This window comes from Solea solea, chromosome 3, assembly GCF_958295425.1.
Source record: "Solea solea chromosome 3, fSolSol10.1, whole genome shotgun sequence".
NCBI classification, from domain to species: Eukaryota; Metazoa; Chordata; class Actinopteri; order Pleuronectiformes; family Soleidae; genus Solea; species Solea solea.
Genome location: NC_081136.1, coordinates 24908476 through 24980564, shown reverse-complemented (window position 1 = coordinate 24980564; position 72089 = coordinate 24908476). Strand labels below are relative to the sequence as shown.

At 40.4% G+C, this 72089-nt stretch overlaps 1 protein-coding gene across 1 annotated transcript; it reads right to left on the bottom strand.

Moving 5' to 3' along the window:
- Nucleotides 1-50916: 50916 nt before the first annotated feature.
- On the bottom strand, nt 50917-71707 carry LOC131456910 (monocarboxylate transporter 2-like). The gene is made up of 5 exons (XM_058625595.1): nt 71566-71707; nt 61498-61740; nt 57317-57460; nt 55704-56507; nt 50917-55189 (listed from the first exon to the last, which is right to left on the bottom strand). Exons 2-5 carry the CDS (start codon nt 61709-61711, stop codon nt 54909-54911), a joined length of 1443 nt encoding a protein of 480 aa, XP_058481578.1. The 5' UTR covers nt 61712-61740; nt 71566-71707; the 3' UTR covers nt 50917-54908.
- Nucleotides 71708-72089: the final 382 nt, after the last annotated feature.

The window sequence follows — 72089 nt, the reverse complement described above, 5'->3', positions numbered from 1 at the left end:
GACTGTCATATCACCAGATGTGAGCGAGATTGTGTTCAAAAAAAGAAGAAGTTTATATTCCATTTCTCAATTTTGTCAGTGCAGAGCAGACAGTGGGTTGAAAAACATTTCCTTTTCATGCTATTATTTGCACCAGTTCTCTTCCACACCGTCATATGTATTTATATCGACCTTTATTCAGGATTAAATTCAATTACAGTGCGACATTGTGCAACTTGTAAAGTTTTGACAATTATGAAAAGTGTTGAACAATGAAGTATAAATCCGGCTGAAGACCTTCAGGTGATGGAAGTAAAAGAGGTGGAGTGACAAAGTCAACGCAGGAAGAAAATCAGATAGAGATCGATCAGATTCCACCAACATACAACATTAAGAACGCATGACTGCTTTTATTGTAACCATAACAATGCAGCTCCTCTAAATTAAACACCACATATTTTTCTTTCATCTACGCAACGTGTGGACCCAAATCTTTAGATTTTTAGTCAGTGTTTAAAGTCAGTGTTTAACCTTCTGAGCAGCAGCCATTTCTGACAGGTCACAGTAGGGAGAGCAAAAATGTAAATCATCACACTAATTATGGCTGAGATTATTTGCCTCGGTGTCATGATGCATGCTGGTTCACCGTCACATTGTCCTGACTTACACCATCCTCATTGTGGTCATTAGCACCTGTGCTTTTCCTGCTAAAACATGTCAAAAAATAAAAAAAAATCCACTTTCTTCTTAAGTGACATGTAGATTTAGTCAGTGCTGTTTTTAGAGCGTATGAACCATTTCTAACAGCTTAGCAGTGTTCTGTTGTTTCGCCGCCTTGTCTTTTCTGGGAGCTGCTTGAAAACACGACTATAGTGATGACACAATTTACAAGCCTGCTACAGAAAGTGACAACTACCATCTGTGTGGATTCTAAAAATATGTCTCACCGAGGCCAAAAGTTAAGATCGTATTTAAAGTTCTTTCATGTTATTTATTTACTTTTTTCTGATGTTTGTTTCTGTTTGCAATCTTTTTTTTTTATGTCACTGCAAGTCTAATTCTCTCTTTTGGGCAGAAAAAAGGTTTAACTCATTCATAAAAACTACAACCTTTTGTATTCTTTTAGGTGCAAGTGCAATTATGTGTTTTTTGTCTGAATGAAAATGGTGCTTCTTATTTAGAGACATGCATATCAATGTGCTTTGTAGCACTTTTGGGCTAAAATATGGCAAAGAATACTGTATTTACACTGTAAATATTAAGCTCATACTGTATATAGATATATTCTGGTCACTTAATGTATACATGCTGTACTCTAATACTATTTTCTGAATCCTAATAGTCTATATCCATGGTTCTCAAACTGTGGTACATGTGCCACCAGTGGTACGTACGCAAGCTTCCTCTGGTGGTACTTGGAGGAAAATCTGAAAAATACTGTTCTACTGTATTCATGTGATCGGAGTGGAGCTGAGGAATTTTGACCGGCGTGCGTAGAAAATGAAGTCAATGACAAAAATAAATATCAAATAAATAAAAATAATTAGAGTGACCTTATCTTTCATTCCATCTGTGTTCTCAGGTGGTACAAACGTTTGAGAACCACTTCTATATTCTACATTCAACGATGTGGGAAAGCAGGTTTATTATGTATCACCTTTATCGTCTTTGCTGCTGTGACACTATAAATTCCCAAGTTGTGGGACTAATCAAACTGCTGATGTCTCATAATGACCAATTTTGTTATACACTACCACCATCCCCTCCATCTCCAAGTGACAATTTTGCCTCAAATACCTGAAGAAATGAATCATAATCTAGGAGAAAACATGTTCCTTAAAGCTGTAGTGTAACTTTTAGTTAAATGAATGTCCATTCGCACTTAAACCATAGTTAAACACTATATAGAATTCACACAACTCCCACTATGCTGTGTTTCTCAGCATAGTGGCGTCTCAGTGACTTTACTATGATGCAAACAAGGGGTGTTTTTTTTATGTCAAGACTTTATGTCGAGACTTGCGCTAGTAAAGCAAGGCGACTGCAGACAGGATGGAGTGTGACTGAAAACAGGAAATTCAGAATTCCACTGCTGCTGCATACACACAAGCACTCAAGGTCTGATTATATTGCTGGTTTTCAAATGAAGGACGCACCATGCAAATAATATGAGATGGCCTCCGTTCAGACAAAAGTGGAAAAAAAAGTCAGGAGAGAACAACAACAACGATCACCAAAAGTTAAAGCTAAAACTGATTTAGCATTGAGTAGAGTCAAACTGACAGTGCCATATGTGTGAATGACCCTTAAAACAACACAGCTCTGCATGGGTGGATTAAAAATTCAGCGCAGGGATAAAAGTTTCTCACTTACATCCTTGGCCCCAAAAGCACCAGTTTCTGCACAAATGTATTTTTTTTTTTTTTTCTTTCTAAAATTAATTCAGAGCCACATATTTGGCTGCATAAAATATTAAGAGTATTTTAATATTTTAGTGCAAATAATGAGGGCTCTTGACCTCTGTATTTAAATTTAATCATTACATGCAGAATTTATTAGCCGCATTTCTCCCTCGTCTGTCGAGGAAATCTTTCCCAACTGCAAGTGCGGTGCGACAAAGAGTCTCGCTCTCCATGAAACACGATTAAGAGATGATCATCGCGGAGTAGCCCCTCTTATCAACAACCAGAGACGTCACGAGAAACAAATTCATTTCATATCACGCAGACCCGTGATATTGTGGGTATCACGGTTTTCTGCGTGAGGAAAAATGCATGTATGTTCCTGCACGTGAATAAATGCAAAACAACAGGAGCGGAAATTGATGTGATATTTCCCAGGTTAGACATAACACGTCTCGTATGGCACTCAGCAGATCTCACCCTGTGACTCTCCATGACACAGTGTTAAGGAAAGTGTAAAAAACTATTCCTGTATCAGCGCCGCTGTTTGGACAACCCAGCTCATGTTTCTGAAGCAAAATTGTGTTCTTTATAAAGAGTCTATGTGTTTATGATATTATTTAGTGTGTACAGCTTGATTCCTGGTTATGAATGTAATAAAAATGTTGGCACTTATTGTATTTATATAGCGCTTTCCTAGTGTCAATTGTAGACTAGCAGAGCCAGGAGTCCAACCCGCAACCTTTAGGTTGAAAGACAACTCGCTCTACCACTGATACTGATACTGAATGCTTTTGAATGTAGAATAAAGTTAAGTATAGTGTTTTAATGAACTTGTGTGTACAGCAGCAGCACTGGGGTGGGTTTGTCTCTGCGATGGTCCGGTGACCTGTCCAGGACTTGACCCCACCTTTCGCCCTATGTCAGCTGGGATTGGCGTAGAGAGTAGAGGATAAAGCAGTAGATAATGAAAGAGTGATGAGGGAAGTAGTTAATGCAGCTGCTTTAACCCTCTTATGACCGTCAAGATAATGAAGCTGCCTAGATTTATATTGATTTTATGGCTGTAGAGTTGTCAACAAATGTTGAGTGAGTGCTTCCGCTCCTTTTCCCAAGAAAACTGTCACTTTCGATATGTGGCATATCTAGGAATACGTAATTAATTAATAATTCCTATTTAGGAATACGGTACTGAGAAGCTGACGTCACAAATTGTGTGACGCACCGGTGAATCTAGTCCGTGATTGGACGGTCGTCCCGAGGGCTACCGTAATGACAAGTATACGTGCGCAGAGCTCCATTTCTCTGCTTTCCAGTATCCATCCATCCGTCTTCTACCACTTTATCCTCAGCGGGGTGCTGTGCCAATCTCAGCTGACATAGGGGCAGGTTGCCAATTTTCCAGATATCACAAACGGTCTAGGAATGACAGTAATGAGAAGTACGCGTGCCAGATCCTGTCGGTGACTGGTCTTCAACTATTATTCAAGAGTTCCTGCCTACCCCAGCTTTAAACTCGCTTTAGTGTGAGTACAAACAAGTGAAAAGATGAGGATCCAGTTAAAAATACTCAAGGTGCTTACACGCTTTTTTTGTGTTGAGGTCAGTATTCCTGCCATGACAGGCGGCAACACATCAGGGACCACAATCCCTGGATTAGGGGCTCAGAACAGATAAATAAAGGGAATGTAATCAGCAAGAGGAGACTCGAAGAGAGAATAGATGGTGCCAGTGTTCTCTGGCAACACTTCTGTGTGAGTGGCTGTTTTCCCCTCCTTTAAAAGAAGCCATTTACTTCTGTCCACGTCCTTGTTTGGCACACACACACACACACAAAACAAGCCCAGCTTCCACAGAGTGAGATAATCCATCACAGTAAACAACATTGTTTTATCCTTATTTCTCTGTGTTTTCATATCACGCTGCATAATGTTACTCTCTGCTGGGTATCAATCATTTGGCACCGACATAAAAGCACATGATTTCCAAGCAAGGTTTGAAATCTAACCGCATATAGTAGTGCAAACTGCTCGGGGCAATACAAACTATACCGTGTTAGACAGGGGAAGTTTATTTCTAAGAGTCGATTTATGTCCTCCTCCTCCTCTGAAGCGTCCTGCGACTTGTGTTGCGAAGGTGTATTTCCATTATTCTTGTTATTATGAATAAGATACAGCTTTAGACGCAGAGGAACGCTGCCTCTCCTTCTGCAAAGATTTGTCATGAGTCGTTGCCTTAAAATTCATTCAAACCGTTGTCAAGTGAATTCGCACGGCGCTGAGTCAGCCTATCAGCTGCAACCGACTCTGACTGCATTTCAGCTTCTGTTTGTTCACAAAGACCAAACAGAGACAGGATAATGCGAATAACAACAATAATCAGCAGCAGTTACGTACTGCAGCTTTAAAGATCTAATATCATTTGGCAAATTCTAAAAAAAAAAAAACACTATACAAACACACACAGTGACATCATGGTGACAAGGTCGCTGACCTCAGTTGCAGTATCGCTCTTTTTCTGCCCTGTAGAGGTGAGAACACATAGTGCAGGGTTACATCACACACACACACACACACACACACACACGTACAAATTACAGACACATGCATTTACAGTGGCGCCGTAGTTTACCCAGCTGTCTCCATGAACGCTGGGAACATTAGCAAAATGTGTGAACAATAGGTCTCATTTACAAGTCGCGCGTATACACAAAAGATGTGTGTTGAAGTCCTGCGGCAAAGGTTCGACAAATGAATTTGGGATTCATCGACATGAAACTAATCTACCTGCTAAATCCATTTGGCAAACACCTATCATATTTATCATATTTTTAGCACATTTTCTGGGCTCATTGTCTTCCAATGCTTTTGTGTAGCGTAATGTTACACTGCTCTTTGATTCTATTTTACTGCATGCATTGTTTTATTCAGTTCTGTTTAAAATTCGCATTACTATGTCTGCTTTTATCCGAAAGAGAACAATTTTTCCAAACCTCATCGTCATCATTAAGATATTTAACTGTGCCAGTTGAGTTTATTCAGTTTACAATGGAGTATATACGAATATAATATATATATATATATATATATATATATATATATATATATATATATATATATATATTATGCCATGCCAGTTCTTGGGGAGTGCAGTTATTGTCTCTCTTATTTCCTCTTACTGATGTTTGTCTAATAATATTTCCGTGATGAAAATAACCTGGTGTTTCTTGTCCTCTTCCTGTTTTTCTTATATTTTTTCTGGTCTCCAACTTATTTTATTTTTGGATTCAACAAAACATCTTTTCTTTTTAACCATCACCATGTTTTCGAGTTAACACCTCTGCCACATTTATTTCTTGCTTGTCAAGATTTTTCTTTTCCGGCCAAAAAATTGGAACAATTTACCAGAAATTGAACTTATTAAAAATCCGTGTTTTTTGCAATGTGAAGAAACAAATGTCTTCAATATTATAATATCGAAATAGAGGTGTGCAGCTGAAACTGTGAGGAGGTGGATCGGTGGGAGAGAGAGTCGCCTTTCAACCGCAGAGTTGTGGGTTCAGTTGCCACCACCGCTAGTCGACATGCCGACGAGAAAAGCGTTATAAATACAGACCATTAACCATTACTCTAATTCACAAACATATACAGGTATGCATTGGAACCCATGAGTCATGAATCTCAACATTTCTGCATGCATATTCTTGAATAAAGCACATTGAGATTGGCAAATGATCTGTTGTATTATTTCCCACACTGTGCATATGTACAATTTTTGCCTCGGAAGAAGAAGCAGAAGTCATGCTGGTGGCGTGATTAAAGGGAATAGAGGATTGAAATGGAGGCAGAGTTTGAGTACAATAAAGTGGAAACAGGACAAAGTATAAAGAAAAGTAAAATGTTGGGGTTTTATGGAGGTGGACGTGGCAATGTGCATAAAGACAGGAATGTCTGAGCTGGGACACAGAACAACCCAAAGACCTTAATTCCACAAGAAAAGATGGATAGCAGTTATTGATTCCCGGCATCTTTCACCTGCAATCAGATACTGTACAAATTGCCTTTTGTCGATTGGTAATTATATAGGTGAATGATTTCCTGGCAAAGCCCTGCTCCTAATAAAATGTGCTTTTTTGCTGATACTGGGGTTAGCCACGCGAGGTGGAGCGAAAGCACAAGGGAGGCTTAAATCTAAATAAGTGATGGAGGAGAAGGGGTGGAGGCTTAGAGGGTGTGGGGCTTTCTTTCCATTCCAGGAGTGTGACTGTTGTCTGAAGAAGAACATTTAAGAGGGACAGCGTTCCGCTTGTCGCCAACACATTTCTATCACAGTTAACATGACCTCAGGCCTCGGACTTCATTGGAAATGTAAAAATAGATTTGTGTTGTTACAGAAAGCGGCTCTGTACCACTGTCAGTGACAAGGGCACGGATTTGGATTTAATCCGTCTTCATTAAAGAGACGGACAGAGAGCGATGAAAACCTTCTTATCCTGACCCTCAAAATACTCTCTGAGTCGAGAGAAAATCTGGAAACAAACAGCAGGCAAAAGCAGATTTTCATGGAACAGCAGCTTGACACATTCTGGTGCTGACATGTGTCCAACTAGAGTGGGGCGAAATCTGAACACTGCCCCCTCTTTGGTGACATGGACTTCAACACCTGAGTAACTAACTTCCACTATTTACTGCACAGCACTTGATTGAAACACACATACATGCACATTTCTTTACAGAATATTTGAAAATGTGGTAAAAAAAATAAAAAAATAAATATGCAATGTATTTTCCGTCAGACTGACCTGAACCCGACGCACTGACTTTGGGTTACCTTGGCTGTGGTTTGCAGCTGTTGCCATAGTTCCTGCTCAATTTCCCTGTTTACCGATATAAGATATAAAAAATAAGTATTTATGATGCTACACACATACTCAGACTGGTCCAGTCCTGTGACCCAACACTAACCCGAGTCCAATTCAATTTAAAAATATTTCCCCAAACACAACTGGACATGCTCTTGTCTATTATCCATGAGGTAATTCACGCTCATGGTTTATGGATATGGATATGAGTCACTGGTTAAAGTGACACATTTTTGTTTAAAAATGCATACATTCTGCCCTGGCTATGCTTGTTATCCACATAAGACATGTACAGTATGAACCCTGAAAAAGGCTGGTTCTGTTTCGTCACCCGTCCTGCTCGACTTATCTGCCCCATGTGACACGGTTACTCACCGTATCCTATTGTCCTAACATGGGCATCAAAGGAAAAGCACACTCCTGGTTTTTAATCCCACCTCACTGGGCGACCGTTTGTGTCCTGGATAGGTCACACATCTGCACCACACAGCCTTGCCACAGGGGTGCCCCAAAGCTCAGTGCTGGGGCCCTCTCCTCTTTGCCATGTAGAACCACCTATCCAGCTGTATCTGTCATTCCCACCTAATCAAAAAATCTCAGATTGTCTCTCGAACATATCTGCATGGATGAAAGCCCATCACCTCCAGCTAAACCTCTCCAAAACTGAACAGAACTTGAAATGGAAGCAACAGCTGATAGTGGTGGTCGCTGCTAGACATCGCCTCTCTGTTGCCATCACACTAAACGTCCTTGCCAGATGGATCTGCGGAGCGAAACCATATTACCATAACTGATATTTTGATATGTCATCCTTGAGTCCTCATTCATAATGTTTTCCTTCCAGAATAGATGTATGAATCTATTCATACAGCTTCTGTTTCTTTTTTCACTGTCCTGCTACAGAGCTTTAACAAAAAATGTGCAAATTTTAGGACTCAGTCTGGATTTCCAGTTGGGCAGCTTCCTTCATCTCTGTGTGAGAGGCAGAAAGAGATATCATCTACTTACCCTGCAGCCAAAATAAAAACCCAGTGGGGGAGTGGAAGTCAAGACACTTTACATGCAAATTGCTTCATATGTTCAGGAGCCTTTTTGTCGTAAAAATGAAAGAAATTGTGAAATATACTTTTTAGATGGACTGGTGGATCATTTTGTGCTCCATTAAATGTACATCTTCTTTGTGTTGCCTCTCTTGTTTGTGCTGCAGCTTCCTTTTCCAAGGGTGAAATGAGGCTGGTGATAAGGCTGCATGGTGGAATCGTGTGTCACACTTTTCTATTGCAGTGGGGCTGACCCTGAAGGTTCTCCACTGCAGATATGAGAAGATTATGCCGGTCAGAGGTTACAAAGACTGTGACAAGTAACTGAGACATGAACAACAATCTGAGCAGGGATATATCTCATATTTCCTGCCATGTCCCTTTATCTTGTTCCTGTGGGGGAACATATTTGTAAGCGTCAGTCAGGGTTCACCAAGTCTATTCTGGTCGTGTGTGTTTGGGTTTGGCAGCTCTTCCAGGCGGCATTCGTAGCCAGGATGATGTGTGAACTCCGCCGAAGAGACCTGCGAGGAAATGACAAAACAAAGACAGCCACAAAAGTTTCTCTAAAAGGAGAAGCAGGGTTTGGTTCATTAGGTGTGGGGATGCAAACACAATCAAGTGAAGAAATTACCCAAAATGCAGGTGGGAGGAAGAAAAATGACTACATTTATTTTCCACCTCATTGATGGTAATACAGATTTGTTTAATGTTAGATATAACAACGTATACGCCATATATGGGTAAACAAAAAGCAAAAAAAAAGCTTTATTTATTTCATGTTCTTTTACCAAAGTCACTCTGCAGACGAGTCAGTGATAATACTGTTTGTAATGCAAAAAAATAAATAGTTACTGGGTCCAAATTGAAAGGATGCCGAGTTAGATTAGATTAGATAGTTTTTGTCCACAAGGGAAATTCGTTTTGCACAGGTCAGTAACATGCAAAACAACAAACAATATAGTAAATAAATGAAATACAGTGACAGGCTGGGTGTTTAAGGAATGCCTGGTTCACTGATGATCATGAGTTTTGATTTAAAACCCATGATAAGTAGAATTCTTATAATGACACTGGATGAAACGAGTTTAATCAGCGAGAGATAACTTACTGCATTGCATTCTAAAGGAACTTTGCTCCAAAATGAGCTTTTTGGAGGATTGTCAAATGTGTTACACGCAGCACTGAAGAGGATCTAATGAGCCATGTGCTGCCACTTTTTCAGAAAGCCAATTTCAAACAAATATCATCTTACACGTTGTTCCTTCAAAGATATTCAAAATGTTGTTAAGCGGACGATTTAACTCGAGTCCTCCATTTTAACAGCAAATCAACAAAAAAATGACTTATTTTTATCTTATTTGTAATGTCTTATTTTTCTCATGGGCCAAGAGGGCATTCCAAATGGGTCATGTGGTTACTTGACATGTTCTGACGCACTTCTAGACTGTATATTTTGAACTTTAAACAGGTTTTGAAGGCATTGTGTAAATATCGTCATTCACCTTTGTCCGTGACACGGAAAAAGCGGAAAACGAAGGCTACAACAACCACTGTGTAACACATTGTTGAAGAGGCTACAAGGACGCACAAATGTGGTAATACATGGGTTTACAGACTGACGCAGATCCCTATTTTCATATGATTCGCACCTGCAGTCTTGTATGAGAAAGCAGAAATGCGTAGTAACAGTGGTTCTCAAACTTTTTACACCAAGTGGACAACATTCGAGCTCTCGCAGTAAAACACCATTATCGCCACCGTTAAAATAAACATAGACTGAGCAAAGTCAGCCACGGACATTTCACAGGAGGCAGCTTTATTCCCAATGAGATAATAGCGAAATTAGAGTAAGATGGAGCGAGAGATAATGTGACTGCAATTATTATAATTTCTTTGTCATTTGTTTCATTTTCTCCTCAGCTCCACTCCGATCACATACCCTGGTATATACAGTAGAACGGTATTTCCTCTAAGTACCACCAGGGGAAGCTCGCGTACCACTGGTGGTACATGTACCACAGTTTCAGAACCATGGAACTATTATGACTGCTATTGTTGCTTCATGTCTGGCAGGTTTTTGTCATGAAATTATACAATAAGCCAACCACTAATGTTGCAGTTAGAACTTCATTTAGTGACAGGCTCTCAGTCGCGCCCTTCACCACTCTCCCTAATATGCTTCCTTCTGGTTTCAACATGGAGCTGGCCAAAAATGAAGTCAACTTAGGAATGCAGATGGCAGTTTACAAACGTCATAGTGTGACGTCAAGCAACACAAACTTGACTTCTATTTCTGTAAAGTGTCAATGTCCAATTTAAATGAGGACAGACAGACTGGATTTTAGTGCATTTGAGCTTCTTCTGATGGCTCAGTAGAGATGGATGCGGACAGAGAGGAACATTATAGTTCCAAGCTGGTGTTGAATCTGATTCAGATTTTGACAACTGCCAGGGAGACATTACCACCAAACAATGACACTGAACAGAACAACAAAACCTGTCAAAAATACTCACAAGAAAGGACGAAGTGTAATTAAACACGTGGAATCTTGCGGAGGCATGTATGGCTCTAATTACATACTGCCGCCGCTGCTTAAATGAGATTTTGGTGAGGGACACGACATTTGCATTTTTAATTTGCTACAGATTCATCAATCTGCAGGGCCCAGAGACACAGAGACACGCCGTGGTTAGGAATCTTCATGAGGAGGAAGACCTGTGCACAAAATGAGAGGTCTCAACAAGAAAAGTGATGATTTTTTTAAAACAAAGGACGAAGAACACCTAAAAAAAAGAAAATAGGGTAAACTGAAAGAAAAAAAAGAGACACATTTGTCCTTAAAAAATAACCCAAATGACACATTTACTTTCACGTCTGGAGTTAATGAGCTCCTCCACCACTGGGATTTGTATCTTGGCAGCTTGTTATCACTCTGCAGTAGCCAAAAGGAGTTTGATCGGAGTAAAATGTATTAAATTCTCTGTTTTTCTTCATCCTCACATTACATACTTGAATTTAATAAGATTTAAATAAAGCCCATCTGTGATTAAAACCGTCCAATTAATGAGTCACTTGTTTCCGGGGCCTGTCTTAGCTTCTAACTAGCAAATACAACATGAAACCAAAAGGTAAAATATATATATGTATATAACACCAGAGTAAACTTTCCTGCTCTGGTCTTCTTACTGAAGTAAATGAGCAGCAGGTGTGATCACACCCTTCATGCTCAGGTGGGAAGCAGCTCCTGGTGTGGTGCATGCTGCTCTGTGCAGTTCACATGGCAACCAGACCCTCCAACCTCGAGAGGTCTGCCACACGGGAATTCCGGGTAGCTGGCCTGTCAGATCTGCCAGCCACTCAAGTGGAGTATATGAAGTAGCAGGGGAAAAGAGCAACACACACACAGACACACGTTCACTCAAATTCCCAAAATCCATCAGCACTACTCCCAATCCTGCATTACTGTTACACCACTCTGTGCCTGACTCCCTCTCTCCTCCCTGGCAGTTGCGTCAGTGCGTTACCCGGGTTAAACTGATACCCTCAGGGGCAGGATGGGTGGCGAGGGCCCAAACCGGCAGGTGGGAGCCAAGATTTCAAGGGATGCAATTAATCTCGATCAACAGCCCCCCCCCGGCTTCCCCTTTTAGGTGTGATTAGAAACGAGCAGAGACGAGAAAAGAGCAGTGGAGAGACAGTCCAGAGGTGGGACGCGGTACAATGAGACGGGGATAATTTGCCTTGCTAACGAGGATGTAATATTGATCAGGATGCAGAATGAGATCATACAGCACCTTGGTAACATTCTCCCCTTTCCTATTGATTTCAAATATTCAGCCAGGTCACAGCTTCAAATAATATCTGATTTTGTTTAGTGGAGCCTTTTCGTTGAGCATATCAATACGAGCACAAATAGAGATACAGATACATCGAGATATGTATTTGTTTCATAAATAAGATGAGTGTTTATTGTTGTTGTTGTTAATTCTAAATCATTTTAATCTCACTTTTCAATGACACCTCACTCCCGCTGCTGCACAGGGAGGAAATCCTTTACCTAGACAATACAATAGTTTAATTGTGTATGTTAAGCATAAACCTAACCTTACCTTATTGTGTTTATGTATCTATTCTAAGGCTGCAACTAACAATGACTGTTATTCATTACTGTGCCGAGTTGTTTTCTTGATTAATACGTTGTTTGATCTGTAAAAACTCAGGAAATTGGTCCTAGATTTCAAACGGCGTTTCTAAATGATGGCGTCCTCAGGCGGCTTGTTTCAATATTTGCTTTTGGATTAGAGAAACCACAACATAGTCACTGAAAGAGGAGCTGACAACGGATGATCAAAATAGTCTGTGATTAATTAAATAAGAAAATAAACAGAGCAAGAGCAGTGCAATGAAACTGAATGTAGGAGATCATCAGATCTATGGTGTTAGTGCAGTGATCTCCATGATGTGGGCCGCAGCCCCCCTGGTGGGCTGTAAAGCTACTGCAGCAGGGCCTGGAGAGGTCATTAAAAATGAATATGTTTCCAGCTTTGTAATTAAGTTTACAATAACAGTAAATTATTCACAATCAATTTAAAGAGGTAATAAAACCCAGCCATGGGATTAAACTAAATTATTTTTTTTGTACAAGGTGTCACTGCATTTGTTGTCCCCTCACATGAACATTGGAACATATCTCTTGTAATTGGTAAAGGGTTCAAAGTTGATGGAGCGCTTTATTATGCGCTGGCTTTTAGGTGAAAGCACAAACTTTTTTTTTTTGTGAATTTAAAATGGACGATGTCTGGTGTAAGAAATGGCACAGTCATAAATTTAACAGCAAGATAGAAGTTTTTAGCGGCGAGACGAGATGCAAAAGCTTTTAATTGCTGGAAATATGGTTAATTTAACAACCACACAGCCGCATGTGCACCGCTTGTTTTTGGGCTGGTGTCCTTGTGTTACTTCACTTCATACCGAATCCCATCACCCTTGCCAGTGAAGCAGCCCAGTTTCCCCTACAGGGATCAATATTTTTTTCATAGGATCTTGTTTTTGTATTTGGATATTTGACTTAAAACCAAACCCCCGAGTGGAACCAGAGGCCTGAAGCCTGGGTTACAGCGTCTCCGCCGCTTTGAATTCCGCAGCTCTCCCTGTGATGATGAAGATGAACCCTCCGCGTCAACTCACACCGACGATGTGCCACCAGCGCTCGGCTTTGATCATCCTGTCAACAGATCTATCGCTTGCTTGCAAAAAAGGGGGTGGGGGAACGTGAGATCCAAAGATGACATTTTCTCCAATTAATAGGGCATGCTATATTATTAGTGTGGATAAGCTTTGATAAAGTGGAGAGTTTCGAGTGGGACACAAGAGGTGATTTAAATGCAAAAGGGCACAGGAGCCCTCAGCAGCTCAGCTTATAAACCGGACTATTGACGAAAGGTTTGATTCATAATCTCCTGGTAATGAGTGCACTGTCAGGATGGGTGTCAGCGTCAGATTTCCTCCTAACAATGTGGGACGTTAAAGGTGAAATGTGAAGATAGAAAACCAATAAAGAGCCATTATTATTATTATTATGTAATGACAGAATGCAATGTAGAAGCAACACTAATTAAATAGGTATCATTTTTGCATTAAAATATCTTAACAATGACAAGACAAATGTTACATATTTTTGGACTAGTGTACCAACATTAGCCAAACTGTTTCCAACACTCTTTAAATCCATATTAAAGGTAATGGACCCTTTCATTTATCACCTTTTATTGATGTTATGCGCTTTGTGGAAGTGGTCCTGCAAACATTTCACAATAAAAGCCTTGTTGAAAAAAAAAAGAAAGAAAGAATGGATGCAGGGAATAGAATCGGTTGACTGCTTTTTACTTTGATTCAGGCGCAGAACGCGCTGTTCGTGACGCCCGCGACAGATAGTGACACTGACATCAACCTGCTATGCAGTGGAGCTGAGCGCTGTTGCTGCAGCAGTGGCCACAGCTGAAATTCTGAGAGAGAGAGAGAGAGTGAATGAAATGAGAGTGAATGAAAGCACGACTCATGTTGCTGTGACATGAAATAATAGTTTAAGCCACATATATTGTGGCGGCTACTTACTGGCTTACTGGAGTTAGGGGTCACATGGTGGCGCAGCGGTGGCCATTGTCTCACAGCAAGAAGCTCACTGGTTCTAATTGTAGGGTTTACGTGCAAAAACATGCAGGGTATAGTCAGTCAGTCATCATCTACCGCTTTATCCTCTGCTAGAGGGTCGCGGGGGGTGCTGTGCCAATCTCAGCTACATCGGGCGATAGGCGGGGTACACCCTGGACAGTTCGCCAGTCCATCGCAGGGCCACACAGAGATAGAGACAAACAACCATTCACTCTCACACTCACTCCTATGGTCAATTTAGAGTGTTCAATTTACCTATCCCCACATTGCATGTTTTTGGACTGTGGGAGGAAGCCGGAGAACCCGGAGAGAACCCACGCACACACGGGGAGAACATGCAAACTCCATGCAGAAAGGCCCTTGTTCCAACCGGGGCTCGAACCCGGGTCTTCTCGCTGCAAGGCGAGAGTGCTAACCACTACACCACCGTGTGGCCCGCAGGGTATAGTAATTAGATTAATTGACACTCTAAATTGAGATGTGAATTGTTCTTTTTCTCTCTGCGTTGACCCCTGTGATGGACTGGCGACCTGTTCACTGTGAAACCACTGCTGTTTTCATGCATGGCAGACTGTTTTCATGCATCCTCAGGAGTGTGGACACACGTCCTCAATCCACCTCCATAGCTTTATGAGTGGACGGGGAGCATTAAAGCCTGTGCTGTAGAACGATTGGATCACTCAGGATGGATGTTAACATCAGGTTCGAACCGACTCCGACTGCAACTTCACTCTTAAAGACAGAAAACAGTTGCACTAACTGTGCGTTAAAGACAAGAGTGGCACCAAATGGATATGAGAACACAGAAGAAATGACTATCTTCTACACACTTTTAATGTCCTTTGCTCTATATTCATGACTGGCTTTTGTTTATGTTAACGCATATAGTGCGTAAGTGCAAACAAGTCCAATCTGGAGAGAATATGTTCAAAGTTAAAGATGCTATTAAAGAATAATATCGGAATTCAAATGCGCTCCCTCTGTCCACGTGCATTCTCAGATTTTACAGCTAAAGGTCCGTTATTACAAGCTTCGGTATCGAGTTAAAAAGATGCATTTAATCACAACAAATTCTAGCAAGACATGAGCGCGCACTTCCGCTTTTGTCGTCGTCAGACTACAGAATGGTGTGAGACGCTCGAGTCACCCAGCTGTGAGTGTCTGGTGACAGTAGGGAGTTCAAGAGGAGACTAATTAGGAGCGATGCTCTGCTCACACAGGCCTCTTAGCTCCTACCATGTATAATTTGTGGCATATATTCGCACAACATAACAGTGTTGCCATCTTGATCCACAAGACAGGACACTGTAAGAACAGTGTGGGGGGGGGGGGGTGGGGTTAAAGACATGCTGAGGTCTGGAGGTTTGAAGAGCTGGTACTGGGAGCTTTTGAATTATGAATCACTCTGTGTAGTTCCACCATCCTCATAATCCCCTATTTCTGGATGGGATTGCAGATGCATTCATTTGCAGTAAAAAAAAAATAAAATAAAAATAAAATAAGGATTGATAGTTACACTGCCACAAAGACGGTTCTTTCGTTTTACAAGGTTTTACAGGTGCTGTAAATAATGACACAGTTAGTGATACAGAGCAGGGAAATGTCCCACTACCGGCTGATTTAAATTGATGCAGAAAGCTAACGTGACATCTCACACAGTAGATGTTTTCGGGGCTTTAAAAAAAGCAGCAATCCATTTCCTGGAGGCATAAAGCTGCTGTCATTAGCTTCTTCAAGACACAGGGAATATATTCCAAAAAGGCCTCAAAGCTGATCAATTACTTATAAAAGCAACCTACAAGCTTTTCACATACAGGAGAGGAGAGCGATATGAGACACAAAGAAGCACACTGACACACTGTTAAATATGTCTCTGATGAAATATATATAGTTTCTGACTTTTTCAAGTTGAATGAATAAAAAAAAAAAAAAGTTGATAAATGTTTAAAAATGCAGGGTTTCATATCGTGTAAAATTCAGCAACTTTCTCTTGCTCGCAGATGCTGGGGGCGTGTCCACTGGAGGAGAGCCGCCACACACACACGTCTGGTACTTTTCCATTACACCGGTTTGTGCAACATACTCCGCTCTAGTCGACTCTATGGGCAGCCCATGGCCAAGAGGAAAGGAATTGGGCTTGTTGGTTCAATCCTAGGACAGGCCAAGAGCAGGCTTGCTGCCCACTGCTCCTGTGTCACTACTGGGGTGTAATAAGGATGGGTTAAATGCAGAGGTCAAATTCACTACCACTAAATTTGTGTGTGTGCAAAAACTACAAATTTAATTTGGTTTGCGTATGAAAAACAATCGGATTTTATGCAAATGCAAACTTGAATGTTTATTCTTATTCTGTTGAATCTTATCCAACAGAATAAATGTCGGGGGTTATTTCACACCAGCTAAATGTTGATGGAAAGTCTTTGTTCGTGTGCAAATATTGTGGAAAGACATACGGTACGTGAAGATATTGCAAAGTGCCAAAGATTTTCCCGGAGCTCAATACATGCAGAATTAAGCATTTAAAAAACTTCTACTCACAAATGAATCGGCGTCACATTTTTTTAGTTGTATCATTCTGCATTCATGTCTGCTTATGACAAAACACAATGCTTATATTTGTTTATGACACAGTTCATTTAAATTATCCAAATTTTCCATTTTCTCATTAATTCCAATAATTCCCATATTAAGTTTCTGGAAATTTACCAGGGATTTTCCGCCCCTTTGAAAACCTAAAAGGTAAGACTCATTAACGTAAAGGTCACAAAGTCACGGTTAAAATAAATTATTTCTGTTCTATTATGTTTTGTTAGTAAAAGACTGATGGATTAATTTTGCATCATAAAGACGTTTTTACACTTTTATTTTGAAATCCCGCAAAATGTCGTCACAAATATTGTTAAATGACTAAATGAATATTGTGATATAATCACTATGTGATATAATCACTATATTTTATACAGGACTAAAAATAAAGAAGACAAGAATCTGGACTTCAAAGTCAATCTACACTGAAATTCATGATAAAAATAGTTCATTTTATAACATAAAAGCCAACTTATTTGTTCTTTTTATATCAACAATATAAACAAGTCTTGATATTTGAAGCGCTGATGACGTGGGGGACATATACGTTTAATTCAACCTATTTCTTTTAGGACACTGCTCTCTTAATTGTGTTGTCTTCTCATCTGTTTTCAATTAACTTTTATATTAAGTTCATCATCAACCTCAGTCATTCATACTGCCAAGCTTGACAGGGAGCAAGATAGGAGAGACACAGAATGTGTGTTTGCCAAAAAGTGAGCTTTGTCCTCAGTTTTCTTGTAAGAAGATAAAAAAAAAAGAAAAAAGAAGAAGAAGCAGCATCCATCATATCTCTATCTCCTCAAACATGCGAGACTCTGTCTGGTTGCGGGACGATGCAGGGCAGGTGATACGGAGATCAAATGGCCGTGCAGCCAGCCACAGTGACCTGTGGCAGCCAGCGCCGACACCAGCCGCCTCTTGAAAGGAGACACAATCCCAATAAATGTATTCCTGTCAACATTGCTGCGATGCCTTTTTAATACAGCCCCCAGAGGATGCATGGCAAGAACAGCCCGAGTCAAACTCCATTTCTCTGGCCTGAAAGAGAGATGTGACAAGAGCCGCGTGCAGGTCAGGGACTGTCTGGCAGCAAGCGTAGAGACTCGACCCGGAGCTTTTTTTTGTATTCCTTTCTTTCTTTCTTTCTGTCTTTCTTTACATAGCTGAGTGGAAGCAAACCAGCCTGAAGAGCTCAGACTCCATCCGTTCTTAACGTTTGATTGTTGAGGAATAGAATAAAGTGGGAAGGTGGTTTTCAGGAGCATCAGACAATGCAGAAAAAAGCAATTCAAGAGGGCAGTCTCACCCCCAGCATAGTCAGGTCCTGTAGCTTCAGTCTCAACCAGAGTGGAACACCCTACTTTCTTGCATTTTGGTTTAGTGTGCAAATGTCACATCAGCTTGTGTCCAGTGTGGGGACTAGTCATTGGAAAATTGTACTGACTCGGTATGTGCAGACTCAGCTAGATGAGTGTGTGTGTGTGTGTGTGTGTGCAGCTCCCCTTGGACTCCCAATTGTAAACAGAACTAGACTGACATCTTTAAAGCTGCAGTAGGCACAATTGTTGGGCTCCTCTCATCAGATGAGCACAGACAGATGTACACATTTATACAGTATATTGCACATTGTATATTATAATATATGTAGAATGTATGTCATTTCTGTATTATTTTGTCTCAATTTCGCTGCTGCCGTTGTGCGTCAATTTGAATTTCCCCTATAGGTGATGAGTAGAAAAATAATCTTAGAAAAGTTTATTACAGTCGTTAATCTGATCCGTGATAATTTTGCTTCATTGCTCCACAATTTGACTTTTCCTTTTTTCCTTTTATGGCTTGATTTTTTTTTTGATTTTTTTTTATCAATCATATGTGGCTCTATTTTAGTTTATAGTCATGAAGATTTACTTACTCCTTCATCTACATCCTAAATCCATACAAATAGCGAGTAGCTAATTCCCGTGTACCTGGGCAAGACACTTGCTCCTGACAGCTGTGCCAGCAATTGTAGTATATAGCAGCTTTGAGTCATCAAGACTAGAAAAGCGCTATAGCATTCACCATAGATACATACTTTTAAAAATCATCCTTCATGAAAGCCTTCTGAAGGTCCTTCACATGCGGCCGATAATCGAAGGTTCTCGATGTCATGGTGCCCTCAAACATTACGGTAGCACAGCTTTTATGATGGGCCATCCATTGATTTTTATGTCTGCGAGAAGACCTGTGACCAATTGATTATAAAAAGCCCCTTCAACCTTTTTAGGTTCAGCTAATTGTATAGCATTGTTTACGGGGTAATGAGGTGAGTTGTAGTTATATAATGTATAGAATTGTAGTCGTAGTAGCTGACAGAACTTTGAAGTCTAGTGCAGGTCAACGCTTTTCTCTCCCTTTGCTGCTCTGTGTCCCGGTTATTGACATCTAAGAGGTTAAAGCTGAAAATCGAGTCTTGCAGAGGGTTAGGGTTAGGTTGATAGAACGAATAAGGGAAGCCTCTCGATAGGCGGTGCCTTCTTTTAGGTTCACTTGGCTGGGTGAGAATGTCACGTCTTTGTTTTTGCCCTTCTTTCCATAACGAAATCACACAAATCCCGCTGTGTGCACAAGGAAAAAGTTTCTATAACTTATCCACACAACTTTTACACTCATAGCTTTCCAGAGTTTGCTCTGTCTTATTGGTTTGCTGCCAACTGGTTCCTTGGGTCTACGGCTGAGAAGATGGAGGGGGGAAAAGTTGAGTGTAGCTCTTCAGTAACAAGCTGCTGTAGCAGTGAAGTCCACGGTCATTAAAAGGTATGGTGTGTAACATGGAGCAAGGTTCATGTTTCAGCAGAATATCCCTCACCTCACTCTTCCAAAGAACTTAGCTTTAAAACTCAAAAGATCAAAAGTAATAAAAACACAGTGGCACAAAATGGATAATGAAAAAAGGGTAATGAAAAACAACAACCCATAAAAAGTCAATTCATCACATTATTTCACACGGTGTAACAAAAGTGAATATTCTTCATTGCATAGGTTATTAATCAGAAACAGGTCAAGACAAGCAATAACTGCACGTTGTTATACGTTACTAACTAATGACAAGCAAAAGTAAACAGTTGGATCTTTTGTTTCAGTAACAGACTGTTGATAAAGACGGCTGAACAACCCTGGCGCCTAAAATGCTGAGTGGAACAGAGTGAGCGCGGAAGGATTTTGGCCAGAAATGGAGCAGCATGTTTTGAAAACAAAACTGGAGCTTCCCTTTATCTCTCGCTCCAATTTCCCTCCCACCACGTGTCTGACGTGGGAAGAGGAGGATGAGGGAGCACCTGCGCTCTCACAGGTCCTAGTTCAAGAGATGATGTCCAATGATGACCCAATATTTGCGTCAAAATTGAAAGCGGCAATGCTCCGTTCACACGCTACTGCTGGTGATCAAGGTCAGAATCAAAGAGCATTCATCAAATGTGACTGAAAAGGCTTGCACCTGGTGAAAGGTGTGCATTAAAACAAACAGCACGCCAAAGAGGGCACGTAGTTATCTTCTTATTTTGAGTGAGCAGTGAGCATGTTCTGGTTCTCACGCCTCGCTCAACTGAACTGCAATCCCAATTACATTTACGCTCATAATCACATTATTTAGACACGTATTTATAAGGTATTTCTTAATACATTAACAAGGGCATTTCGTGGTTATAAAAGTGGTTCGTTTTAAACCTCTTACGACCATCACGATTTAAAAAAAAATTTCATTGAGTGATTTTTTCCCGCCCCTTTTTCCAAGATAACTTTCACTTTCAATATCTGGCATTTATTCAGCCGGTTAGGAATTACGGTACTAAGCTTATACACTGTATGTAATTTAATGTAGAATGTAATACATACAATAATGCAATCATTTTAACCAATGCAAACAATTAGTACTTACATTACTTGCAAATATATTTTGTATTATAAAGTCAATATCCTATCACCTCGTTGGCAGCAGTGCCTGGGCAGGAAGTCCCGGGCCATGTTTTTTTTATGATGGCATGATATTAAATGGTGGACCATACAAACATACTTTTTGTTAAGTGTTAAATGTTAGCCTTCGACGTCTATAAAGGAAGGAAAATGTACTGATTCATGCTGTATATCTGGAGATGCAACAAAACAAAATGTAAATGTATATATATATATATATATATATATGTATATTTATATATATGTATATTTATATATGTATATATATATATATATATATATATGTGGTATATCTAACAGCTAAAATGTAATTTCAGAGAGAACATTATCTTCAGCACTGTGTATTTGTGCAGATCTATATTCAGAGAGGAAAAAAAAAAACCCTCTTTCAACTTTATTGTGCGGGTGTTTTTGAAACTAAATGAAACTTGGCTGAACGTGACCTTCAGTTGCTTTTTTAATCTTTTATTGAGCTGTGGCAGAATTTGCACCACTGGCTTCTTTGTGTTGAAGTCCCATTACACCCACTTCGGCGTGGAGTTCTGGAGACAATTGAAAATTTTTAATTGCTTACTGCAAATGGGAAGTCGCACGTTCGATTTCAGACGACTAATGATCCGCTCAGTAAATCACGGTCCTCTCGGGACACCGTTTTTGTTGCAAAGCGGGAGGAATGGACCGACTCTCTATTTTTCCACACCTTTCAAACTAAAATTTGTGGATAAACCTCAGAGTTTTGAACTTGAATGAGCCTAGTAAAAAAAAACACCAGTAGTTTAGTCACTATGGTGTGTTTTTTTCACCTTTGCTTCCAGTGCTGGCCCAAGCCTTTATGAGGCCCAAAGAAGAATTTGATTGGGGCCCCCTTCCCACCACCACCACCACCTCAGAATCACCTGTGCTTGACTATTATTGATATAAATGTAACACAATAAATTGTATTAAATGTTGATATTCACTACAAAACAAGTGTCACTGTTGTTTGTTTACTTTAAAGGGTAGTATAATCAAAAAAAACTTGCCTAGTTGTATATCTTGCAACAGTCATGCGCTAAATGTGCAAACTACCAAATAAACACCAAGAAAAACTTCAGGTAAATAATGTTTGGCTACGTAAATGTGTCTAAAGATATCTAGATTTCTGTGTGTTGTGAATGATTTTAGCTAAAAACACAGGTGGCCAAGGGCAAGGCTAACGGCCAAGAGATGAATGACCAGAAATTACGCTGGAATTTGCTTCGCAAGCAAAAACAAGCCTCTGTCGGCCTCTGTTGGTCATATTGGCAAGTGCAAGTGCGGAAACACAAACAGACAGACGGGGTGAACTAACTGGAACATGTGGTGTTTCCATGCAGTTGGGAATGCCGGTATTGTTCCTTGAAAGTCTGTACACATCTTGCCAGTGTCTCTATGTTGCCTGCCTTTAAAAAAAAATGCATTTGAATGATGGGGAAACGCAGGGGAAAACTGAGATTGGGGAGCACAATTTTTCAAAATGTTTTCAAAAATACTATGCTATTCTAGTAATACAAAGCTAAATGCAAATCGGTGAAGTATTCTTTTAATGGGCATTCACACCCTGTGTCAAATGAATCTGCATTGCAAGTTAAATGGAATAAAATCAAGTAAGATGGGTAATGAAAAATAACAAAAAGTATTGAAGTCTGTCTTGGCTGTTTTAAAACCATGGTTCTCAAACTGTGGTACTCCTCTGGTGGTACTTGGAGGACATTCAGAAATACTTTTCTTCTGTATATACCAGGGTCGGTAGAAAATGAAACAAATAATTTGAATCTAATTTCACTAGATCTGGAAAATCTGCCTCTGAAAAGTCTGTAGCTGACTTTGCTCGGCCTATTTACCCCACTGTATTTGAACGCCGCTGATGCAATTGACTACAAGGTGGTCGACTTTTCACCTCATGGTCACTTTGTGTAGGAAAAGCTTTACTGTTTTCTGTTCCCTTGCTTCCTGAGAAACAACAACAACAACACACTTCTCCTTCCTTTTTACACCAGACACCATGTTCCAACTTAGAGAAATTGGACTTCTTCTTTTCCTCAAGTATCTCACTTTCACACATCCCACATCTCATTTCAACAAATGATGTGCTGACAAATACTACACAGGGTACAAATGCATTTACATAGAAATTAAACTTCAGACGGAGCTATGGCAGGACACAAATGCTGCATTATGAGTCAATAATTTAGACTAATGACTGCAATAACAGCAGTGTTACAGTAGAATTATGTAAGAGGGGTGTCATTTATATTTGTACTGCCAGACACCAGCATCAGTCTCATGGTATTCGTTTTTCTTTTTCCTTTTTTTTTTAAACATCTTACAGAATAATGTGTGACAGACGAGATCAGAGCTGACTGCAGAGGGCTTGACTCATTTATAAGCATATTATCGATCTTGCTTTGGAGAGCTGCATGAAAATAACAGGCTCAGCGTTTCATCTTTATTTTTATCTCGGCGGTAAGAAAAAAAAATGTGCAGAAACGTGGCCTCGCTGACTCCTGTTCGCACAGCCGCGGCCTAATTAACGCGGAGTCGCTTTACAGGTGTTAATTGCAGATACCGTTACAGTAATTACAGCGCAGGTGTGTTTCTGTTTCGGATCTTTATCTGTTTTTAGTCGTCAAGTGGTAAAAAACCAGCAAATAAAACCACTTTTATAATAGGACACATAGATGATTTAGGATAAGTTGATCAATTTGGTTGTTAACACTTCACAAACAATTAATTAGCATTTATTTACACGTCTCAACGGTTTGCACTCCGTCTCGTGCTGAGTCTGTTACTGCATGTGACCCATTTATCTTACTAATGAGCCACTACTATTTATAAATGGAGCCTTATTGTAATGTGCAAACTAATTATTAATTCACGAGTTGCTACTTTTATCACTGGGAAAAGAAGATTTTTGGTGTGCACTGACAGGAACACTGGGCGGTGCATAAGCACATATATACATATATATATACATATACATATATACACACATATACATATATATCCCTATTTATTGTTTTTTTTATCATTCTTTTACACATTACCTGTTTTAAATGCTTACACTGTAAAGTGTCCTTGGCTGGCTTGAGAGGCTCTCTAAATAAAATGTAATACTATTATTATACTCTCCTGATAATAATGGGAATGGCAGCATATACTGAAAAAATGAAAAAAGTAAACAATACTGTAAGCCAAGAATTTTACAGAGCAATAAAGTGGCTTTCTTCTGTTTTGCCTCCAACAGACACACCGCTCTATAATCAGAATAATACCATCCATACCAGACTGAGCTCAGCTGAGAGGTTAGGGTGATTATTACCAAAGCTTCTCAGTGATTTTAGTCCCGTCCGAATGTTCCATGTCAGTAACCATTACCGGACGATGTCAGAAAAGATTACAGTGATATTTACCCTGGCTAAAAAGGTCTGGAAAAACGACCCCAGGTCATTTTAATCCAGTGCGAATAGACCAGCAGTAAATATCCGTGTAAACATTCTGTCCTATATATCCTGTTTTTCATCTTGATTTTCAAGCATGGAGGCGCTTCACTTTCACTTTCGTACTAGGCGGCCTTTGGGTGTTTTCTGCGTTGGACGAAACACCATTCCGAGTCAAAAGAAGGTCAAAAGCACTTGTCAGAAGCGCAGGACTTGGAATCGCTTTTGGGAAACAAATCTCTTCCTAAATGTCATGCACCATGACCTCAAACTGAAACTGATTATGAAACACAGCGTTTTTTTCCTCCCTGATCCAGATTTTCACTTTTATGTTGACGTGTGCATCTGCACTTCAGATATCAGGAAGCAGCGCAGTACGCACATGACGACAAGAGATCGATTTACCTCTCCCCCTTGTGGTAGTTTTACCGACTTTTTCTTATCCCGTGCGAATTGGTCATTAATATTACAAATGCCCTGTGGTAAAATGACATTACTCCACCTACCCATGAAAAACTAATCCCATCTGAATAGTGCTTTAGGTGAAGTTGGAATAGTATTTATGGATTTGACTTCCCGCAATCAATAATGAGTTAAAAGTAGTCAAAACACATACAACAAATTATTCAAAAAAAACAGTGAAGTAGAAAATGACCTAATTTTCTTAAAAAAAAAAAACGGCTTCCAGAGAGGGACCATGAACGTTCAACATAGGGAAACAAAAAGTATTCATCCATATACTCATCAATAGTGCTGATTAGTGTAAATAATACAGTAAAACTGCACTGATGTAAAGAGGACATCAGCAATTTTACGTGGTCCACCAAGTTATGAGTTATTTCTGTATTTTTTTTTATATAATATAGATATAGATTCCTTTTGCATCATGAATATGTTTTCATTGTGAGCTAAATACTGTCCCGTATCAACACAGACTCTTTTATTTTGAAATGATGTGAAATATCGTCACAAATGTTGTTATTGTGATATCATGATAGAATATTGTGATGTCATTTTCAACTCATATAGCCCTCCCCTTACTGAACAATTGCTTTTATCCAAAACAAAAAATTAGTTTTTGTTTCTTTTTCACTTCTTTTTCACGCCTCCTGACGTAGATACTCAGTGGCCCTCGGGTCATTTTAGTTTTTCGAGCCCTGCTCTAAGGCGTCATGACGAGAGATTGTGTTCATACAGGCACAGGAATGTGGTCACGTGTGTGTCCTCAAACCACCTCTGTGGTTGGATATGAAGACACATTCAGGATCTGTACATGATCGGACAGCTGACAACGGATGCTAATAGCAGGTCAGAACGAGGTCTAAACTTGAGTTCAATTAAGTTCACTGTAAAAAAAATACAGGCCTTTTGGAATCACATCAGTAGTGGACTGAGGTGCAACGCTGAAAATCTGAATTGCCCCCAGCTGCGCTTTGCCTCATTTTTTCCCCAAAAAGGTTAATGTGTTTTCCTAAAACCGGACCTGCACTGATGTATTTTTTTTTCCAAACTTTAACGCGGAGTGAAACCACAGATGAGATCTCCATCACCTCCCCATATGCTGCAACATATGTTTCGCGGACGTCTTGATAAAGCCAATACATCGAGTTTTAGATTGTTTGCCGACATCTGCTCCAATCATCTCTTCTCGGTTTTGTGACGGATTGTTCATGACAAGTTTGTAGATTAACTGGCCGCAAAAATTTGAGCCATTACTGGACCAATTACGTTAAAAAACATTTGATTTTTCCACCTGGAATCGACCACACATCCTTTTGCTTGCACATTTTAACTGCAATAAAATCCTGCAGCAGTGCCCTGACCTCAGCTCCATCCACGTTTCACCTTAGGGGGCGCTATAGAGCCCTGGTTGAGTGAAGTTTGTGTCCATAGACGTGTTCAGGCTCGATCTCTTGTGTCGTTTCAAGGTTATAGATCATCATATGGCGAGGTTATAGGGAACTTCCTGTTTCGTGACGAATGGTTGAAATTCTCCAAACCTCCAAATGGTTGCCGTGGCTGCGGCAACATTTTTCGATAACTTTTTTTGTCTTTGATGAGTCTAGTTCAAATTGTTATTTGTTTTGGTTTTTTTTATGTTGGTATGATAAACATGCTGAGACTAGTTTGTAGCGCGCAAATAGCCAAGATGGACACCAAATTCAAAATAGCTGACTTCCTGTTGAGTAGAGGCCGTGGTCCCAATTTACTTTTTTGTTCGTCTTGGGCTATAACAAGTTCCCACCAAGTTTTGTAAAATTTGGTGCAACTTAAGTGTTGCAACTTTTTTGCTCCATCCACGTTTCACCTTAGGGGGCGCTTTAGAGCCCTGGTGCAACACATGAGTCCGACCACTATGACCATATCGCATTTTCGCCAGACCTGACATTTTTATGCACGTTAACCCCCTCAAAAATGTAAACATGAAGGAAAATAATAGGTTCCTCGCACTAATTCATGCTATAGGAGCCGTTTCGGCCCCTAGCATTCGTGCTTGGGCCCTAATGATAATAGTATTATTATTATTATTATGATTGTTATTATTATTATTATTATTATTATAATAATAATAATTATTAATAATAATATTAATAATAATATAGAATATGGGTGCTAGAGGTACTGCCTCAGGTAATCTATCCTATATGAATCAAGTTTATGATGGACCAGTGATCCTGAAGCATTTGATTTTGCACCAAAGCAGCATAATACCCCAATTACGCAGTGTTTTAATTAGAAGCATGCACAAGTCTGTTGTTTTAAAAGCTCCAGTGTGGAGGGAGAGGTCCACCTTCTGCTGTGTTGCACATTAGATTTTTGTTTCTATGGTGCGTCCATAATTTATGCATAGTGCATCTGTCTTTTAATGTAGCATTGCTGGTCCAGACTGAATCCAGGAAGGGGTTGAAGCTGTGTGGTGAAAAGGAAGGGCAGCAGCTGTGACTGACACATGCAGGCAGTTGTTAAGGGAACACCTGATCAGTGGAGCCCGCCTTTCAAATACCAGACAATCACTTCTGAGAGAAGCCAAAATTAGCATTGTGATTCACTTTATTATTAATTTGTGCACTGGAGTAATTGTGTACTCACAAAACATGCAGGGCAGTGATAATAGTATATAAAAGAGGACAACATGAAACAAGCAACAAAAACAAGAAGGACAAAAAAAGATTAATTTTTTTGAGAAAAGGTAGCAGAACAAGTTTAATAAAGTGGGCTTAGTTTGGGATTTATTATTTCTTTCTTTTAATTAGTTATTCATTTCAGTGGTATGGGATGCAATATGGGGATTAGGTAAATTGGACACTCTAAATTGACTGTAGGTGTGAGAGTGATTTGACAATGGTTTGTATCCAACATTCATTTATTCATATTTAAAAGCTATTCACTGCAGCTTTAATGTACACTTTTCTGAGGGAAAAGCGTACATTAAGTTTGTTTTGTTTTTAAGTTTGCTTTTGAGCTACCGAACTATTTTGATCAGTATCATGATTATTTATTAGTAATAGAGATATACTAGTTTAATTTTAATACAAATTTGAACATGGGCCTTAGAAGGTTTGCAGAATTATAGGGGCCACAAAACTCAGATATTTGGGAAGCTCTAAGACATGTGATTAGGAAACTGACCATTTTGGGCGGTTACATTTTTGCTTGACAAGATAAAAAAAAGATTTAAAAATTGTTCGCTAAGAGATTCCCAGATAAATAAACCATTTGTCACTTCCTCAGGTGAAGAGATGCGGTTTAATCCAGAAAAGGCTCGCTCACTTTCCAAACACTCTTTTCTGCGTACCACAGCAGCATCTGTATCAGATGGATTTTCTTTTTTTTCTTTGAAGGAGGATACTACTTCAGGAAACCATTTGTTTCCTTTTTGCAATCCAGCCCTCTGTGGGACCTTCACATGCCCAGCAAAGGCAATCGTTAAGAGCCTCTTTTTTCTGCTGCCATTAAGGTCTAATATATCAGTTGTGCAGTCAATTGTACTTGACAGGCAGCTTCTTGAACTTGAACTGGGTCATCTGGTGACAGATAACATGGCCTGTTTGTTCAATTTCCTCCTCTGCAATGGAATCGCTCTGAATTGAGTTATTATAAATCACTGTGGATGCGTTCATCATGTATCTTGTCAGTGGTGGGGGTGAGTGGTGCAGTGCTAGTGTGTGTGTGTGTGTGTGTGTGTGTTTGTGTGTGAGAAGAGGGAGAGTTCACAATAGTACAGTATGTGAGAAGGAAAAAATAGGAGAGGACAAATAGGACAGGTAGGTAACAACTTGACGCTGTCTGCAATTTATGTTTGTATGTCACTTTGTGTTCGCGTGAGTTTGTCCATTTGTGTTACGCATGTTTATATCTGCACGGGTTTGAACTGATCAGCGTGTTATTGTTTGCGGCCACGTGTGCTTCTGTGCTACCGAGCCCGTGTGTCTTCACACATCTGTGGTCAGTTTAGGAGCTTTAATGTGACAGAGAGATAATAAAGATCTAACCCCCACCTGTGAAGATGCAGCATAATGTCACAAGAGCTATCACAGCGAGTATCTGTTTTATATAATGAATAATAAACATAAACCATGTAGAAAAAGTGGATATAATCTTCACTTTTGAAGGCAACCAGGAATTAAGAATGTATTGATTTGCCGCTAGGGGGCAACTCTGCTGAGTGTAAAAAGCTTGATTCTCACTTCATTTATAGCATCATTTGCCTATGGGGTTATAGGTGTCAATTAGTGTTGTAGTCAAGACCACCTAAACCGAGACCAAGTCGAGGCAAGTCGAGGCAAGTCCACAGCGTATCGAGACCAAGACAAGACCAAGACTGAGGCAGTAAAAGTTGGACGTAGTTCCAGCCGTCTCCGTTAGCGTCGCTTTGCAGAATGTACACGTTGCGCTGTGTTTTCTTTTGGAGGTATTTATACACAAAAAGTCTTTGTGGTTCAGGTAAGCAAATTTTATCTTAGATGAGTTGGCTGACATCTTCTCACGGCCTCTTCTCATGTCACTCACATGCACTTTTGCGGGGAGGCGTGTGAAAAGGGGCGGGAGGGGTGACAGCCGTTAACGGCGACAACAATTTCAAATGATAAATGAGTCAATTATTGGTTGTACCCGAAGCAATACGATTTACGCAAAATCACAGTAATGACATTAACAAGTTAGGTTAATTTATTGATAGCCCCACAGTTGTCTTGACCGGTCTTGAAATAAAATCCTGAGTCCGCTTTGTCCGAGAACGAGACAAGACCGAGTAAAAATGCAGTCGATTCCGAGACGAGACCGAGACCTTAAAAAAGTGCAGACTGGTCTCGAGATCAAGACCGATCTCGAGTACTACAACACTATGGTGCAGTCACATTTTGGCAGGCCCTGCTGAAAAGTGACTGCACCCTAAAACTCTGGATTGGTAGGGGTTACGATCTCTATCTTTTCAGCATGAGCAGAAGAGGAAACCAGGTGCATGTACAGTGAATTTGGTCAATATCGCTCCTTGCAATAAAGAGTTACAGGGTGCAGTCACTTTTCGGCAGGACCTGCCGAAAAGTGACTGCACCCTATAACTCTAGATTGGTAGGGGTTACGTATCTCTATCTTTTCAGCATGAGCAGAAGAGGAAACCAGGTGCATGTACAGTGAATTTGGTCAATATCACTCCTTGCAATAAAGAGTTACAGGGTGCAGTCACCTTTCGGCAGGGCCTAAACCTATATGTGCTTAGGTTTAGGCATAAAAAGCACAGTGCTAATGCTATGGGAAAAGATCATGTTTTTTCCTCATAGTATCATGGCACCCTTTCTATTAAAAACACAACGTAATGCACATCAGGATGTCCTCCTAAAACCCCATTATTAGACAACAAATCTTCCAATGTTTGGTCTCAAACTGGTCTCAGTTGTCTGAAAGATGTCTTACTTTGTCACCACATTCCCTTCCACCTCCATGCATTGTTGAGTTTAATACTTGTGTTCTACATCACTATTACTGATATGTCACAACCAAAATGTAATTTGGTAGAAAATGTCTTCCTCAAGAAACGCAGTTCAAGAGAGCAGTTTCGTTGTGTGGCAAGGAAATTTTTGAGAGACAGGGTTGTACAATACACGTGGTCTCATTTCTGTGAACCCTTTTTTTCCTTCCACTTGCACAAAGGACTTTTAGTTCAGTTTTTATATAGAGCGAGACAAGCTCGGGGATAAACACATTCAGTCTGCTCTCCACTATTCAAATCAAACGCTGGGTCATGGACAAATCACTTGGCACAGCCACTTAAAACGGCATTTTTAAATGAAAGTGTGTGAATGCAGCACATGCTTCCTGTGAGGGTGTTAAGCGGGTTTTAATGTCAAACAAGAAATTGTAGCAGCACTGTTCTAGTCCTGCACTGAATCACTCCTCATAAGCAACGTTGTGATACAACTTCGTGATACAAAGTTAATCAAGGACACCCCTCAAAACAAACTCACAAACCTCTCCAGTCGCACAATAACAAGAAAGGCAGTCTCAATCACCGAGGACTATTCACAGTCCCTTTAACCACTCCTATCAGCTCGCATCAGACAAATGCTTTAAAAGCACCTCTGGCCAAAAAGAGATCTAAAGAAAGAAAACACTCTCATTCCCACGGCAATATCCATCTTAAACAAGGTCAAATAGACTCTTGATGCTTTTAAATGCAGCTGTGCACACCTGCTGTCATTTAGTTATGGGCCTGTTGTGTTTTAATACCATGAGTATGATGTTTGTGATCCCCTCAAGAAAGACAATTTTCTAATATGGGGTGATAAACAATAAAGATTTTCTTGTTGGTGGTGTTTTTAAACCTTGAATCCAAAATACCACACAGAGACCGAAGGCAGCCACTAAACCAGACACAAGGGTGACCACACAGGGACGTACAATGGCCGCAAAGAGACACAAAATGGAACACAAAGCATCTACAAAGAGATGCAAAATGGAACACAAAAGGTCCAAAAACGACACATGCCATCTCTGTGTTGTTTGTGTTAATGCTGTGTGCTTTCCAGTCTGGGTGTCATTCCTTCTGCAGGAGTCCAACTCCCATAGGAGCCTTTTACATGACTGTGCCCAGGGACCCATAGTGTCCTCATCCATCTACGGGACAGTGTGGCTGAATGGTTTCTTTGACCACAAGGATTCCAGTGGGAAAACAACACATTACTTTCACATTCTCCCGCAACAACCCATCATCTCGGAAGTGGAACTCCTTGACAAGTGTGAACTTATAGGTTCTCTGGACTAGCAGTTTCCAAAATGGATGCCAATGCACCCCGGAGTACCTTAAAAAGTGCAGAGGGAGCCACAGTATTTACTACCATCTAGAACCAGACAATCTAAACTGAATTTTAACTGCAAATCTGCGTAGGAATTCTCTCTAATTCCTAAATAACTGAGGGTAGGCCGAACTGATTTCAATTTGCACTAAACACAAACATTAAAACCAATTTGACTTAAAAAAAAAAAAAATATATATATATATATATATATATATATACACAGTAAGAAGTCTTAGGCCACCATTAGAGTTATATATATGTATATATATATATATATATACATATATACATACATACATATATAGATATATATACATACATACATATATAGATATATATACATACATATATATGTATGTATGTATATGTACAGCCTAGAAGAGCCTCTGACCAGCTGAGAGTCCTCTGAGCACAGCGTGCAATACACAAAATATTCCTTCAAACTTCAGTCATATCACTGAGACATACTTCAACTGACACTGTACAGCCAGAGAATATCCAGGGTCTATGACAGGGGTCTCAAAGTGGCGGCCCGCGGGTCACATGTGGCCCTCCAATCGATTTCATGTGGCCCTCCAAACAATATCAAGTTGTAACGAGTCATTTCTATATGTTTTTATTTTTAAATGAATAGATTCCTTTTGAATAGATTAATTTTGCATCATAAATATGTTATAAAATCCAACTTTATTTGTAAAGCACTTTAAAACAAACACAGTGGACCAAAGAATACAGAATAATGGATAAAAGACAGAAGAAGTAAAAGACAGAAAAGCTCACACCAGGCAATAGAGTACATGATAACTAAAGATTTATTTCTGACTTTTATTAGCTTTCAGCTACATTCTTAGAAACAAAACTTCAAGGTCAGCCAAGGATAAAATAAGTGGCAGCGAAAGCTTTAAAAAAATAAAAATTCCCAAAAGTCATCATCAAAGTGTCACCTGGCTCGGTTCAAGGAAAACTGCAGCGCTTGATCAAGACACAGAACAACCCTTCAGTATTTTTTCAGCAGGTTGAAAAGACATGGCCCTCAAGTTATGACTCATTTTCACACTCTTCATTTCCTCATTATGTATTAATCATGTGAGGAATGAAGCGGGAACTTGACAGGAATTGACAAACTATAGCCTGCAACACCTGGCTCCAACCAAGTGAGCTGAATTAATCATCAGCATTCACGACAGTGTATAAGCCGTATTCTCTCCCACGCCAAAGTCCATGGAGAAAATTATAATTTTTAGGTTGCAGGTTGCTGTGATGTAAAATCACTGTTGTTCTCTATGGAATTTGGTTTAGAGAAAGAGCCGTTTACAAACTTCAGTTTCCAGGCAGAAAAAGCAGCAAACATATCAGACCTAAGGTGCATATTGTATTTTCTTAAGTGATTAAAGTCTGTTATCCCTTCTATTTGTGCTGGCGGTCAAGTTACCAGTGAGAGTGAGTGTCAAGGTCCCAGGCTTATTCAAGGAAACAGCAAGCAGTGCACTAGGCTGAGCGCTCGGCATAGTCGGTGCCTTTAAGTTAAGTTTGATTTTCAAAAAGAAAAAAAATATAGGAGGCTCTATCACAACCTATTCAGTGATGCGTTCAAAAAGCGTAACAGTATATTCTCAAAGAATTCTTGAAGCTCAAAGTGCCCTTTTATTCACCACTAGGAATCTGCTTCGTTGTTTTGAGCAAATGAACCATTCACTCCATCAAAGCAGGATTTTTCTTTCTTTTTTTTAGAACAACCAAAAGATAGTTTGAAACTGAAACATCTCCCTTCAAAAAGAGACTATGAATATCACAAAAAAAAAACACAAGATACCGAAAACCACAGTGAATTTGGAGGAGGGAAATAAACTGGTCTGCTCGGGAAATGGAATCAGGTCTTCGTTTCTTCTCGTCAGCTTCTCCGATTCCTGTGTAGGAGCGACCTGTACATCACACGGATCGCAGAGAATGAGTGAGACGCCAATTTGTCTTGACATGTTAAGTTGAGGCTCGATCACATTACGAAACGCAGCACCGTTAATGGACAAACTGACTTTCTGCACTGAGCGCCGAAGAAGATCTAGTTACCAGGAGAAGTCTGTGACCTTGCCGGTGTCCATCACCGTGCGGTGAGATGTTGACAGTCAAGAATATAGTCAAACACAAGTTGACAGTTTGCCGAGAAGTCCCATTAGCTATAAGCAGCTGTTTTTGCTGATGAGGCAAAACTAAAAGCAAAAATGTCCGGATGGTTTCGACATTGAATTGAATATTATTTTTCATTAACTGTTTTAAAATATCCACTCGAAATAAGATTGAAGAATCTTATTTCAAGACGTTTTTGCCTTTATGGACAAAAACGTCACATGCTAAAGCGTTCTCTTGAGTCACAAGAAGTGCGCTAAAGTACCAACAACGTGTGGAGGTCCATATGGAAGTCCACGCCCCAGGTCACACTTTGGACTAGCCTTATTATATATATATATATATATATATATATATAAATAATATATTATTAGCCTTACGTGTACTCGTGGCGCCTGCACTTGTGCACAGTAGGTGCCTTTTTCATTTTTCACAGTAGGTGCCCTTTTAACTTTTGCCCCTGCCCTTCCAAATGTCTGTGCACGCCATTGGTTCCACAACAATCACTGCATTTACATCTGATATTCTGTCTTAGTTTCGCTTTATCTGACACAAAATGTCACTTTGCAAGAAAGAGGCTACACTCGCGTGGCTAATTGGCGATACTGGAAAACCAAATGTTAGCCCTTGGAGCTTATCTTATTTGTCTCTATTGTCTTTTTGTCTGTTCAATTTGTGTCATGGTTGTTCACCATTGCACGGTTATCATCAATAATCATAATTAAATGTCAACGACGAAGAAAAATACGGCGGAAAACTCATTATAAAGCTCATTAAAAGAAGAGTTTACGCTCGTCTCATATGTCTGAAAGCCACTGTTCAGTATTTATTCTTAATTAGGGGTTAAAATAAAAGGTGAACAGTGCGACCGAGCAAATCAGCTGCAAACAGCTCCACTACTGGACTCTATTTTGAAAATATGTGCAGATCAATTATGTCCCCGAGAGCAGATTCTATTACCGTGCCAACTCCACTGGAATTATTTGATGTCGTTGTGACATTGCGCCATTTTAAATCCTGCCACGTTGAGGCATTTGTGTCAGGAAAAGCGCTCTCTCTCCGTACCAGCCTGGACCACCGTGACATGCAGGGTCAGGGTCATGTGACAGAGGGAGACAGATTAATGTCTCCATAGCTTTGCTAAGTAGGCTAATGTTATTCATACTGTAAGAGTACACCTGTGACAGATCCCTGCTTTAACAATCCACCGAGAGTTCTGGAAGTCATCGCTGCTGCCGCTGCTGCCGCTGCTGCTCAGCCCTGAACAGAGTTTTATATCTGGTCAGTATACATTATGATCTGGATTATTTACACCACGCATTATTACCATGTTACCAACAGAAACAGAAACAGATCAAATGATGAGATCAACCAAGAAAGGTTTAATGTGGGGAACCAGGTTTAAGGCCGCCACACTATAGATGTATTTCTTAAATTGGAGTTAATGGTCTCAATCGCTTGTTTCATGTCTTCTTCAATAGAGCACGATGTACTGTATACTTTGTAAATGATGTTCCAATTTAAGGTGAAACAGACGATAATTCATGGCACACTTGAGTGGACACCAGTGTGATTGACAGCTGGTGTCATACCTGATTGCAGGGTACAAAAAAGTGACTGCATTGGTCAAAGGCTTCAAATCAAGTGCGCGTTTTGACTCTGTCCATTTTTATATACATGGTAAGCCACTAATGCACATATTGTTGTTTGTGTTTTTTTCTTTGTTTTCTTTTAAACGAAAGAAAATACACATAAAACCGTGAAAAAGTCACTGTTTTACCAGCTGATTTGACAGAAGCTGTGGTGCATTAGGTACCACCAGCAAACCGAGCCAACAATGGTGACTCACGGCCAAGAAAAAGGGAACATCAAAAACAAACATCTGTTTACCGTGGGTGAATTCCAAATTCCAACGGTAGCGCACTGCCATCAATAAACAAACAGCCCGTGTTCTTTGTTGTTTCCTGCGGTAATGCAATATAGAGTTCGGTAGGCACGACAAGACGGTGGAAAGATGACATTAAACTCCCGACTCGGCTGTCAGTGTCTTGGGTGGAGATATCGACGGACAGCATCGCGTGTGAAATTCATTCATTCATTCGTCCAATACATTTCTGACACATGGCTGGGGTTGACTGTGCCAACATGGCTAATATATGTGCTTTATGTCTCGGTGCCAGCTGTCGCTCCCCCCCAGTGACACCACTGCTCCCCGCGCCCTGTTCCACTCAGGAGGAAATCTGTCACCTGAAGGGCATCGCGGCTGTCTGCCACACACACACACACACACACATCCATCCATTCATACTTTTACTTGTTTCACAAATGCCGGCAACATAAAATGTCACCGCTTTACACTCCTCCGCGTGACATGAAACATTCCGTCTCCGCAGCGTAATCGCTGGGATGAAATCATCATCCGGTACAAATGGTCACAACAAAAAGGAAATGAAATGATTACATGAAGTTGTCACCTTGTTTATCCGATTGTGCTGCGCAGGTCATTTTTGTAAAAATCAATTTGTATGGTTTAAATGGAATCCCTTAATTGGCGGCCTTTGTGTCTGTGCGCTCATTACGCTTCATCGACCGACGCCTGGTTTAGTGATGAGCACGGGGGAAAGTGCAGTAATGCCGCTGATACTGCATGAAAGATGAAGAGTGGAGGAGACATCTCACTGTGTGTGTGTGTGTGTGTGTGTGGGTGTGATTATATTTGCACATAACCTCGCTGTCTGACATTTTCACTTATAATGATCTCTCTGTTGCACCTGGTGCATCTATAGTGTTCAGTATCATTTCATAAAAAAAGAGAGAAATTGCTGCAACGGGTCAGACAGAAAGAGGTGGTGCCACATGTGTCCGTCCACGAGCTGAAGGCAGAAATCCGCAGAAATCCAATCGTCATTTGGGATTTTCAAATCCGATCTGTGTCACTTTAGTGACGTTACATCTCGTCTCTCTCGATCTCTTACTTCCCTGTCCATTGCCACGGTTTAGCGTTTTCCTTCCCTCCTCCTGACATCACCTCATGGACAGCAGAGAGGATCTCCTCTTTGTGGAGTTCTGGCTCCTGGATGGATAAAGTGCTTCGCTCGAGCAGGCAAGTGTCGCCAATCCACACTCGACAAGATGAAAGTGGTTTCAGAGCCAACATGAGTAAGTCCATGACTGACAAATTAACAAATGCGCTGGCAAAGTGGATTGCAGTGGACTGTCTGCCACTCTCGGTTGTTTTTCAAAACTGTTCATGGGAGAAAGGGCACTTTGTGTTTAACTGTTGGGACTGTTTATTTATTTATTTCATGCCAAGGATATTATTCCAACTAGTTTGCAATGTTAGGTTTCCACTTTTCTTGAATATACTGTACTAAGCGCTGTTTTGTTTTGTTTTGGGGTTTTTTAATGAACAAAAACAAATGTGTTTAAGACATGGAAAGTTTCCAAAAAGTCCTGAAAAAGCTTGAATACGGCGAACTTGAATTTAAGTTTGTGCATTGTGAACAATGCCGTTATTTTTTTGCACTTGAAAATAATGAAAATAAACACAGTGTTGTTGTTTAAGCTCATTTATGTGTCTATTCATTGATTTAGTCATAAAGCAAAATCCATTGGAATTGAAAAATGTCGCTTCTCGTGTCAAATATTGATCTGCGATTAATTGAGATGAATTAATTAGATACATTTTTTACTAATATATTATAGCTGTCAGGATATATAAAGCATTTTAACACATTTTTAACCAAATCATTTCATTGTCAGTCCGTATATCAGGAGGAAACTGGAGTATGACGACAAAACCCACACACACACACACGGGGGAGAACGTGCAGACTTCTCACAGTAAGGTCCTAAGTTTCAAACCAAGAACCTTCTTGTTGTGAGGCAACATTGACAACCACTGCGACACAGTACCGGTTGCATCGAGTATGGAAAGAAGGAGGACATTAAAACAGAGACTTTTGTACGTCACCTACTGCTTTAGACGATTCCATCCATCTAATCCATCTTCTACCACTTCATCATCCACACACACACACACAGTGCAGTACCACATTTGAACATCCATAAAAGGTTGTTTGATGTAAAAAAATAAAAATAAAAAAATACACAAACAAAAAGGCACATACTGCACTCGTGCACTCAATCTTATAAACAACTTGTAATGCACCCATCAGACCAGACTAACAAAGTTTGCCCAGGCACAATTTAGCCTGAACAACATCGGCATAACATTAGCATGAATCTGCTCTGAAAATGAGTTATTGCACAGATTTACAACAACAGTTGTGTGTTGGAAACCAAGCAGTTGCCCCTAAATTATTCATGAGATATAATAAGATGATAGTTGCAATACAGAGTGTTTGTCAGTGAGAGAGAGTCAAGAAGAAGGAACTCTATTGTACAAAGGGAATTCTTTTTTTTTTTTTTTTTAGTGAGATGGAAATTGGCATTTAAGGAGCAAAAGAAAAGTGCGACCGTGTTGTACACAGAGCTAAAGCCTTTCCCGAGCAGAGGAGGATTTTCTAAGGGAATAGCGAGACCTCGGCTTTGACTTGCTTCAGGGAATCTGTTTCTAGTGTAATGTTATTCTGGCCCATAGACATGTCGAGTTCTGCCACCACAAAAGAAGACCTATTGCAGAGGAGGAGAGAGGCAGCTTTCAAACAGCATATATTAAGTCACCTCCACTGTTGTCTGTCCTTTGAGTTTGTCTCACGTCCACAGGCTACGGCACCTACAAGTCCTCCCTGTGATGGTCTCTCTGGTCACACTGTATTTACGGCTCTGTCACTGCAGCTGCGGTGGAAATACGTCGCCAGGAATAGCAGCGACTCCTCGTCCTGAACTTTCTGTCGAGTCACGGTTTCGGGGAAATTTACAGCGGACGGTTTGGAAATACTCTGGGAACAGGTTCGGCCACAAACAAGGCTGTTTAGACAGTTTTGGACAGCCACTCACTGGAATAACATGTCAACAATTTAGTCTGAACTATGACTCAGGAGGTTAAGCCGCGTTCGGTTTGGTACGGTACGGTTGTGGGTGGAGCCATACTATTTTACTGTGATACCCCAAGGGAAGGGTGCCAATAATGGATATATGGCTGATATATGATGCTGATTTTATTCCGGTCGATATGTTTGGCCGGGTTTTCTTTTCTTCCATTATCTGATAGAACGTAACGGTCTAATAATAACGGATGATACAAAAAAACTAAACTTTATTGAACAACACGAACGGTTCGTCTCCTCATTCAGCATTTGTGCAGAGGTCGCGAACACACTTGAAGGAAAAGTTAGCGCGCTTAGCAGCATTTATTAAGTTTTATCAATAATGTGTAGATATCATTCAAATAATAAGTCAGGTTACCGGCATACATTCTTTTTTGTTAAATATTATGACATAACTAAAACATGAAAAGCTTTCAAAAAAACAACATTTGCTCCTAATTATGGCATTTACGAACACAATACTTTATAAATAGAGGTGGAAAACCTAACAATGAGCCAGTAGATGTGTTTTTTTGAGAGATGAAATGATTAATTAAATAATGATTGGTATTAAAATATGGCAAAACAAAAACTAAAAGTTTGTCTTCCTTAGGATTAGGTGCAAACAACACACGGTTAGAGCTAGGAAAAAGGAAAAGATGATGGTTTTTCTCTCTCGTGTAAACATACTCCCCATGAAAAATAACATGTTCTCTCAGATATTATGGTCACGTGACCTTTGGTATTGACCTGTTTTTGAACTGTGTGCCTCACATTCTTGAGAACTACATTATTTTGTTGCTTTGCTAGTTTTTCGTATTACTTTGAGAGGATATTCGGGGAAAGCAGCACGAGAGAAGAAAAAAGCACAGACACACAATAGGACACGAAGACGCACTGAAGATGTTTGAATAAGAACTCACCGGCTTACTGATGAGAGATGGGCGGACGCAGAGCAGGAAGCAAAACAAGGTAATCCAAAGTCAGACAAGTCAAGCAGACAAGGAACCTCTAAATCTGCCACTCTCTGGAAAGTTCGGGAGGGATTTAAACTTTACTTCATTAAATTCTTTTACCAAATCGTGCTTTTTTTTTCAAATCTAAAAATAGCCCCGTAGCCTACATAAATAAGGGAGCTGTGGTGGAGGCAGACTGAACGCACACGGGGCAGAGGTATAGTGAGACACAGGTGAAACACGTTGGGGGTGGAGCCAGCAATCATAGGGACAGGAAGTAAAGCAACTGAAGACATGTGAGGAAGAAGATTTTACAAAATAAGAGGATTAAATGGCAGAAATTAAATACATAAATACAGCATGTTTGCAAGTATATAATACATTTAAAATAAAAATCGTATGGTCACCTTGGAAAAAGCCTTTTATATGTACTTTAGGCAAGGGCCTTGCTTTATGGATGCAAGTAGCCTGAAATTCAAAACAGCAAGCTTAATATGCGCACATGGCTCCACCCATACAAATGAAGAAGATGGGGTGGAGTGGAAGAGTGGTTGCATCCTTTTTTGGCGACCATGCTGTTGTTCCCTTACATGCTTGGGAAAGGGAAGGATGCAATCTGCAGTCTCACCATTAGATGTCACTGATTCTTACACACTGGAACGTGCAGAGGGTTTTTTTTTTTTTTTCGTATCCTTTCACTTCATTTTGCTTTGGGGCGAAGCGGTGCAGCCGTGCAAGACGCTGCAGGTGAATATAAAGTTCCACACTTTCCCACCTTTTGCTAAACTCCACCACTGAGCCAAGCAGAGCCGTGGCAGGTCTGCAGGGAGGCCATGTTACCGTCGGGCAAGCTAATGGGTGAGGAAGAACCCGTCAGATCTATACAAGGCAAAACGGGTCACGGAAAGAGTTTGCCGTCTTCCCAGGGAACGAACTTGAGCAGGAGAGTCATCGATGCCGCCTGACCTCCCGAAGTAGCACATGCACTCTGCCATTCGGAGCCATGTTGCTACAGGAGCTGGAGGATCCAGTGCAGTGCTCTGTCTGTCTGTGAGGTAATCTGGGGAACACACTGAAAGTGATTCATTTGTATGCTCTATTGTTCTTCATATAATGAGCAGAGAGGTGTTCATTACAGTGAAATGGCTTCTACTGCTGCCAATTAGGGGAGGATGATTAGCGAGGAGATATGCTGAAATTGCAAATCCAATCCTCCGGAAGCATATTGATAGCTCGGTCCTCCTCACAGTTATCGTAATATTTGCGCGTGATGTCATTTCCCCCCCCCACAGGACAAACCTGAACTGGGTGGGATTGACTGGATTCCAGTGATCCCGCCTACTGCAGCTTTAAAGCGTACGACATTTAATTATAAAACACGTGAGAAACCTGCAGCTGTACAATAAAAAAATAAAATAAAAAGCAATATCGGGCATATAAATTCTAACCGTTTCAGAAGTGCCCTGTGAAGTTTCCTTTCACGGAGCAAGAGAAACCCCCGGTGTTTGTTTGTCCACCACCTGACTGGACGCTCAGACAGGTGACCTTTTTACCTGCACGTCATGGCACGGAAGATGCAACCTGCTGCTGCATGAATTCTGAGTAACCTTGCCCCGTAGACAGGGCATGACTAAGTATAGCCCGCCTGCAGTGTGATAGGTCAGGAGGCGGCCCACTGGTCAAGGGAAAAAAAGGAAGAAGAAGACAGCGAGACCAACGCATCCTATAGTGTCCTGCAGAAAGCCGTATTTGCATTTCAGAGCATATACGGTCAGGAATCACTATGTGATGATGTGAAGTGACGTTAAGTGAGGCCGGATTGTTTTTTTTTTATCAGGCTGAGAGATGGAAAGATAGGATATGGAGACGTGCTGGCACTTGAGCCCGAAGTGAACCCGCGTCCTGCGGGTTCCAACTTCCCGTAGCGACGCTCCTGCCGCGAGGGCGGCTATAATTACATGAGAGACGGATCAGAATTCCGCTAAGATGTGTGCTCGCCACGGACTCCAATATTGGCCCATGTGCTCCTGATTTAATGTGTTGAATAATTCCATTAATTCACCTGCCTTTGTGATTCGAGGTTTCCTAATGGACGTGGTGGTGGAGTGTGTTTCTGTGAAACAGGTGAGCAAATGACAGCAGATTCAACACCTGGCAGCTGGTGAGGTAATGATGAGGACAAGGAGCGTCAGAGAAACTGCCGTGACTTAGTTTGGACGTCAGCGGTTCAGCTGTAATTAAATACCAGAAAAAAAAAACACAACACAGTGGCCTACTTTTTGTTTTTTAGTCCTCTGCCAACTTTGGCAGTAAACTCTCTCTCGCTCTCTGTCCGTGCAGTCGGGTTGAAGGACATGATTAATGACATTAGCGCGTAAAGAGCAGACAGAGAGCTGTGCCGTCCATTATTTCTATTGTTTGTTTGTTTGTTTGATTGGTGGTGTCATTTCAGGAATGGGGTCTCTTTTTCTCGGGAAAAAGCAGCGCAGCATTGCCAGTCAACCTCTGTGGACTGTTGGACTCAAATGGTGAAATATTAGAATAATTCTAGCTAATTTAGTGACTTTCTTTTTACCCAAATTTTGCTCTCTGACATCTTGAATTGAGCCCGTTTCCATCCCTGTCATTGAGACTAAAGGTTAAATAAAGGTTCTGTTCTCTTCCCTGTTGTTTTGATGTCAGCAGATAGTGAGGCTGTTCTGCTTTAATGGAGTGTTCATGGTGTCTCTTATTTGTTATGCTGTTTGCTCTCCACACTTCCTGGTGTGCGTCCCACCAGCTACTGCTCGTCCTACTTTACTGTCTTGTTCAATATCATGATTGTTTTATTCTTTTGCCAGCACGTATCTCGTCTCCTTTCCCCTGTTTTCTCCGAGACTTTTTTTTTTGCTTGTTATAGGGCCATCACTGTGAATGTAACAGTTAATTAAAACACAGCTAAATGAGATAATCTGGAACAATCCCAGCAAATGAACTGGGCTGCTTGCTTTGTCTTGTTAGGATAAGGCTTCTTGCATCACTCTTTTATTAAGATATGTTAAGATAACAAGCTAAACAACGTGGGACGTATTCATTTTTTTCATTGTGTCACTGTTTTAGAGACTTTCGACTCATTGTTTTGGATTGCAGCTTTAATTTGTCTTTTTTTTTTTTACAATAACTGCTCTTATCAGCAAGAATTATATATATATATATATATATATATATATATATATATATATATATATATATATATATATATATATACATAAAGGCAGCTTTCTGTTTTCAGGTGGTGGTGATCCAAGCCTGAGCTAAAAGTGTCTTGAATATGGGGCCTGAATTAATGAGGTGAACAGAAACAGGGGCAAGTAGAGGCAGGGGCATCACAACAGAGAAGGCAAGGCGGGTAATTGCCTGGGGCACTGAGTTGAGATGGGAACTCCAAGAACCACTGATTATGTTCGGGCCAATTAATAGTTTTCATGTCCACACGTCATCGCGTTATTGTCGCAATTCCACCCGCTGAAGGTGTGCACCCTCTGCAGATGTCTGGAAACAATGTGGAGTAAAAAAGCGGTAGAAGGTGGACGGATGGAGGCTGGAATGGAATGCATAAGCAACTTTATGTAGACATGGAAAACGAAAGTATAGAGTGGATTTAAGTCCACAATAAACAGAGAGAATGAGCGAAACCTATAAAATTCAGAAGACCATGGTGAAAAATCCACTGTACAGCACTGTATTTATATATTTACATTCATACTGTAAATGTATGAATTAAGTTACTTAGGAAAGCAAAAGAAAGAAAGAAGGAAATAAAGACAAAAAAACTTTATCTACAGGATTCACGATTCACACATGGGGTGGCAAAAACTTGACCATGGTGTTAATTGGTATACCGACTTATTTAAATGTGAAGGAGGGTTGTTTTCAGCACTCCTGGTAAAACAGTGAAATGTTTGCCACACTGATGTAACATCTGTTTGTTGAGTTAATAGACTCTGTCATTTTCCCTCTGAAGCACAAACACAACACACACTCAGGACAAAAAAAAAAAAAAACAAGGACATTCTGTCAGGGCAAGATGTATTTCCTGCAAACCTATTTTGGAATTTCAGCGAGCTTGGAATCTGCCTGTCTTCGCTGCCATGGTCTCGCATGTTTGTTGTGGTGTCATATCTAAACTTGTATGTGGGAATTTCCTCAGGAACTTTTGACGACTGGTGCCTTCATTTATTTATTTATTTATTTAAAACAAAATCATCAATATCATCACCAATGATTGTAAGAGCTGCCGCAGAGAGTGACATGACGACAGATAATGAGGGTTGTTTTTATTTGCTTGTTTTTGAGCTGTGAGACATCCGGACTCATTTCACTGTCAGGCTGACGTCCCTGCAGAGGGAAACGTGCCCCAAACGAGGAGAATCACCCTCAGCTCTGACATGAGTTTGGCCTCCCACTCAGCGTCAGTGAAGCGGAACCAGAGAGAGTCTGTGTGTAATGACAGCACATTTTGGAGTCAAGAATGAGACGAGAATCTTCTCTGTTCGCGGATGTCAGCTCTGGAAATCCTCGCTTTGGCATGTTAAGGCCGTAAATTTGCATGCTATATTTCGCTTCCTAGATGATAACAATTAAGAGATGTCACAACAGTCTGTAGAGTTGGAGACACAGAAAGCACCAAGGTAATTTCTGTCTCACTCCAAAGCAAAAACCACCACAATAAAACTTGTTCTCTGCTCCTTTGAAAGCCTGGTCCCTATAAATAACTTCCCAGTGGCTTTACATGGAGGGACTGAGAAAACCATGCCAACAGTGCCCTCTATGTGCAGGCTGCAGCTTTGTGTGGGCAACTGCTGAATTCACTCATGTAAAACTGCTCAAGATGAATGTCCAAAAGCAGACATGTATCCCAGATACTGAAAATTATTATCCATCTTCATAGCGGCTCCTCTAGTTGAGACACTGCATTTTTTTTTTTGCCCCCCCCCCCTCACACAGGCTCCAATATTCAGAGCATCTCAGGTAAAAGTCAGAGGGAAAGCGTCACGTTCCCGCCGCCCCGTTCTAAGTGCAGTGTCATCAGAAGTTAAGTGGAAAGGCAGGCCAGATCAAAGCAGCGAAGCAAGATCTTCACTGTCTGACTTTATCTCCGCTAAAGCCGAGAAACCCTGTCACAACCTCAGATGCTCAAAAAAAAAAAACGATTTCCCTTCCGGACTCATTATTCCCTCCAGCACCGGATGATGCTACACACACACACACATCATGGTTGTGTAACCAAAAATCAAAGCTCCCTCTGAGGGCTTGTTTTAGCAAATAAATATAATACAAAGCAATAAAAACTGCAATTACCTGGGAAATCTAGAGTCAATGTCAAAAGCCCAGTGAATTTCCTGCAGTCAGTTCATGCAAAGACTGAGTTCATTACCTCTGGTGACAGCGCATATAATTATACAACAAAAAAAAAACAAATTTACTGTTACTTTTATTTACAATATTTGCTGTATTAGCATGGTAAAGAAATCAACGTTGCATGAAAACAGACACACAAAAGCGCAGTCACTACAGAGAGAAAAAAAAACATCCACATTTGTAAAAACACAGCGAAGGCCAAACATGGTCTATGCCCCAACAGGAATTTCTTGTATTTTCTTGTTAACATTTTTTGGAGAACCACTGTGGATAGAAACTGTGAGGTTCAATTCTAAAATTGCCAATTAAAAAGTAACACTGATTTTTTTTTTTTTTCATTTTTTGGGTAAAAACCCATATAATGCCTTTTCTATGGCCGTCTTGGAAAAACCTCAAAACCCACAGGGTTACCAAGTCTTTATTGAGTCATTATCCCAAAGTTTTACTTTCATCTTTCTCTTTGTTCGGTCCGTTATTTGTTTGGTTGTTTTCCTACTTTCCAATCACAGTTGACTGGAGAGTGTCAGGCATTAGCTGATGTGTAAGATGTCACAATCTTAGAGTGAAATGATGTTATTTAGCTTTTCGACCTTATGTAGAAAAAAAAACCCCGCAATTCTACCACAGGAACTAGTACCAGGAACATAGAGATTTTACGAGGAACTATAGTGGGTTTTCACCACAGGAACTCGTATCGGGAACAGGGCATTTCACCAATGAACACTGCAGGAAATAGTACCAGGAACTAGTGATTTAACCAATAAACTACAGACATTTCCATTGCAGGAACCAGGGACTAAATGTAATTGCCGGGTATATATATATATTTTTTTTTTGCTCGTAAAACCTCCTCACATTAAAAATGCAAGTCATCTCTTTACGGCGGCACAACTTACGGCTTCATTTGCACTCTTTTTGATACCAGACACCTTTACTTCCCAGTTACTGCGGACCATTGTTGTCTACTGTGCTGTGTTTGAGAAAGAGGCTAATGCAGAAGTGTCTAAAAACATCTGAATGGCCATCAGGGGGCAACTCTGTTAATTAGTCTGTAAATCTACGAGAAAATGAATCTATTTCTCACTTGATTTACGACATGACAGCTTGATTACGTGTAATGGACCCACCTCTTTCTCATTCCCTCGCTCCACTCTCTTGGTCTCTTCTGGTTTCAACCAAACAAGATGGCACTTCCGGGTCATACACAAAGAAGAACTATGGTGAGACATTGAGATAACAAGATACAGGTGAAACCTCTTAAGGCGGGGCTACCACAAAGGTGGGAAACCACATGGTAAAACAGGAAGTCAATGAGACAAAATAGGGAAGTTACACAATAAGAAAACCCAGGAAATCACAATCAAAATCATAAAACTCTAAATAGCAGGTTTTAAAGTTCAAAAGTATACCATAAAATGAATCTTGTGGTTTATTTGATAGGGACAAATACAGTTTACATAGTCAAACTGAAGCCAGCTGTCTGTTGAAAGTATCATAGTGTTTATAGCAGATGCTAATTTGCAACACCCAGCGGGATAAGAGATAATGAGATTTTAAAAAAAAAGAAAAAAGAAAGACGAATAAAAACTGGGGGAATATAACGCAGAATCCAAATGACAAAAAAAAAAAATCTAAGAGTTCCCTGGAGGCAGATCATGACAGGTTGCCACTCGGCTCCAAGTGTGAAAAAAGCTATTAGTGCATTGCTAAATTAATTTGTCTGAAAAAGTCTTTTTCATGCTATAATAGACAGAGAAAAGGAAATATCAGCTATAGATGATCTTTTTTCTTTTTTTTTACCTTTCGGGTAGACCAGTGGGTCCAGGCTATTGTTGAATAATAATAACGCTCATTTTCACTGTTAGATTCTTCCTGACACTGAGCTTCAGTGAGATCCATTCAGTAGTTGGGCAGAACACTCGCGCGAGAACGAACAGCCAGTTCTTCACTTCACAACCTGGCACTGGAGCAGACAGATGTGCTGATATGCCATCTATAGCCGCAGGCCTTCTCTGACTTCTAAAGGCTTCCACTGTCAAAATGGGGCACCGGGGAGCGCATGACACAAAAGTTAAATGAAGGTTAAATGGAAGCACTTCAAAGTGGGAGATCTCCACAGAAAAATAACGCGGGAAAGGTTAATGTGTGTCTTGTTGAGACACTGGAGCAGCTTGTAGCTTTTGGGCATGATGGTTTTGAGGTCCAGTTTGGGTCAGAATGCCCCCAGGCCACCGTTTATTGGTTTTGTGCGGACAAGTGCTGCGTGTTGTGCGATAAAAGGGTTTTCAAAAGACGCTTGGAGAGCGGCTTTCCTGTAGGTCCTATTTTCCTCTGTTAAAGCATCAGTGTATTCTGTAAAACTGCAGGGACACAGTGTTGGCTTTGGATATTCTGGATAAAGACGTCTACATATGAACTTTGGCAAGTGTTGAAAAGCGGAAAAAAAAATATTGTCCTCACTGAAAGTGTTGTGGACATCTTGTGCCTCCATAGCCCGAATGGACAAACCCACCAGAGCATGCATTTAGTGCTCAGCGTGTTTCAAGCTGCAGTCTCACCATTAAAAATCCCAAATTCTAGACCTTTAAAACTCCAATTTCCAAAAAGGGCATCATGTGATGCACACTCATTGCCTGTAGTGACTGTTTGTAAGGTGCATTTATGCATAAACATTCTAATCTTTCTGCATAAAACATAAAATTAACTGAAATAATAATAAAGAATAAAAAGCTGTATGTCATGCTCTTCTGAACATCGCTCAAAAGAAGCTTCGGATGCTTCCTGCACCCAATAGGTGGCGCTGTGGTGCTGTATGATTGATGTAGGAGTCTTCAGGCTGGGGCTCTGATTTTGTTTCCACTGTATCCCTAATTTTCCTCTTTTCTTGTTTTTTTTTTCCACAACTGTGTGTCAGACCTCACTGACATAAAACACATTCACACCTACGGTCCATGTTCAATCTCATTAATCGTCATATTGCATGTTTTTGGACTGTGGGAGGACGTGGAGAAAACCCACACACACCTGGGGACAACATGCAAACTCCATGCAGAAAGGCCCTTGTTCCAACCGGGGCTCAAACCCAGGTCTTCTTGCAAGGCAAGAGTGCTAACCACTACACTAACCGTGTGGCCTAGAGGGTAAACACGTTATGATAAAAAAGAAATTAAGGGCAATAAATATAAATGAGTTATTCAGCTTCCTGTCGATAGCAAAACATCCAAACTTGCCACGTTGCCACGGCAACACCGTTTGACAAACATACTTATTTACTTGCTACTCATTCACACTGACTTTTATGTGAAGGACAGGAAACAGGGACAAACGGTGAAAGAAAGTAGATTTAATGTAATTACCAGTTAAATGCAAGATCAGAAGCCTTTTTTCCATCGGCACTGAGCAGCCCGTGTCCCTTCAGTATTTAACCTATTATCACAACAGTCGTTGGCTTGTATGCCATTGCAGCAGATAAGTGTCAGCCGCCAGGACTCAAAGGCAACCGACCCGAAGCTCAGAGGCTTTACTGGGAATTGAGCTTGACACTGTTTTGAAGGTTAACTTATTTTGCATTCAAACCCCAACAGGTTCCCCTACAGGGTGCCAGGTCCTGCTGAAACGCCTATCACAGGAAGCTGGAGAGGCTTATTGTTCCTTTGTCTCCTGTTGACCCTAAAATCTAGCCTCCAACGCCGCCTGAGGGCCCAGCAGCCATCATTGGCACGCGCAGCCACGCTTAGGCGTCCGCATACCAATGAGACAGGCGGGTCGGAGGGGAGAGGGGCGGCGGGGTAACGACGGTCTGGTTTGCATCTTTGAAAATATGGCTTTGGACTGGCCACTTGGTTGGAATTAATGGCAGGCTTGAGCTTGATTATTAGTGGGTTTGATGCAGGAAGAGAGCAGGAGGAGTTGAGTGTAATGAGAGTCACTGGTGTCATGCAGGTGATGTCGTGTGCCGACTCTTAATAGGAAGTATTGTTATTCTTTGTGCGGACTTCCTAAAGGATTATTATCTACGTCCACTGCTCGGTGGTTTCTTTGTGTTTTTGTCAGTTGTTTGTGTCTTTTTTTCAGCTGCAGCTGAAAAGCCTATATATTATATATATTACCAGAGTTGGAGTTATAATTAGAATTTTGTGGGAGTCTCTGATAACTGACGTCAAGCTAAGGCTGAGATAAAAAAAATAAAAAAAAACCTACACCCACAACCCACTTGCAAAATTGTATCATGGAGACTCCAACGATCATTATTTAACTGAAATATGAAATGTATGACAACGCATAGCCACAGACCAGTTAGTTATGCATTCCAACACAAATAAAAAAAGAAAATATGAAAAGGTGTGAAGGCACACACCACAATACAATAGGCTAGTAAAAATGTCTTATCTTTACGCGGACCACAGTGCGTATTATTCTACAGCGCACCACAGTGGCTCAATGAAGAAGTGCAGTCACTGCGTGTTTTCTTGTAAAACGTGTTTATCTTATAATCTTTAAACAGAAAACTGCATTATTTGTGATGAAAATAATATCGTAATAATAATTAAAGTAATGGTTTGTGATTATGTTTTAGCGACCCCCACAGATGTACACGTTTACTACCTTCATGGGAGCGCCAACCCTCTTTATGGGAGCTCAGTTCCCATTGGCTCCCACGTAACTCCAACCCAGTATATTGTGTGGTCATTAAAATAGTCTCTTTTTTTTTTACCTGCTTCCATTGCTTACTTGAGTGGAGATGTACCGTATATGGCGTATTTGATTTGACTGTGTGTCATAAATGGTCTTCTATTTAAAAAAGTAAAAAGTAAAAACAACAAAAATAACAGAAAATAGTTCAGAAGAAATATGTGATTAACGAAACATAATTAACAACACGGTGAAGGCCAAACGTTTTCAGAGCGGAAACAAGAATGTTGTCAATAACGTTTGGAGAGCGGCTGTGAATAAAGATGGCACACATCGCTTGTTTGAACTGGTCACACTTTTCAGTCGCAAAGAAGTTGGGTTTTTTTCCGCCGTCGTTTTAGCACATTTCTCAGACCAGAATGAAAATCCTCTACAGTACCTGTTCACCCTTCACACCATGTTGATCAAACTGTTTGATGGTATAGTTAGAGTCCACTATATGCATTAAGTTCAGGGCGTAGATTTGAATTGTGGCTCGGTTAAGTTTAAGGTTAGGCATTAACTGGTTATGGTTAATTTGGATAGTTTTACGCGGACCCCCAGTCGATAACATGCGGCACCACCACTTAATATCATGTGTTTATACACAATTTAATACTAAATATTTTTTATAATGGTAATAATAAGACATTTGGTTGTCATTCTTAACATATATAAAAGCCTGATTACAGTTGTCCATGTTAATAATGACTTAATTTGAGATTTATTGTGTGTAATAGATATGTCATTATCCTGGAGTACGCGTCATTCCATATCAAAACAAGCACTTTTACATTGAAAATTCTGTGAAATATCATAATTGAATATCATGACTGAATTTGTGGAATAATTTTTTAGTTCATATTGCCCACCTGCTACTGTACAGAGGTGTTTTCCCACTTCTTTTCTCGGGACCGCCCCCTGGCCCTCAGGTGATTGGTGTTCGACACCCCTGGTTTAAGGCTGTCCAAATGAGCGGGAATGCTAGGCCAAAAAATAAATAATAAACAGAGTCAGAGAGGCATATGTGGACATACGCTATGTTTATTGTTGCTACTGTGATAGATGATATCTTTATATTTATGCTCCATTTTACAAAAACATTGATCACTTCTCTTAAACCCATGTGGCTCTGACATGATGGCAGCAGAGGTAGGGGAAAAATACTGACTGATATCTGAAATAATCCCTGATCCCTGATGAGAGAGCACACAGCAATATCTGCTACTGGACGGACATAAAAGACTGCCCTTACTGCTGAGACACACGACGGTACGGAGGTCCAAACATGTCAAAACAACTGTCCTCAAATTTAAAATTCGTAACCATGGCAATTTCATGTTAATATCATTTCCAGAATTCTAAATCTGATCAAGAGGTCACACGTACTTGTAGCTTATATGTTCACATATAAGCCAGTAGTCAATTATGAATTAGTAGCTACGTTAATTAATTATTTACATAAACGTATGGAATGCAATCGACTTGTAAACAGTCAGACAGTAGGAAAGAGGACCAAAAAAAAAACCTAAAAAAATACTCTAAGATCATATACTCGCAAAAATAAATGGTCCTTGTAGGACAATAAGGCACAGTTAGCTTAGCTTAGACAGTCCTTCAGCCTCCCAGTAGCAAATCTACAGTTTTCTCACCACATCAATGCGAGGAAATGGAAGATTTCATTCTGAAGAATAGACTTTTGTTCTACTAAAAATGTTTTAAATCCTACAATCGCTTCAAGGAGACAGCATGGATCAGTGGGAAGAGATTAGTATTAGCAAATTTAAAATGAAATGCTTTTCAGTGGGAGGTTTTTAAACGGGATATTCTCTAATTTCGGCATAAACATGGCAATTTCAAATGAAAACAATCACTTTCAGCCGTTCCTTTGAAGAATGTTATTCAATAATGACAGATATACAATTCAGAGACATTCTTACAGTAAAATCCAATCTGCCATCGTTCAAGTCATAAGTGCTTTTTCGGAAGACAAACAAGACATTTTCCGTTAACATCCTGAGTGACACCTCCCCCACTCTCTTTTATTATATTTTACAAGCTTAAAACCCTTTTACACTCTGTATATCAGTTCCACACATTATGGAAAACAAAACAAACAAACATACAAATCCAAGGAAACGGTGAACAACAGTTAACTTATTTAAAGAAATAATAATATATTATTAGAAATAATATATTACTGATGACAATAAATAAAATAATTTTAACTCAACCTCTTTGCTAAATAAGCAAATTTTGAAATTGTACCTCTGACTAAACACCAGTGTATGCATAAATATGCAAGAACGGAAACACAAAATACATGCTATGTCAAACAATACAACTGATAAGGCTAATGGTGCACGTCAAATATAGTATATATAACCTTTTGTCGTGGCATTCCTCTGCATATACATAAGGAACGACCTGCTCTATTTGTACACTTGATTGTGATTGTGATTGTTGGAGGAAGAAAGTGGCACACAATTCCTAAAATGGTAAAAATACATGCATGTAAAGATTCAGCATGTAGTAGTAGTAGTTTTTCATAATAGAATTGTATTTTCTATTACATTAGTATATAAGTAACAATAAAAAAGAATATTCCCATCACCAAAAAAAAGTATAAATACATTTGTATTGGCTCTGAAACTGAAACCTAAAATGTTTGACAAAAAAGAAATATATACCTTTTGGTCTAGGTAATTTGAAACCAGCAGGGGGCAGTGTTATTAGGTAGAAAGTGATTGTACAGCAGTCTGTTCTATTCATAAGCATGCACAGTGAGCACAGTGAATGAAAGCAGTCCCTCTCTCTACCAACTAGGTGCAAAGCAGGATAAGTGACATTCATAAGGTGTTAATTTTTATATTTATTTATTTATTTAGGACAACACCGATAATGTATGAAAATACTAATCTTTGCATGAGCTGCTGGTGAACAAAGTGCATTTTTGGTGACTGAATTAAAAAGCGAAAATAAACAGATTTACTAAGTGAGTGAATCAATAAATGTAACCTGTGTTGTTGAAGGTGCTGCTTCAAAAATAGACTGATTTCCATACGAAAATGGAAATGAAACCATGGTCAGGTCTGAAGTAGCCTCACGTTTTCTTTGAAAACCTACATTCGTTTTTATCAAAATGCGTTTTGGCTTCTGTTAGGACGTCGGAGACGCTGCACCACGTGGTCTGCATTCAGCCTCAGGGTTTGTGATCAACAGCACAGTGGGGAAAAAAAATGAAAAACGTGGAATGGATAGAATATGGAGCAACACTGACACTTACAGCGACAGACGACAGTTAAACCGTTCCACAATATGAAGATCCACTACGAATGGTAACACACAATAGGACTGTTAGTACAGGTACACTTGATTAGCATTAGTTCATTAGCAGTATACCTTTCAGGCGTCATCTCACTGCATTAAATTCACAATATAGACACAGGTTATATTGTTTTCTTGTGAGTGTAACAACAAAATGAGTGGTCACATTTAACACAAAGGTGGATCGGCTTCATATAATCCCATCAAGTATGCACTGTACAACTGAAAACACATCGCATCACATTTAAGGCAATGTACTCTAGAATGGACCAAAACTAAATACTGCACATCTCCCTGTACATCTGCATTTAAATATATGAGATTATATTGCTTAAAGGATAGATTATGTAGAAAACCCATTCATATGCAGACAGGTTTTGGTCAATAACACCTTAGTAAGGCCCATAGAGTAAATTACATTCAACCATAATTAAATTCATCGGATTGCAGCAGTTTTATAAAGATGTTTGGGGAGTAGTATGGCCATTTGTTTCTTAGTGCAGCATACTGTATATGAGTGCAACATGAAGCATCAGACGACTTACAGGGAGCATTTTATGACCGAGAGTATTAAAGTGAGATATTGGCACCACATTACAGTGCTCAGGTGGGCAGTATACTGTAGGTGCACACCAGCATCAGCAGCTGTGAACACATCTGTTCTTTATTAATGGGAGTGGACATTTTAGGATGCCCACTTGCCATATGAAACGAAGCCATTAGGACTTCTGCATGTGTCACAAAATGGATCGACCATTCCCAGAGTACGGCGAACTCAATATTCAAGCATTCACAACGGAAGTGACACCATGAGTTTTTTTTGTTTCCTACAGTAGCCAAGACAGTAGCCAAGACCAGGAAACTCAACAACTCCTCTTTTGTTCCTCAATGATAAATTATTATACAGTGATAGCTGACTATTGAAATCATCAACCATTGAAATCTTCAGTGTTGTGAAAACTATTGTCTTTGTGAAGGACTATGCAGCCGCCATTAAATGTTGTTGCTCAGCAAACTTCCTCATGGCCACTCACCGCTGTATCGTTTATTTCCTATGCTAACAAATCAGCACCTCTGTTCCTTTGAATTTGTGTTATTTTGATCTAAATTCAAACATGGGTTCACCAGGTTACTGGTGCTACATGCTGATGCTGCATTCACATCGGAAGACAAGGACGGAAAAAGGAATTGTTTCACCATCTTGGAATAGTTGTGGGGACAGACAGATCGCTAAAAAAGCAACATCTAACAAACTGCAGCAAAGTTAATAGACTGATTTTCTACAAAAAAATACTAAAAAATAAGCAGATTTGATTCACAGTTCCCAAAAGAAACAATTATCTCGTACCCTGTCTGTAACTAGTTGTATTCATTTATTTACAATAAATCTGATATGAGGTGATTGTGGCAAAAAAGAAAATATAGTTTTACACTGCTTTCCACAGTCCTTTTCTGACTCTTTATATGCGTATAATATCTTATATTTTTCTCTCATTCATAGCTGTTACTCTTTCACAATCAGATACACCTCATAGCTTTCTACAATACAATCGCTGCTTAGGAAGTTACTTGTAGAGAAATGCAGTGGACCCTAAATGGAGCCTGGTGGAACACCCACGGGCACCTCTAATCATGGACCTCAGTTTGATCATTGTTGACAGTGTTGCACTGAAGTTGAAGCATAAGGCTCTAGATGTTGGTTTCCTGCTGCATAGGATCTGCGTCTCTCTGACCTTTGTTGATCGTCTCCTCAGAGGCCTGGGCTTCCCCATCAGCCGCCGCCAGAGCCTTAACTTGGTCTGGGTCTTCTGTTTCAGTCCGTTTGTACTTTTCTTGTTGTTTGCGCTCACGATCCAAGAGTCTGTAGTTGATGAAGTTTCCAATGAAGAGCCAAATACTACCCAGAATCACGACGGCTCCACAGCAAAAATACATGTACTTGTAGTTCTTTGTGACATCTACCAGTTTCCCTGTAACACAGCACAACGTAATGTTATAATATCGGCACAATGTACCACAAAATAGAATTAATATTTGTTTTACAAAAGATCTGGCCATATATTATATATAATTCATATTTGAGTGAAGTCTTATGCACAGTTCATAAAAATTTTGAAAAGTGATATTATTTGCTGAAAGGCTAAATGTAATGGGCTATATTCAGGCTAACCTAGCAAGCAAGTTCTGTGCCTGATAGGTGCAAGCATGCTCTCAGTTGAGAGATGTTAGCTTAGCAGTTAGCCACTGTTAAGCTAGCTACTGCAAATACCAACTACAAGCAGTTCTCTTACAATTAAACTAAGCCAACATGCCAACATCATATATGTTACATAGTTATTTTAGAACAAACACAATTAATGTAGCTGTAGTATGTACTATAGAACATAACCTACATGAATCTCATAGCCAAGGACAATTGAAATATCTTTCAAATTGCATTTTTAAGTAAACAAATATATATTTACATAGAGATGGGGATCATACCTGCAAGTGGTGGACCAAGAAGGACTGGACAGCATTCCACAATGGTGGTTAGGCCCACAGCACTGGAGAACCTCTGAGGCCCAACCAGGTCCATGAGCGTTTCAAACAGCACTGAGCTGACCATGCCAAAGGCAAAGCCAAAGAAAATTGAATACACAACTAGACCAGTGTAGGATTCCACCAAAGGACAAAGGATGTGGCAGACACCATTGTACAGTACAGCAAAGCTGAAAAAGTATTGGATCTTTGGCCGAACCCAGCGCGAGTTGGCCAGTAGCCCCATGGATGGCCTGGCAAACATGTCAACGAAAGCCAGGATCGAGAGCAGGAAGGCAGCTGAGTACTCATCCACACCCATGTCCTTGGCATAGGCTGCAAGGAAAACAATAGGTGCAAAGAAGCCCAAGAACATGATGACGTTGCCGACAAGGTAAATAAGGAAGCCACGGTGTTTGAACAGAGTCAAGTCCAGGTAACTGTTGACTATTTTCCAGACAGAACGTTTCTGTTTCGTAGCGGTGGGGACGACAGCCAACTCTTCATCTTTCTTGGCCTTATTGGGTGGCGGCCCCAAAGGTCTCATGAGGGCACCAGCCACACAGCAGTTTAACAGCAAGCCACCCAGGATGAGGAAGCTGCCTCTCCAGCCAAAATTGTTGAAGAGGTACTGGTTAAGAGGGGCTAGGGTACTGAGGAACACCGGACTGCCTGCCATTGCCAGTCCATTAGCGATGGGGCGTTTCTTCTGGAAGTACCTGCCTATCATAGTCAGCGCTGGCTGCAGGTTGAAGGCAAGTCCAAGACCTATGAGAAAATATTGCAGAAATAAATGAGGATGCAAGACAACTGTTATTGCAACAACCTGTGCAAAAGGGTATAAGGAAAAGGATCGGACAGAAGTATTTACAGTACCTCTGATCTTTGTAGTTAACAAAATAAAGCAATACCTGTTTTTAGCCACAACTCATTGGCTCACAGTATTGTCTTTAGGGACTGGCAATATATCTGTCAAATAACTAATTGCTTCACACTCTTCTTGTTTCGGCTTCTCCCTTTAGGGGTCGCCACACTTCCATCTTGCGAAATAGTGAACATAGGTGTATTATATATTTTGAATTGCCGCTAGGTCTCTCTCAAACAAAAGCAGATCTAGTTGCTCAACATTGGGAAGCAGTGTGGGATCATGGGAATTTAGGTCTTGCTGTTGCGTTACAGGAAAATTAGCGGTGGAGGAGTTTTGTGCTCGCTGAGCACTTTCTCTAGTTAGTAGATGAAGAATTTATCAGGATTTAGAGAGGATATGCAATGATAGTGTACTATGTCTGCAGTAGACTGAAATATGAATAATCTGCTATAAGGACGCCTAATTAGAGAAAATGTCAGCATTTATCTGAGGGTAGAGTGTTGTCTGCCACACTTCCCACACTTTGAGTAAATTTGTTGGCATGTAAAAAAATAAATTATAATGAAATAAAGATGAAAATCAGAAGGGACTAAATCACCAAGAACAAACATACTCAGCTGCTATGAGGTTTATTTTTAATCTGCTGATTCAAAGTAAAGAACGATGAAATGAACTGACAATGGACTTAAGAGGATTTAGATGTACTTACCCCCGATAACGCCAATGCAGAGGTAAAGCTGCAACACATTAGAGCAGAAGGAAGCTAAGATCATACCAGTGGAACAGAGGCAGCCCCCCATCAAGACGATGGGCCTGCAGCCATACTTGTTGACAAGTATGCTGCTGATGGGACCTGGGACACACGGAAAACCGAAAATCAACACACACGTCAGAGATTGACAGTACAGGATCGGTTAAAGTGAGTGAATAATGATTGAGTCTAGTACGTGCTGCACACCAGCAGGGGCCTGGCTTCTATTTACAGCAGCAATCAAGCGGCATACATTTTTAACCACTGCACACTCAACGTTTTGTTTCAAATCAATAACAGAAGTGACAGAGTAATGAATGGGAAAAGGCAGGCACATAAGAATTTCATTTCATAGTACAACACAGTGTATATGTCATGTTATGTTCTGCAAAGCTGATTTTGGAAGGAAGGACGACGCTATATCACCAAATCACCATTTTTACCCACCCCTATTATAAATAATATATATATGTGTATATATATCTATATATATATCTATATGTATGTGTATATACATATATGTATATATATGCATATATACACAAGTATATATGTATATAAATATATATATACACATATACATATATGTATGTGTATATACATACATATATGCATATATACACATATATACAAACATACATAAATATACACATATATGTATATATACATACATACATATATACACGTATATATGTGTATATATACATACATACATACACACATATATGTATACATATACACACACATATATACATACATACAGTACATATATACCGTATATATACACATACACATATATGTTTGTGTACGGTATGTGTTGCTATTTCTCTTTATGTACAAAAGAGGAGACTTTTAAAGGTGCCTGCTTTGAAATAAGTGTCAGGATATACAAGATAATTAGCCAAAGGATAAATATGTTTTGGGTGTTTATCAGTTTTATAAATCTAAGTGCATAATTTCAAGACTGTGGCTCCCTTAAACTTTCGTGGCATCCTGTGATTAAATCCCTATGCTGAATGTTTAAGTACAGGAAATGTGCCAATAGGATGAGAGAGAAAAGTCATGAACATTTTTTCTCTTAAATAATACTCTCATCACAAGAAGATCTCCGTTCGGCCCAGGGCGATTTTTAAAAGCCACAACGAGCCAGGGAGTCATCTGACTTAATTTGCTCTTTAAAAAATGTTTTTGACCTTGAGGAAAAGTTCTCCTCATTTGCATCCACGCCAGTGATAAGTGTTCACAAGGGCTCGGCGAGATAAGGAACCCCCTGTGCCTGCACATTACCTCCATTAAAAAAAGGCTTCACATCTCCCAGGCAGACACAGCATGGACAAAAGACTAAATATCATATAGATAGATTCCAAAGGCAAATGACACATAAGACACATTTTTCCACAACTATGTAATGTGAGCTACAGCACAGAGAAAAGTTTGCACTGATTAGTCAACGTTGTCGACTAATAAAACAAAAATCAGTGACAAAATTAATCGCAGACACATTTATTTGCGGATAACCGCTTTGTTTGCTTTGTGAGCAAAGTGAGCATGAATGCAGGAAAAGCTGTGTTGTGTCCCTCTGCTGGACAACATGGTCATTATTTAAACAGTATGCTGTGCTTCTAGGCTGTATATTTTGAACTGTGACAGGATGTACAGGTTATCCCAGTAGTGGATTATTTGTTGTAACTAGTTGACTATCTTTCTGCATCTGACACTGAAAACAGAGTGGGGAAAAAAAGGATTCAACATGTTTAAATTTAGCTTTTCTGGTGTAAGAAGAGTCTGATGAGGTCTAGAGGAGTCATCTTTCACACAGATTGGAGAAATGGACAACCTTTTTCCAAGGAGATAACTACTTCACATGACAGATGGAACCGTGCCACACCTGGAATCCGTCTAGAGACATGTGCATAGATTCATCCACGAAGGGTCTGTTCGGACCAAAAATGAGGTCATGCACACCTCTGTGCACAAACAGACCTGGCTCTTTGGTGTTGAAAGTTAATATATCACAACTAGAAAATAAAAAGCACTCTGCCCATTACGCTTGAGACAAACGTGACAAATAATCAGTTCAGATGTGGCACAAAGTAAAAGGTCATTTGTGTGATATAAATCAATTGGACTGTTATTTTTCTGGATGTCTGAAGCTGTTCCTCATTATCAGGCAGCCTGCAGTAATGACACACACACACACACACGCACAGATGCAGCAGGGGGGAATTAGGATGATGTTAAACATTCAAACAGTGATCGCTTCATCAGCGTAAGAGACCGAACAAGAGAGCAGGTGTTTAATGAATAGCTGATGAGTGCAATCAATATGAACAAATGAGCAACGAGAGCTGTCCGCTTAGTAACCGCACATATTGACACCATCAGCACATGATAACGACACACAGTCACAGTGAGACGGAGGGCAGCAGATGGGGATCAATGGAGCCCCATGATGAGGGTGACACGTTTCCTTTTAAATGTTTCATCTCTCAAGCGAGGGCCGAGGTCAATCCGAAGCGCAGCGAACTTCGTCCGACGAAGACGCACAGACAGAACGCACTTCAGACTAAATGGTCAGAGCTTTCGCCGAGCTGACGACGAGTGAACAATTAAGGGAGGAAGGAACCTCTAAAGGATGATCGTGTGATAACACTGAAAACAGCTTTACTAAAACGTGCGCACATGGGATTGCTTAGCTTCATAAAGCGTGCCGTTGGTTTTCATGACATTCGTCTTTCTAAAGGAAAGTATAGGTCAATTAAAGCTGCAGTAGGTAAGATCACAAGAAAAGCCATCAAAGCTCGTTAAAATAAATAAATTATGTTTTCTCTTTTCTAAAATGTAATTAAATAAATGAATAAATCTAGACTCGATCAAAAGTGCTTTTAACAACTAAAATAAAATCTGCATCTAACATTGTACACATTTTATTTTCTTATTTAAATAATAAATACTGTTGATACAGGTCAATTCTGGATTTTGTCCATGGAGACTATACCCTCTTAAATCCAAATTATAAATAAATTCCCTCCACTTTCTGGCAAAATGACACCCTCTTTTTCCAAGAGTCATCACGTGATATCAAACAGACGGGGGGGATCGTCCACAACCCAATTCACCACAATGGTTGTCCTTGTTAACATCAGAAGAGACTGAATGACTTTGTGCTGTTTCAGAGAAGCACGGATGTTTCCAAGCAGACAGGAAAGAGGAGACACTGTCACCTGGTGACGTCGTGCTGCGCTAATGTTTGCGTACACTGCAATTCACTCACTTTATCGTCTAGGATGTGTGTCGCGGGGGGCTGGAGCCAATCCCAGCGGACATAGGGTGAAAGGGCGGAGTCCACCCAAGACAGGTCGCCAGTCCATCACAGGGCAAACGTACAGAAACACAAACATTCACTCTCACACCGACTGTCAATTTAGAATGTCCAAATAACGCCTGTATGTTTTTGGACGGTGGTGAGGAAAAACAGATTGTTATATGATATTCAGTGACTGGTTTCTGCTGGTGCACGGGGAGATGCAGCTGTACTAGTGGATCAAATAGCACCTGAAATAATAGTCTTGCTAGTTTTGTGTGTGGTTCTAAAAAAAAAAGTCACCTTTTATTTTTTATTTTAAATCCACATGTGTATTTACATCATGTCCACTTCACATGCCTGTAACCAGGGGGAAAGGGCAGTGACCATGTCACGGGGGGAAACCCAGTGCTGCTTATATTAAACTGCATTAGATTTCATTCATTCATTCACACCCTGGACAGGTCGCAAGTCCATCGCAGGGCAAACAAAGGGATGAACAATCATTCACTCATCACCGTGTGGCCCCTTTTTCTCCAGACCTGCCGCCTCTTGACCAGAATAGATGGTCATTGGCCCCCAGGTCATTTGAGGTTGTGCCTTGTTAGACACGTGTTGTTTTGTGCAAGCACTAACTCGTGACTCTGACCTTAAAATGCAGATTCCAATTCAATGTAAAACCAGTTTTCCAGTCTTAACTGCACTGTATTTTTATTCAGGACTTTCCTTTCTTCACAAAAATCGGGCGACCGCCAGAATTTGTCCCGCGACCCCGACTGGGGTCGCAACCCCAGGGTTGAGAACCCGCCGTGCTCGATACAGACCCGCGACTCACCTGCGGCATACATGACTGCGAGCATGATGGAGGAGATCCACGCGACCTGACTGTAGGAGGCATCGAAGATGATCTGGATGTCTTTGAAAAAGACAGTGATGGCCTTGGGAAAGGCGTACGAGAAGCCGATGGAGATGAAAGAGGCCAACACCACGGCCCAACCCCAACCGCCATCTGGTGGGGGCACTGCAGGTGGACATGCAGGGGGCGGCATCTCTGGCCCACCTCAACGCTGACTACTCACTGCAAAAGAGAGACAAAAAACAAAGACAGAGGGGATATTTAAACCTTTTCATTTCACCCTGTAATTATTATTATCAACTATTCCCATCATGGGCTCACACTCTTATCTGGATTTATCTGAAGTAAATCATATTACCAAGTTGCCGCTCGTGTTGACAGTATACAGAGAAGCCAAAGGAGGTCAAAAGCCTTGTCCTTGTGTTGTCATTTCCACGAGACAACTACCCGCTGCAATGTGACACAAGAGTGAAGAGGACATACCAGAGGTCCGTATCCTGGAGAAGGCGTGTCCAAACACACACATGCACACACAGAGAGTCATGTGTTTCAGAGGACACTCTCACTCTACCAGAGATACAAGACCAGACCAGCCCAGTATTCACCTTGAGCCCAGCCCCCCCCCCAGGCCTTACGGGGTGCTGCAAATGAGGCAGAGGCCGGTGTTTAATAATCAGGTGCCTCTGTGTACAAAGCAAACACACTCCAGTTACCCTACGGACACACGTCATTATTTTATTGTCAAACGTGACGTGGAGAGAACACGGGGCAGTCGCTCCAGCCGAGTGTCGCAGGGAAAAAAAATCATGACTGGATCACATGTCAGATGAAAAAAGAAAGTAAAATCAGATACTGTCCGTAAACTGAAACTATGACGTAAAAAAAAAGCTTCACGGAGAATGCCAGAATGTGAGTATTAGCTGTATAGGTTTAGTTTAAGATAAAAGATGCATTATGTTTATTTGAAATGGCTTGTTATGGCGTGGCAAAGGCTGCTGCTGCTGCTACTGCTGCAACGATTAAATCGATCAATCAACTTTAAATTGATCGTCAACTACTGAGATAGTTTTGTAGAGCTGAAACAATTCATCGATGAATTGATTATTATTCGAATACTAAATTAATCGACAACTTTTTCCAACTTTTTTTGGTTTGAAGCTTTTTTTCGTGATTAAAACAAGATTTCCGATTGTTTAAGCTTCTTAAATGTGAGTATTTCCTTCATTTATTTGCTCTGGATAACAAAGAAATCATTAAAAGTTCATCATTTTGGTTTGTGGACAAAACAAGACTTTTGAGAACATCATCATTTCCAGGTTTAACTAACACTGCTCAACATTTTTTTAACGTTTTCTGACATTTTATGAACCAAACGATTAATTGATTAATCGAGAAAATAATCGCTAGTTGCAGCTCTATACTTTTGTTTTATCATTATCAACAGGTTCTTCAACGTTTCAGCTTCTTACATTTGAATATTTTTCTTGTTTCTTTGCCACATAAAGCAAAGAAATGGTGAAAAAGTGAATATTTTGGTTTGAGAAGATTATTATTTTGAGGTTAAGGTAGACAGTGGTCGTCATTTTTCAGAAATGTCTGACACTTTACTGACCAAACAACTAATTGAGATGATATATCGATGATTAGGTATGAAAAACCACAACCTATTTGTGTCAGAATCTAAATCCATTACCAGGAAAAAGGGTCCTCAGCAAGCAAAGCGCATGGGATGCACGTGTCACGACATATACAGTATATAAATAAATGATGCTACGATGCTACGATGCTGCTTCGTTCACAGCGACAGCAAAGAGTGCAGAGTGTAGTGGCTCAGCTCTGTCTGACCTCATTAGCTTCACCTCTCTGCAGCAGCCAGGAACAATTTACAGCTGTATAATTAACTCGTGATGCAAACTGAGACGTTGAGAGCAGCCCGTGTGGTTTTTACATAAATGAACAGCCTGTAGAAGAACCAACAAGTCTCTCTCTGTTTACAGTGCGGCATCACAAGTGAGCAATTATGTCAGATTAACGGCGCTAGACATGGATCAGTGAGCTTGGCTGTGCGACACCGTAAATGGCACCAGTGATTTCAAGAGCTACGTAAAAGAGCAGGTACGAGTTGAAGGGGCCTTTCGCCAATTTCACACACCAAGGTCAGTCTAATGATTATACCACCTAGTGTGTACAGTTACATTTGACCCTTTTCTGGCATAAACACTGGCTTTGTCAGGAACGGTCGTCTTCACGGAGACCAAAGCCAGGCCCTAATAGGGCAAAAAGCTCATTTCTGAGGAGCTGTTTGGGTTAGTCACTGACTGGTTATGGTTACGGTTCGACATGATGAAAGTCAATGCCGGGTTCTCAATAACGGGATGGGCATTTCGAGCAAAAACGCCGTTTGACATTATCCAACAGTTATTCAGTGTCACCACACTCACACATACACCGCGCTACCATTCATTCGGAGTGACGTTTGTTTTAGTCCAGTTAAATGTTTGCTTACAGCGTCATTCTCTGCCCTTTCTACTCCACTACACTGACATATGACAGGGCACACACACACACACACTTGCACAAACTTGTTTTGGTATCTCGGTGAGGACACATCTATCTCACGATCTACTATAAAAGTTTCCAGCCTGACGAGACATACTGGTTTATGACCTAATTATAATACACAGTACACGGGAAACGGACACATCAAGATATTATAGATAAAGTATTTTGTGAGTTGCAGAAACACGGCAATGTGTGCAATTGTGCAAGAGGAAGCTAGTTTCTTATAGTCAGGGCATTTACCGCTGGTCACCCAGGCCCTGGCCTCTTAACCGAATCTTTACCATCACATGTAAATGTCTAACCGTAACCCTAAAACCAGGTCTTAAGCTAAAAAAAGGCCTTTAAAAGTTTTTTTGTTTTTTTTTTATCCTGTATTGAGCCAGGGATGTCCCATTGAGATACAACATCTGTCCTTGCAGGGAGTCCTGGTCAAGATAGCAGCATAGATAGCACAGATAGTTTAATTTCAGATTTAAAACTCACAACAGAATATAAAAGTTAAAAGGAGGTAATAACTAAGTGAAGTGCAGAAGTATACAGGCCATAACAACAAGATCCTTAATCCGAACCCCTCAAAGAGGTTATGTAAAACAACAACTTATTTCTTTCACGGCGGTTCATGAAATGCCTTTGAATGTGTTTAAGGAAGTAGTGAAATTATGTTTTGCATCTAAAAAATACCGGAGTGAGTGTGTGAGCCAGCATTTGTTACAAAGCCTATTGCGGCATGATATACCAGAGTCCAGTTTCTGAAGCTGAGATGAAGCTGCATGCATGTAAATCACATCACCATCATCTAACACAGATAAGAATAAACACTGTACAATACTTTTTCTTGCCTCTAGGGGAAAGAATTTCTTCAAATGATAGAAGAAACCCAGTTTTTTTTTCCAATAAGTTTCAATACAGTTTTTTTTAGATCTCACACACACACACACACACTCAAATAGAAGCAGATGAGGTGGAGTGAAACACACGTGCCCAAGAAGACTGTCTCTCAATAACGTATCTTTTTCATATACTTACATAATCAAAGGAATAATGCCCACCCTTAATTGGTTGATATGCAAGATTATGATACTGCTGTCAGATATGAAAGAAAAGATATTGCGCCATTGTTAGCTGGTGCCTTTCAACTCCTTTTACACGTCTCTAAGTAGCCCTCCACACTGATAACATCTTCCCTTTCAGTCATAAATGGCCACATTTAAAGACACAATCACCTGCGGACATGCATTCTTTACCTCTCTTCCATTTATCTGTTCCAACAAGTCCCTCGTCGGTTCTTACAACCTTGTCTTAAAGACCACATAGTAGTAACAAATGCCTATGGTCATGGCTCGTAAGTATGCTAATAACTAAAAATCCATATTTTTGGATTTCATTAACTTTCATAAGCTGCCCAGACAAGCATCCTTGTTGTTAGTCAAATGTTCATATATATATCTATATATATAGATATATATATACATATATACCATCTTAATATAACCACTGTATTTCCAGTCTAATTTGGAAATAAGAAGCAACACAAAGGGATGTTGTTGGTGGTACAGTCAACAAGACAACCGCAGCTACCAACATAAATAAATGATGTCGCTGTGTTTCTTTGTTAGGTTTCCCGCCTGTCTGATCAGGTTGCAGTGCAGTTCAGACTCATATAAAAGTACTTCTTTCAGAGTTGACAAGAAGTGGATGGACGGAGCGATCGACTGCTTTACTCTCAACGGAATAAAGATGACGCAAACCTGATGGCCACAAAACAACGATACGCAAATATAAAGCGAGATCAAATTGATTCAACTTTTCGGCTTCCTCACAAACAATTTGCTCCAACAATTCACTCTCCTGTAGTTTTAGTCACCCCCAATTTGTTACGCTGCTGTCATAATCCAGATGATTAAGTCTAAGAGGCAAATGGAATAATAATTTACCTAATTGATGAAATTCAAGTGAAAGTAGGCTTATTTTTCCTATAGATTTCTATTTCAACACAACTGGAAGAATTGCTTTGGGTGTCACATGACTGCAGGTGTCTCAACAAATACATTGGGCCATTGGGCAGCCATGACGTGGCATTACTGCCTCATGAATAAACCGTTTAGACACCTGCAGGTAAATTCTATTATCTCTCTACAGTATAGTGTCTAGACCAAAAGGGAATCAAAATAATGGGATTAATGACACTGATTCATTTTCAAGGTGTCAAAAACAGTGATTTAACGCTGCAAGTAAACCTAAACCTGTCCAAATGAACTTGTCTGACCAGCAAGGTTTTCAATAAATGAATGGACACACACACACACACACAGCCTTGTGTGTTGCTAGGTTAGTCCATTGTGTTATGCATATACTTGAAATGCTCTGCTGCCTTCACCTTGGTAAAAAGAAACAAAATGACTTACACACAACAGACCTATGAGTGTGTGTGTGTGTGTGTTTGTGTGTCCAAGGACATCACTTAGTACTTTGGCAGAAAGCCCGAAAAACAGTATTCTTTGTGCAGAGCCCGAGCTCAGGTTTAATTCACGACAAGAGCCAATGTGAGACCCCAGTGTTGTGTTTCAGGTGAGAACCATTGGAGACGATACAGATGGGTGCGGCTTTAATAGTGAGAAGCCGGAGAGAAACTGTAGAGACATCGAGACATCGAGTGTTTGCAGCGACAAAAATGACAATCTGTTCACAGAGCGAGGCCTGAAACATGGTCAAGCAAGCGCCCAAGAACAACACTCGCAAAAAATAAAAATAAAGCAAAAACAAAATATTGTTCTATTTAACTGTATCATTTTGCAAGCATGTCTACTTATGACAAAACAAAAATGTTATATTTGTGTATGACACGGTTTCTTTCCGTTATTAAATAATCCAAAATTCCCAGTTCATTCTCTTAAACTTTCGAATTTGTAATATTTCCAAAATGGAAATGGAAAATGGAAAGTTTCTGGAAAAGTATCGGGAATTTACCAGCAATTTTCTTTGCAACCCTATATTAGATATACTATATGTTATAGATACTGTATATATATACCTAATTTGGTGAAATCTTAAACAGCAGAATTATTTGTTACTTCCACTTAAATGTCCAATAAAAAGTGGAGGTGGAGTAAGTAATTTCATGCTCTAGAATAGGACACTTGACCTCTATGGTCAGCAGCTGCCAGCATGACCATGAGCACACCTTCCCCTCTACCTAACCCTTGTGTCATTGGACTACAGGTCATGGCAAGGCAGGAGTTGCTCGATGACAAACTCTTATTCACATTGCTCACTTAGTTTCTCAAATAGTTCATGATTAACCCATTTGGCAAGTATTTAAATGTCAACCAAAGCACGCTTTTCTTTCTTGTTATCAACATAGCATCTAATCTCACCACATTGATACTGCCATTGGTCATGAGCAGAAACAGGTACGTAAATAATGATTATAACATAATTATCTACTCAACTGTAAGTCAGTGTACTCTTATGGCCTCAGGCTAGAATTCCTGAAAGGTAGCCTTGAGTAAAAAACGCAATTGGTGAAACATACCTTTGACTTAAATGATGTGGGAAAACCTTCCATTGATTCCAGCCTACAACCTTGTGTTTACTGGGGCCATTACAGCATTAAAGTATTAATCAGTCAATCACTTCTACATAATCTATGGCTGTGTCATCTTGGCGAGTCAAACCCACCTTGCAAGTCCACGCAGGGTGCCAACACCCACATTCCCCGAAGCCAAACGCCCAATCCAAAGCTCTGCGCCACACCTCCAGACATTAAGTTCAAGGGCATAGTTTTGTTGATCTGTTCAGGGTTAGGAAGTCATGCGTCCAGTTTGACAAGACTCAAAATAACTAACCAACAATGTTCTAGGAAAAAAAGGAGGAGGCAGTTATCCAACATTACAAATTGAAAAAAGGATGACAACAATAAACAGTGCATAAGAAAAGGGTCTTTTGTGTGATTATCACCGCTGTTCACAGACAAGTCTTGTGATTCAGAGACAAATTAGCTCTTAAACCGATTAGATTTGCAGCAGTTGTTTGCCTGATACAGCTCGTATCGACACTGCTTAAAACGGGAGGGATTCTCGGTGCATGTGGAAGTACACGCTGGTCAAAGACAGACAATGCTTGTGAGCTTGTTAAGTTTGTTCCATGAGACAGTAACATACCAGTGTGCACTTCCTTGTTCTGTTTTAAGCAGTGTTGTCTGAGCACAGTGGGCTTGTGTCCACAACAAGCCACAATGCTGGAACATGGAAAGAACGCCTGATCCAGAAACCTGATCCACACCGAAAGATACCCCGAGGTACAACACTATTATGTCAACAACTGTTCACATCAAAGATAAACTCACCGGTGTCTTTATCAGATACAGCTGTTCAACTCAGGCAGATGTCTAATAAGCCAATCACATGGCAGCAACTTGATTCGGTGATATACCGTAGACCTTCCTCATGCGGTATGCTAATGGATACGCCAGGTCAAACGTCGATATTTTGAACAGTCCCTGCCAGTTTCACTCGCCAGGCGTCGCCGCATGACGTCTCCTCAATTGCGCTGATCAAATGAATGAGGGAAACTTGGGCTGAAGTTACGTGGCTGAAGAAGTGGGAGCTTACAGTGGGATAATGGCTGAGAAAGCTACGTTAAGAGAAGCCCCATCCACGTTCAGTACATAGACTTTAGGCACTTTGTTCTCTATGATGTGAATATATAGAGAAATGCGGCACTTTTAACTTTTCACAGAGATTTTGTTTTCTTAAGTTAAGGCTTTGCAATATTGTTTATCACAGTATCTTGATATTATTGGTATCGTGGACCGTGTATTGCGTATTGCAGCCTTTTTCAAACTGTGGGGCGGGCCCCCCTGGGGGGGCGTGGAGACCGGGGGGGGAGCGAGTTCTGTTTTTTTTAAGTACTAACTAAAGTTTAGCAGGTGGAACTTTTGGTCTCGCTGTGACCCGAACTAATTTAAGTGACGTACCAACAAGGTTTAGATAATAGAGAAGTTTCTGACAGGGGCAAAAAGAAGTTTGGGAAACTTACAACAAGCCAACGTCAGCCGAACGGAACAATGATTCACGACGACCAAACCCTAGACGAGAAAATGCCACCAAATACATCTTCGTGTCTTGTGTCTCAAAACATTGGCAGGGGAAAGCATATGTATTGCTAATTATTGATATTGGTAAAGTATTCTTTGTTATCCAAATGTGTTTATTGTTTAAAAAAGTACACTATTATAGTTATAATTGCATAATAATTTGAAAATTGCTTTCTCACGAAGCAATATTGAGGTTATTTGTATTGCAATAGCAAAAATGTTATTTGCACAACAGATTATTGAAAGAAAAGTGAAACGTTTATTCTACTATTGATTCAATAAATGTTATATTTGGCGCATTGTTACAATTTCGTGAGAGTCACGGGGCCCCCGGGAAATTTCTTCCTCCAAAGCAGGAAACTGGCGTATTGTATCGTGAGGAGGAAATGTGACTCCATTGACTTAGAACATGGCCCGGTTGTTGATGTCATAGGGGTGGGTCAGAGTATTTAGGAAAATGCTGATCTACTGGGATTTTCACACACAACAATCTCTCGGCTTTACAGTATAACAACCACTTTTCAACCAGATTACTCAAGTCAAATTATGGTGTAAATATTACACTGATTATGTGGCTGTTGGAACGAATTTTGGGAGTCGAATATAATTTGAATATTTAAAAAAACGATAATAATCGACTGTTGTAATTAATATTCGAATGTGTATTTTTAAAAATACACACGTGTTAAAACGTGGCGACTCTAATTCGGGCCTCTTTCCTCTGCCTATCCGCGTGCTATTTGCCAAGACATGAGACCGATTTGAAAGACTTTATCCAAGAGCTTGAGCCAAGGTACACGGTGCCTAGCCTCGTGGACAGAGCGTATAACAACCCACATGATATTAAAAGTTAAAATGTCTGAAAAATTGTAATTAAAAATAATAAGGAATGGAATTCGAATGGGATTATAGAGGAAAATTGACAGCCCTAATACCTACACATCTGTCTTTATGTTCTTCAATCTAACTGTATGACATGATCGCTGTGGTCCACTCATCAACATCTGCAGTAAAGGTCAGGCTAGTTTAATCCCCCCAAATTGGATAAAAACACATTGCACATACATATAATGCTTATACATATATGCATATATGCTTTATTTTACTTCTAATGCGGTATCTGCTTTAAAAGGTGTTGTTGGTGTACACGGGTTGACACTTTCCAGAGGGAAATGGCACCAAAAGTGACATGTCAAGCTGACCTGGAGCGAGAGGCGGCGCGCACCCCCTGGACAGGTCGCCCGCCAGTCAGGGTGAGGGTTAACAGGGTCAGTCAGCAGGGCAAACACAAAGAGACAAACAAGCATTCACTCTCACGTTCACACACCTATGGCCAAAGTAGAGTGTCCAACTTTTGGATTGTGGGAGGAAACTGGAGAGAAAACCATGGAGAGAGAGAACATATGCACAGAGAGGCCCTCCGTTCAAACAGGTTTCAAACCAGTCCTTCTTGCTGTGAGGCAACCGTGCTACCCGCTATATATCCTGCACACCGTGCAACGCCCTTTTTTTTTTAACTTTGATTAAATGACCTGTCTGACACAAGAGGTTTGTGTGAACTGATGAGGAAACTACAAACGCGATCATGTATCAGCTACTGGCCGCTCTTAATTTACATCATCGAGGTGAATATTTGCTTAACAGCAGTGAATGGTTAAGGTGCTTTTATAGGGAAACCTACATAAATGTGCTCGTCTCTGAAATGAAACAGTACGATCTCTAAACTTGGAGGGCGCGTGCCCAGCTTTCCATTCTTCAGAGGAAGCCGACCACAAAGTGACTATGTGAGGTTATTTTTACAGCTCTTATCAGCTGACCAGAGGAGTCCGGCATGCTCGGCTTTTAATAAACCTGTCAAATTCATTATCACAACCCTCCATGGTTCACCACGGTTGAACCCAACATCCATCACACACATGGAGAGGATTGACTGGGAGGTGGACGGGTGACGTAACAGCGTGATTCCTCAGCACTGCAGCCTAATCATATGATGATGATGCTGCTGCTGATGTCAGGACATGGACCGGATGAATCCAGTCTTAAAGCCCCGGGGCCTACATGTACTAAAGCGGGCGCTCAGTGTCACGTGACTTCAAATGATGTAATGTCATCCTTTACCCAAACTGATTTTTGTCCTCCAGAGATTGAGCGCATGGCTGAGAAAAGCAGGGATTCCCACATCTTCCCAAAAGCCCCTGAACGCATCATTCCCACAAATGCAGACATCCTGCACTGTGTGGCACGCGCTCTCTCTCTCTCTCTCTCACACACACACACACACACACATCTCTTATTCTCACTGCAGCACATGTCCATCTCTTCACACCGCGGCAGAGCAGAGCTAATCCTCCACATAATCACTGTCAAGCCGGCACTGGGTGCTATTTTACCTCAGAGGAGACGGAGGTGTGAGTCTGCTTCCTCCCCGGGCTCGGTGACCTTGGCGCAGAAAGAGATGCCCGTGTCTGTGCGCGCGCGGTGTGGACTCACTGCTGCTCTGTGTTCAAATTTCCTGAGTGAGTGGGCGAGCGAGCTACTGTCTGACGTGGAGCGGAGGGAGGGAGGGAGGGAGGGAAGAAGGGAGGCTCTTGTTTCTATTTTGAAACCAGATCGGCTTCGAGGGATTGTCCCAGAGATTGCGTTGCTCCCCCCCTCTGTGTTCCTGGGTATTGCAGTAATGCTCTCATTTGATGTGCCACACACACACACACACACACACACACACGCCAACTAAAACTAAATAATAAATAATAAATGAGCAGCCGTTTTCTCTCACAGGCTGCGTTCACATTATCGTCCACACTTTGCAATTCTGATTGGTTACAATTCAGATTTGACAGTTCACATTAGTTCAGCTACGGTATTTTGTAGTGTTTCCGTTAACCAGCCCTGATTGTTCCATTCTTTGGCACCC

Excerpts from the sequence above, each read along its gene's own strand:
- LOC131456910 (XM_058625595.1), bottom strand. The coding sequence starts at position 61,711 with ATGCCGCCCCCTGCATGTCCACCTGCAGTGCCCCCACCAGATGGCGGT. Across the intron at positions 56,508-57,316 it reads CTGCATTGGCGTTATCGGGG|GTCTTGGACTTGCCTTCAAC; the intron begins GTAAGTACATCT and ends ATTTTCTCATAG. Across the intron at positions 55,190-55,703 it reads TCTTGGTCCACCACTTGCAG|GGAAACTGGTAGATGTCACA; the intron begins GTATGATCCCCA and ends GCTGTGTTACAG.